General features: G+C 40.0%; 2 long non-coding RNA genes across 2 annotated transcripts; one reads left to right on the top strand and one right to left on the bottom strand.

Moving 5' to 3' along the window:
• Nucleotides 1–40,368: 40,368 nt before the first annotated feature.
• LOC142602284 (uncharacterized) lies at nucleotides 40,369–42,374 on the bottom strand. Its single transcript, XR_012835949.1, has 2 exons — nucleotides 42,019–42,374; nucleotides 40,369–41,896 (listed from the first exon to the last, which is right to left on the bottom strand). It is a non-coding gene; the product is annotated as an uncharacterized LOC142602284 (long non-coding RNA).
• A 21,173-nt stretch (nucleotides 42,375–63,547) lies between these two features.
• Nucleotides 63,548–70,662, top strand: LOC142602283 (uncharacterized). The gene is made up of 3 exons (XR_012835948.1): nucleotides 63,548–63,685; nucleotides 64,797–64,898; nucleotides 70,452–70,662. It is a non-coding gene; the product is annotated as an uncharacterized LOC142602283 (long non-coding RNA).
• Nucleotides 70,663–72,089: the final 1,427 nt, after the last annotated feature.

Genomic DNA, 72,089 nt, shown 5'->3' with positions numbered 1-72,089 from the left:
GTGACAATGCAATAGCTGTAATACATTTGTATTTTAGTAATGCTTTTTGTGCCTCATCGCTCAATATTTGCTTCAAAAATCACTTTGGTTGAAAGCTAGCAGACTGTGCACACAAAAGTAAGAGTACAGGGGAGCGTGTGAACAGGAATGGTGATAGCAAACATGGGCATCTCAGGTAGGTCTGATGGTATTTAAGGTTTTAATTATGCGGACATAATTGCTGCAGTGACAGGTTCCAAAAAACCAAATCTGAGTACATAAAGGAACTAGCAAAATAAGGAAGACAATCTAAAGAAAGATCTTTTGCTTCTGACGTCCTTTAAAACCCTCATTGCCTTCAGCTCTTTCTCTTCGGCTTCCCTAACCAGTCTTCTGCACTTCTGAAAAACAATGATGTCATTGGAAGCACTAACAGCAATAGTCATAGTGCTGCAGTTCACGCAAGCTGTTATGTTTTTTGTACGAGTAGAGGCTCTAACCAGGAATTTCCACTTTTTTTCCTTTTTTTAATTTTTTTTTTTTTTTAATTACTTTTCCATATTGTAGAGGGATGGCTCCACAGAGGCTGTCAGAAACGACGGCTTGCCAAGGTCCCCTTCTCGCCACCGTCACACCGGGGACCTGGGATAACAAGTGATGGGTGGGAAGGAGCTGGGAAATGGGCCTCCAGGGGCGAAATCTGGGAGCATTGCTGCTTCTCACTGGGGAAACAGGAAGACCACTGCCCCGAGGAGAGGTGACCGTGCTCATGGCATGAGCAGCTGGGAGGGATGTTTCTGGCCTTCCGACATGGGAATCAGAAAGCTGCCTTGACCCGAGCCCCTGGTATCTTCCAGTGTGAGAGGGAAGAAGTTATTGACAGGAAAATACTGAGCTCTCTGCAAATACTTTGCTCCTCTGAGGTGCCAGTGACAGATACTATGTGGGATTTGGTGCGTGAGATGGTGGTTTTGTGATGGGAAAAAAACTGGAGAGTTATTTAAATATAGGTCACGCTGTGAAAAAAGTTTGAGCAGCCTGAGCTGAATCAGTTTTCCAAAGCCTTCCTAATGCACTAGCTTGTTTTCTCTGTGATAAATGCTCCCAGCCCAGGTTGGAAGGGGCACCCAAACGAGTGGCTCCTTTGGAACGGCTGGTATCTTCCACCTTGCAGAAGGGACTCCTCTGCGGCAGTGCCAATCAGATGCTAACAGCTGGGCTCTGCTGGTGCCAAGGGTTAAACCGGCAGAGAATCTCACCCCATCATTTCCAAACAGGCAATAATGATTGAAAATATACTTGCCCTTAATACCCCAAGAGCCCGACAGTGTTTGTTCTTAGGTCACTGAGAATTTAACTCAAATAAAGAGCCCAATGCTTACACTGAGAGATTTTGGGGTGGGGCAAGCTATTTAGATTTTTTTTAGTACTCTTCGGTACTAACATTCTCTTCGCATCAGCTGAATCACGGATGCTTTTTCAGCAGCAACCTCCTTTACCTCGATTCCTTATTCCTTCCTTATTTCTTTCAAATGTCAACAAAATTATAACCATTATAATCATAATAGACTGTGATCCTATGCACCAAATCAAAGAATAAAGTCTGGCTCTGTACACAAAGTAAAGGTCTAAGACCACATCGTGCTTTAGTTGCACAATCTAGGTTCTCATAAAATGCTTTAATATCCTTTTTGTTTTTTTTCTCACGTCGCTTTTTTCCACTTTTTTCTTTCTTTTTTTTTTTTTTTTTGCTTTCATATAATTAACATGGAAGTGACTGTTTTGTTTGAATAGTATTTGGCTTTTAGAAGAAAAAAATGGATACACTAGCCTGCTGTGACAGAAAAGAGTTGAATTGGTATTTAAACGAGGACAATTTCGGCAGATCTTTTTGACTATTAGATGAGATGCAGTTTAATTTTCATTGCTCTAAATTAGTCCTGTAGGAGGAGGCCCTCCTTTAAAGGCAGGGCTGATAATGAAACGCAGGGACCGATTCTGGGCTGGTATTAAGGTACACTAATTCTGTCACATAGAGCTACCTCATCTGAGGAGCTGCCCCCCATATTTTTGGAAGTCTCTCGTTTAGTTCTCTAAACTGTAATAGGAAAAGCAGAAAACCTCATAAGCCAGGAGTGAGTCCAAAGAAATTATATAAATCATTAAGAGCGGAATGAATTGTTTCCTGCGATCTGCAGACAGCCAAGAGGCTGTTCCTGCCGGCGCGGTGCTGGGGCTCTGCCATCTCGGTGACGTCCCCACGCTTGACAGGTACCTGCTGTCCACGCAGAAGAAGCGCAGGGGAGCCGAGGGGAAAACCCAGAAAGGAGGACACAGATATCTGGTATTTATCCTGCTTTGAAGCAAAATTAGACTCCTTGATTAAAGTGTCGTGCGAGCTTTTGTTCCATCTGTGCTCGGATGCAAGGTGGTCTGCGCTGCTTGTGATGGCTGGTCTCTTCTGTCTGAGGCAGGGAGTGGGTTTCCAAACCCGTTTCGTGGCGACAGTATATTTTCTGAAAGGCACCGGGAAGGATTAGGATCTGGAAGTGGCCCACATTTGCAACCGTACTATTGTGATGTGCATTTATAGGTTCCTGCCGCCTTATGAATTCATACATTTTATCACAGTGAACCAGCTTTTCCATTCCAGGTAGTAGATAATAAATAATGCCTACATCAAATAGTACAGGGAAATATTGAGTAGAAACGGCAAAAGAGTATCAGTTAAATCACAGAATCAAAGTTTTTAGATGTCAACAAACAACCAGAAAGTCTACATTATGTAGTGGTCAGAAAAAAATTGCTGTAAGGAATGTATCAGTTCCTCTTGAGCTGTCCATCTACATCAGATCAATAGCCCTTCCAAGCATGGGACATTCAGGCTTTCAGCTTGAGAAATTGAAGTTCTCAAAATAAGTCAGGGTTGTAACACAAGTCCATCATTGTGTGTCACAGAAATGAAATGAGTTGTCTCCTGTTCGATTGATGACTGACATAAAGCTGGGAGGAAGAAAGGGGAAAATAAACGAGGCATGTTTTTTTTGAAAAGTTGTTACGAACACTTCTGTCAAAAAGTTTACACTAAGGGATCTGCTTTCATTTTCATGTACATGCCTAGTTGCCATTACTGATAATAGGAGTTAGATGGTGAGGGGTGGGAGGAGGGATGTGCTGGGCACTGTGGTACTGCTGCTACTCGGAGAGAGAACACATGGTACAAGGAAAAAATGTAGATCTAGCATTTCTTACAAGAAAACGAAAAAGATGGCCAGGGAATATATAACTGGTAGCTTATGATACCTTCAATTTAGCACTTGGTAATGACAAGTGAGTAAATAGGCAGGTTTTTGGCCCGTCGCAATATATAGAATTGAGTATAGCAGGAAGAAGCCCACATCTGAATCCAGTTGCGTGTTCAAGCCGTTAGTATGGGATCCAAGCTGCCAGTCTGGGAAGTGAATGCACATTTACAGTCCCAATAGGAACCAGGTATAAAATTTGGCTTGAGATCTAAGTTCAGGCTTCGATCTATCTTAAAGCTGGGAGGTTGCAGTTGACAGATCCTGGGCTAGTCCTACAGATGTTCTACTGACATTCAAAACAGCAATGCTGAAATTAATACAGCTCCTCCTGTCAGCTCTGCTCTGTGAAATAATGCACATGAAGAATGATCGGCAAATTTTTTAGTTTTATCGGTTAAAAAGGCCCCTACAGTGCCTACAAACAGGCTAACAAAATCAATGCCTGATGCAGTTACTAGCTGAGCAGCTTGTTGATGTTAAAGGAAATAACTTTGTTATCCAAAGTACAAGTGCTCCTCTATTATCCAGGCTTTCAAAGTGATTGAGCCTGAAATGTATTCTACTAGTGTATATAGATACCCCTGCTACCTTGGAGACCAGGCAGTTTCAATACATTAAATATAGAAACTACAGTTTCCATTGCCTAGAGTGATAAACGTGGAGACAGAAGCAATGTTTGTGCTTAGGTACATGCTGGGAAATACTGAAACTGTGTTTCTAAATTTCTCAAAAAAGTGGTGATTCCTTCTTTTCGTAGTTTTCTATGGAAATATTGGGTTTGGCTTCTTGTAGGGTGGTAAGAAGAACCTGCCTGCCGGAGCAGGATGCTGAAAGGGAAGGGCCGCGTTGCTCAGATTCTGCGTTCTGGAGCCTTCAGGGATGTTGTCTAACTTCTTTGAGCTTCAGTAGATTGGTCAGTAGCGTGGGCCTCAGAAGCACACCTGATAAGGTGAGCTGCAGCAGACCTGTCTGTAAAGCTTTCTAACGCATCTGAATCAAAACTGTTAGTTTTTAACCAGGTGGTATATAAAGTTCCTATCAGTAGATGTGTAGGCAATACCTGTCATCATTAGGGATGCATAAAAAGAGATTTGGTGGATCACATACACCAAAACGTGATTACATAGAAGTGAAATAATAACCTCACACATCTCTAAGTATATTGTCAATGGTACTCCTGTCAGAGAGGGTGAAGGAGACATAGTTTACTACATTCACTTAACTAAATAAAATTAAAATAAAACTGATTGAAATGGATTCTGCTGGATTTTTTAATCTGTCATGCAAAAAAAAAAAAAAGAATTAGAACTTTGAATCAAGTAAATATGAATTTTTCTGAAAACAGTTTCATGAAATAAACCCATTTCACATTGAATAAGTTGTTCACCACATACTTCAGTTATGAATATTTTTTTCACATAACTTTTTTTTTTTTTAATTATTTGAATGGCATTTTAAGTTTAAAATATTTCAAGTGAAGAAATAAAAAAAGATTGATTATGGAAGTAGTCATACATTATGCTTTCATTTTTTAAAATGATGTTCCTCTTGCTTACCCTCCTCCTCTTTCAAGATAAAAATGATGAACCGTAGGTTGGCAAAGAATTTTACTGATATCAAATCTGCAGGTTTACTGATATCATTTGAAAGAAAACTACCTATAATGGGCTAGCCAAACTTCTCCAGAAGAGCAGGCAGTCCTGCGCCTTGGGAAAAATGGCCTTTCTAGATCCTTTCAGTCCCATTCTTTCTATGATTCTGCTTTGACTTTCAAAACATATTGCACTTTCCTGCAGGATTTCTTTTATCACATGCCTGTATTTTTATTATATATTAAAACAAAAGGCTTTTTAACTGAGCATAAGTGCATTGTAGATTTACTATCATTGGAAAGACATTGTTTGTTCGTTTGCTTGGTTTTTTCGCCATGTGAAGTCATACAAGAAATAATGCCTTCTGGGGCATTACACAGAAAAAGATAAACAGTTGGAAGGGCCTTCAATCTTGTCGTTCCCTTGTGTAACAGAGTGATAGTCGTCCACTGCCAGGGAAAGCTCAATTCTCCCGGGACAATTAACTCCTGCCTGGGTCTAGCCTAAATTATACCTGGGAGACCCTTGCAGCTTTGCATGTAGATATAAGTAACAATAAAATAAAATAAGCTTTCGTGCACCTTTTGCAGTCCTTACGCCAGCTCTGACGTGGGATTGTTGAGGTCTTATTATCCCCCGGTTGGTACCTTGCAGAGTTATTTCTGCCTGTGAAGTACGGGTACAAACACTCCACATTGTGCCCCCAGCACGCAACAGAGAATCAAACCATTATGTCTAAAGAGAAAGATGTATTCATGGTTTTCTCATGCTTGCCATGATCTGCTGCTTATTTCTGAGCTGTTCAGCTACAGATTTTCTGCATTCAACTTCAGACACCGCAGAAGAAGAACAGCTGGGAAATCAGTGAAGCAGCAGAGCAGAGTGGTTACAATAGGAAAAAAAAAAAAACTTATTGAAAGAAAACTGTCCAAGGCAGCCCCATGGTGCCCTTTCACACTGAGACACTGTCCCAGGGAGCCCCCTGGGAAATTGCAAGACATATTTTTCCCTGATAACAATGTAAAAAAGCACAAAAGTACACATGGCGTCTCGCTGTGTTGCGTTGCTTTAGGAAAGCGATATGGTGAGGCTGTGCGCTTTGCCATAACTTTAATAACGCTATGTTCGTTTCTAGATGTAAAAAAATAAATAAAAATAAATAAGGCCCTAGTAAAAAAAAAAAAATGGCTAGTGTCTCATAGAGGACTTGTTTGTTAACTACTGATGAGATCCTGCGTACAGTCATGCTGCCCTGAGGAGTTTATAATACCAGAGCCCGAGCCTACAACATTTCCTAAGTACCGCTGTGAATAGCCTAGTGGGACTGCAGTAATTGAGGTAACTGTGTTACTTCTGGACTAGATCATGCAACTCTTACATCAGGCATTAAGCACTTACAAGAGTAGCCCCATTCACTTTACTGATGGCTTTTAGGCTGGAAAAATGTATCGTAATCACAAAGTTACTTACCCTTGAAAACCCAGGATACTCGGTTACTCAGGACAGAATGGAAAAATGCAAGGAGGTTAGCATAGATAGCAAACAACGAATGAACTATATATCAAGCTAATCTCTCCTCTTCTGGTAATTTTGCTCCCACTTCCAGACAATCAAGCCCAGTTTTGCAAGTGACTGCCAAAAACCACTGCTACTGTATGTGCGAGTAGGATTAACTCCAATAAATAGTTATGGGTCCCAGCTAATTCCAGCCCTCTGTAATGTTATGCTCCATCGTGGACATGCCTCCAAAACACCTCCTGCTTTGACAAAAAAAGCTGCACTGATGCCTGGACCCCTGAGCTTGACCAGGACTGCTACATCCCAAACAGGGGTCTATTTCCCATATTAAAAGTCAGCTTCTTGGCAGGGGAGTGCTGAGCTTGGAAATCCATGAGACTTGCCTATGTGCTGATGAAATCCTAGCCCTATGTAATATGCTATCCTGTACACTCTCTTTTGGGGGAAAAAAAAAAAATCATGGCAATGGTGCCACAACTCTTGTAGTAAACCATCTCATTTATAAGATTTCTTTTTAAGTACTGAGAAGATATTCTGGGTAGAATTCACCTATAAATGTGGCTGGTTTTCCATTTAATCAAACTCCACAATGCTATTCCAGGTGTGCATCTAGGTGGTGCCTCAAGAAAGGTGTGCCATTGTACCGAGAAAAGGGCAATGCCTCTGTGCTTGCAGAGACACCCCGCAGAAATGCATCGAGCTCTTTAGCTTTGCGAAGAGCCCTGAGTTCAAGTCTTCTCCTTAGTGCCTTCAGTGTTTCCTCAGTCTAGAATAACCTTTAGAAAGAGAGGGCAAATATTTACAAATAGTTTCAAGACGTTTTTACAAATATGTTCATCACTTTCTTAATCTGGAAATCATAATTTATAATTTTGAACTATATTTCTTCTTATTTGCCCTACAAGGTAATCACTTACTGAGGTCACAGCTCTGCAGAGTTCTCTGTGTGTTTGGATGCCTGTATCTCTGTGGTGCGATGTTGAAGAGAGATCTTTAGGGAATTTGTGGAGCCATGTGTATTTATTCACATTGATCTCCTGATATAATCTGGTTTTAAATGATTTGTTGCAACTGTTAGACAATGGTGCCTTTACTGGTAATTGCAGTGCTGTGTTCCTCCCCGAATATTTTACTGATTAAAAATAATTATGTACACAATGATCACATTTTTTCAGGAGCCAAAAGATTATCATCTAGATCACTTATAAGGTCAATGGAGAGAGAGGAGAGCTTTCACAGAGTCATTTATTCTATCACCTTTTTCAAGAATTTAGTAGTTTCCTTAGGACACTTGAGAGCTGTTCTGGACAAACTGCTATGGTTTCATATCCAAGGTTCTGCTTGTTTCTGGACTTACCACGATTGAGGACAGACTTGTCAATCTGGATGTCCTTTCACCTTTGCTAGTTGTACAATCTCCATCCTTGGAGGTTTGCAGGACCTGAATGGACCAAGCCCTGAGGGGTCAGAGGTTGACCCTGCTAGGGCAGGAGATCCAGCCAGGGACCTCCTGGGGCTCCTTCCCACCTGAATTACTCCTCAATCTTATGATTTGTCCACTTGCCTAAGTGAGAGTTATTGCTCAGCTGAGCAGCTAAATTATAATGCTTTGCTTACTGGGCAGAATACTAGTCAGCATCCACAGGAATGTGCAACTTGTGGACCCTTAAATCTTGCAGTGCACTGCAAATTATTCATGTGAGGACCAAGTATGGACTATCCTGGTGATACATCTCTGGCTACTGTGTTTAAGGGTTCTTTGTATGTATGTCAGTGTAAAATACTTAATTCTTTTGTAGCAACCTCTTTTTCTGGAAGACCTATCGTCCTCCAATGGATCAATTTGTCTAAAGGAATGTAATCTATATTTACTTTGCAGTAGGTACTGTAGCTCTCAACTCTGCTTTTAGCTGATTCAGCTCTTATTCAGCTTGCTTTGACCTCAGAAATATTCCCTGCTAACTGTCCTCCTGTTCACTCCAATTTGTACTGCCTAAATGCTTACTGCTGAGTGTCCCTCTGGCCATTTTGAAAGGTGTTTCATCACACTACAATAAACGTGAAATACTGATGCACTCAAAACAGCAAAAAAGGAGAAAAAAAAAGAGCAGCTGTATATCGACATGGGACCGGACAGGGGCATTTATTACACTTTACTTTCATACCATTGTCTACCTTTGGCAAAGGAAGACTCTAAGGGTCCCTGGTGGGCCAAGCCGATCAATACTACACAGGAGTTAAATTAGACCTCAAGTCAAGCACATATCTACCTTGGCTGGGATACCTCCAACCTAAAGTCCCTGGAAAATTTACATTTTTCCACTAAGTTAACCAATAACAGAGTGAAATGAGTGAGAAAAAAGCAGCTGTCTAGCCTGCATCTTGCTTCATTATCAAATGGATGTTGTCCAAACAGCAGCTAAGGTGCCTTACGAGAAAGACAAACAGGCTGATGTAGCAGGCGAGTACTTATTATGCACATTAAGTAAAAACAATTAAAAAAAAAAGTTGGTAGGCATGTAATAACATTTTTGAAAGATATCTCTTATGCCTCTTGTTATTCCGAAAGTGCTTTTTTCCCCCCCTTTTCCTATTCTCACACTATCTAAACTGGCTTTATTGTTTTCACGTGCATGGGGTTTTTACTGACATTAATGCGAGTTATATTCGTTTGTCAAGGTAGAACATCCTCATTCAATTTGGACCCCTAATTCAGGGGCCCAAAACAAACACCATAAGCGCTCAAGACTTGAAGCATTTGAGAAACTGTAGGTGTAGCTCTATGGGATCAGAACAAGCATTTTCAAAACGACAGCCTCTTTTGCTTGGAAGACAGATTAAGGTGATTCGGGGACTTGATGGCTGGAGAGAGGTCATATGAACCTCCAGGGTGGACAAAATGCCCCAAAAATACTCAGAAAAAAATTATGTTCTACACAACAACCTTCAGTAAGTGATCTGCATTTATTAGATCACAAGTTGGGAATGCTGGCCTATATAAAACAAGATAAAAATTGTAACCATGTACTAATAAACTAGTAACTTAACTGGCTATAATAGCCTTGACTTGGAAAAAAAACCCCAAACAAACAAACACCTCCCTCAGCACCAAAAAAAAAAAAAAGCAAGTCTTTCATGCAAACGAGGACTATACCTTTTGCTAGCTTTATTATATTATTTCATTCAGCAGGAGTGAAGGCATGGGGCAGGTGCTTTATCTGTGCAAACTTTGCTGCTTTATTATTTTAATAATTTGAAATGTATTGCTCAGATGTCACCTCGTCAAGTTCAGGCATTGTGAACAAGCTTGTCTATGTCTTTTAAAAAGCTTTGCTTGGTTTATTTCCAAAAGAGCTCTTGCCTACCTATTTGCTGTTGGAGAAGATGATTTTGAAATATGAAACAGGTAAACCTTAACCTGCCAGATGTCTTCTTCATGTAAGCAATTTAAATTCAATTTGTGGCAGAAAATACAGGCAACTTCTGGATCAATAGGCTGCATTCAGAAGAGCTGACATACAACACCTGATACATCGCCAACCTGGCTGGGCTCTTATTACTCATACCTGAGGGACTTTCCCTGGCTTTTATCATTAGATAAAATCTCCTAGGATTACAGGTACTTAAAGCTAATTAGGTCTGCTCTGTTACCCTCCATTTGAATGCCCTCTGTTTCTGCAACAGCCAGTTCACTTTTGTGTTTCGGGGAGATAATTGTGGTGGCACACGCCACCGAAGTAAAATGATAGCCTTGCACAAACACACACCCTGCACGCCACCGCCTGTATCTCGGAGGAGAAGAGGGGTGATGAGATAATAGCCGGAACAATAGCTGCTGCAGGTTTACCTTGCTCGCTTTCTGTGCTTTTGTCTGATGCCTGCCTTCAAAGATGTAATTATGTGATTAGAAAGAAGAGGCTGTAAACAAACAGGACTTTGCTCCTACCCAGACATGTGAAGTGAGGCATGTCAACCCGCAAATCTCCTCCAAGAATACCTGCACCTCGCTGGCATGGGGAAGGCGGTCGGAGATGTGTGACGTGCATGCACATCAGTCCTCCTCTGAATGCTAACAGCACGCAAGTTATTAACACAAAAATCATTTTTCATACACATACGTTTGACTAGGGTTCAGAATGAAATTTAATCATTGCTCAGATTTGTAATAATTATTATTATATGTAGGGTTAAGTGCTGGAAAAATGGAGGTTTTATTTGCCATTTAACAATTCCCCCTTCTATCTGTGAGCTCTGATTCTCCCATTATTGTTTCCTACAAATATCCCAGATACTTATAAATATTCTATTGCAATGAATTTTATATGACCCTTCAGTTCTAACAGCGGAAGCTGCATTTTGAACTTAACCTAAAATCCAGTACAGTAAAGCCAATTTTTAAATGTAACCTTTCTACCAAGTGGTAAAGACAGTCATAAAGTCACTTATTATTGCTCAAGTCCCTCTTGACATATAATTAATCCATCTCAAACCCCCATCCAAAAATCCAGAGGCAGCAAATTTGCCCTTTCTGCATGTGCAATGCACAGAGACGGAGCCTTATCCAGCACTCCCCAACTGGGTGCAAACATGGCAATATGTATTGCAGGAAAGGGAGCGCAGATGAAAATTTGGGAGGCACTCATCTCTCACTGTTCATCAGCACGAGAGGAAAAATAACAAATGAATGACTGGGAGACAATCTCAGATACAGGTGGACAATCCTCTTTCTTTGGACTGTTATGAGAACTCCTGCTTGTCCAGACTTCACACACATCACAGAGAAGTTGGTTGGATGGACCCTTGGAGATTGTCTAGTTCAGTCTCACGCTCCAAGCAAGAGAGCTTTACCTGGCTGAGTCTGGAAGACTCCCACACGTAAGACTCCTGGAGCTTTAGGAAATAAACAAGTAAGTCTTTTTTTAAGACTATGGTATTTTACGGTAAGTGATGCCGTCATCCTGAGGAAACGTAAAGTAGTAGCTCTGAGGACAAAGGAGATGACAAAATGAGCTAAAATAAAGTTATAAGCAAGATATGGTATCTAACCTTTGACCTTTGTGCGCACTCAAAAGGAAACAGAAAATCTCTCCAAAACCCAGAACTCATCCTGCTGTAGGTAGGTTCACTGCAGTCCTGAATGCAGCCCTACGTGTTAATGCTGAGACCCACACTTCACCGATGGTATTTTAAGATGTTTGTAATAGGAGACGCACAGACGGCGTGTTTGTGTGCGTTGCTGTAAAAGGTGGTCTCTGGCATGCCATTCGTGAGCACGCGGTGCCTCCTCTCTACTTCCACAGCCGCTTTCTGGTGGAGCGCTGGCAGATTGCCTACAGATAGCAAATAAGAAATGAACGGTGGTGTCTGCCCAGGCTGACCTGGCACAAATTCGACCTCGGAATAAGGCTGCAGTGGCTTTACAGACGTAATCTCATGATGTTCGCTTTTGGGCTGACATTGGGAGGGAATTATTCCCTACTAGCTAGAAACTCTATCACCCTTTGCTCCCGTCTGTCTCGTCTTTGCTCCTGCCTGCCTGTGGCTACCCTGACTTTCTGGTTTTGTTCCCATTCCCTCAAGTCCTTCACTATATCACTACTATCTCCTCTTTTTTTCCTACCTGCCCATCCCTCCCCGAGCAGGGCTGTATGTCCATAAGCAGAGCTCACCCTCCGCAGCCAGAGCACGAGGTTGCTCCAGAGGCCCCCGGCGATGGCACTGACTGCGGCAGTGCGGACAGCCCAGAGGTGAATGAACCATGCTCCCTACTCGTGAAACCTCTTGTGAATCTCATTGCAAATTCTGAGCGTGTTCAGAGACCTATGACTTGGCCATGTTTGGCTGAATCTTCAGGGGAAGAGTAAAACAGCGCAAATCTTTGGCATTGCAAATGTTGTCCCTGACATCTCAAGTCAAAGTAGAGGGGCATCACGGCTTTTCAAAAAATAACTTAAACCGCTCTTTAGCGTAAGCAAAGATTTTAGGAAAAGGAATTATTATTACACCAATTAAAATTAATAATAAAGAAACAGGCTTTGTGCACATAGTCCATCACTTTTCAGCTTCTGTCTAACTCTGTTGTATACCGGACACAGTAACAGCCCTATCACCGCTTTAATGTTCAAACATGAAAAAAAACCCACCTTATTTTCCCTACCATCAATCTGAAAAATAGCTAAATTGTTTATGCTGAATTCTTCCAAAAATTAGCCCTGATATAAGCACTCAGAATTCCGCCAGAGCAATTACAAGGCTGCCGAATGGCAAGTGACAGAAAACAGGGTTTTATACTGGAAGGCATTAGGCATCCCTACGTACACACGCAGGGAGAGAGAGAAAAAAAAGAAAACGCGAGGCAGAGGGAACATATGTTGTAGACAATCCTGCCTCCCGTAAAACTGCTGTTGAGTCAAGTAACCTGTTTAAAAACAATGTATTCCTCTAACTACAGCCACCTGTCTTGTAATTATAGTCCTCATTAGAAACTGCTACAGGTCTTGAGTGATTAGTTATTGTTTATAAACTGTTCAACTGTAGACCACCTGTTTTCATATACGACTGCACCTTCTTCTTGCCTTACTGCATCATCTCTATTAATAGAAAAGCACCTGTTTCCTGACAGTGCACAACCAGAGATAAACACGTATATATAAGCAGCTGGGGGAAAGGTCTTTGTGAAGGACAACCAAATATATTTGTTGCTATTAAGCTGTCTCTAGTCGCAGTTAGAGCGTTTGATGAAGTTGCCCTGCCTTGCGTCTCTCATGTACGTGTAGAGTCCCCAGCAACTGACGTGGTGCCCTTGGAGAACATTTATAATTAGCCCTCAAGAGAACGGGAAATCCGGAGAAATAAAACATGAGGTTTGAATCCTGGCACTAATTGCTAAAGAGTTAAATGCTCCTACATGCAAAGCACCCAACACGAAAGGAAAGGTGAGTGGCGTGACGTGCAGATGCGGGAGGTGAGGCATGAACGCCGCTTGCCTTAAATAAACACAAGGATCACTGCGGCCCCGCTGGCAAAGGCAAAGAGGAGGCACTGATTTTCTCAAGGCGATTCAGTCATGTAGACAACAAACTCATGCTACAGCTAAAATATTTAGAGCCAAATTCTTCTCTGAGTCACGCTGACTTCAGCCGATTTATTCTCAAGTCTAAAGAGTGTAACTGAGAGCAGGATTTGGCCCTTAGACCACTAAACTATAAATAGTTACCCCGTCATTAGATGTCATATATATCCATGGGTGGCATATGAGATTTTTATTTTCTTTTAAAGGACTGAGTTGTCTACCTGGCTTTGAACTAAAAGCGAGTTCTGTCTCCAAGACTGTCAGTCTGGGAGAGCGGACACACGAGTGGAGAGGCAGAGCTGGAGGCGCAAAGCTGGAGCGAGCGGCAGCGTGGCAGCTCCGTGCGGAAGAGCCGGCTGTGCGCTCGGAGGCGGGAGGCAGCAGGCTGTGAGATGCGAGGGGCGCACCGAAACCTTCAGCCCCGCTTCGACAAGGGGAAATGGGGCTCTTTCGCAGAGGAATGAAGTCAGTTTTAGGGACTGCATGGGGTGTGGACAGCACTTCAGATCCCAGGAGGGCAGTGGGGACTGCCATCCTTTAAGGCAGTGGTGGGGGATGCAACCTTCCCAGCCTCTCAGAAGCCCTTTCCCTGATCTGCTTTAAGCACTTGTTGCCGCGCCTTAACCCTTATCCAGCGTAATGTTTGCTGTGGTGTTTTCCCAATGTGCACCACCACAGCCCGCTGCAGTGGGCGTCCCCATCATCCGGCGTTGTATTTAGGAGTACCCAGGCTCCCCACGTGCTGGCTTTCTTCTCCTTCTGAAATGGACCAAGAGCTGCCTGCGCCTGTGACCTATAAGTGTTCTCCAGAAACACAATAATTAATTTTCTGATGAGAGTTTTTGGGATTTGCTGATCATCCTTAAGGACAAATTATTGCTCACAGGCAGTTGGTTTTGCTTACTCATTTATTGGGTAACTGATAGTTTCCAATCTGAGATGGCACATCATGAAAAATTAGGGGCTAACACAGTCTCGATAGAAAGCCAGGAAAGTTTTCTGTATTAAAACACAGTGGCATGATGAACAACCTAGTCATCACCCCGTGTTCCCACACAGCAAATGTTAGGCACCTGTGCATAGCAGTGAATCATCTTATCGGTTGTTTATTCATGACTGAATATGTTCCCAGACCTACTTCTCAGTATTTGACCATCTCCAATGCTCCTTTGCTCATTGCTCTTCCTCAGGCACAAAATAAAACTTTCGCTTTATGTGAAAAAGGCACAAGTAAAGCCACCAGAATTATGCAACCAAACTGAGAATGTATTTCTCTGCTCAATATTTAAATGATAATAATGCTCCCCATCATTTTTGCAAGGATCCTGTAAAACCTAACCTCCACCAGAGCCTTAGGATGTGCAGCATCAAACCTGTCCACCCAAAGTCCTCCAAGTACACTGAGTCACTGAAGGATTTGCATACATCTGGCAGAATGAATGGCAAATAATTTGGAATCTTAGAAATTTAACTGTGGGACTGAGATTTTTCTGGCTACGGGATCATCATGGTCTATCCTTTTGTTGGTTGTTCAGCTGTGGTTGTGTTGAAATCTGTAGGTTTTGAAGAGTTGTCAGTGGGGCTACGCAGTCTTTTGCAGGCAGATGTTAATGAGGCACTTTCTGAGGTACTATATACATATATATATTAATTTGGGCTCACCGCTGCTCTCTCTACTCATGGTTTTGTGGCTACTGGATCAACCAGTAAACAGAGTGGGTCGTGATTCATTGTAAAATACTGTGTGGGTACACTGTAAATACTTCATGGTGGCAGCAGTCAAAGGTTTTTCTTTTAAATATGCTAACTTGAAGAAAAATATCAACTGAAAGGAGAATAATTTCATAAAAAGTAAAACAATAGATTGTGCAAAAGGAAGATGTTTCAGCTGGGCTCCAGCGGCTGGGTTCAGCCCTGCATTGCATCACGGCACAGTGCAAGAACTCCAGAGTAGCGGAGGTGCCTGATGGCTCCCATTAGACACCAAACTTTGCTCATCCATCACCTTTGCAGGGTTACCAGGGAGTCCTGCTGATTGCACACGAGAGGCTCGGACATTTCGGTCGGACACGGGCTTCTTGCGCTCAGCGGCTGCTCTGCTGCGCGATCCTTGGGGAGCGGCTCAGGCGTAGCCCAACAAGGGGGTCTCGGCTGGGCAAGGAGATGCCAGGCTCTGCAACTTGGCACTGTGCTAAACGAGGAGCCGTTCGAAGCAGCTGGTAGACCACACCAAGAGCTTTGTAGGGCTGAGCTACCTACCGCCCGTCTGACTCCACCTTGAAGGGGATTTCAGTGGCAAAAGCCTAAGAACTTTTGAGGTTCCTATTTTGGAAGTGAACAGCTAGATTAGTCTATGCTGAAAAATAGAAAGACAGATCATCTGCCATTTTCGGAACAGTACTTATGGCCCTATGTAAAAATAATCACATTCCAACCCTTGCCTAAAAAAACCCCTCCCAAATAACCCTCTGAGCATAGTTCCCAAACACAAATGCATTTTAGATTCTTAGGGGTTTTATCTATTTCCTCTTCCAAATACGGGAAACAACTGTTGCAATGACAACATCATTGTGCTGGAACAGTACTAAAAAATTAAATAAATGACAATAGTTACCTCTTTATGGTCCTACTACAGCTTTTCTGCTAGCATTTGGGTAGATATTTATACAGTTTAGTATCTAGCAATAAGAGTGTGTAAAAAACAAAACCTGACAAAAGACTCGAAGGGTTATAGAGCTGCACAAAGGGGTCTCTTTTTAAAGTGACTAACCCAGTTGATTTCAATACGAGTTTGGAAAATAATCAAAAGTTCTCAGTTGTGAAGAACTGGCAATAGGGTCTGCAGGAAGCACAGATCTTCCTTGCCCAGTGGGTTACCGCATGTTTGGAGAAATCAGAACTTTTCTGAGCTGGTGCAACCTCTCTCTTTGAAATCTTTTGCTTGCTGTTTCTTTTTTAAAGGTGTTAAAGAAATATGACTGTAATTAACAACTGACAAAAATATCTGGGCTTGAACTGAAGTAGGAAATCACAGAGGTTACTTATTTCCTCATGCTTTTACCATTTGTTCTCTTTTCTCGAGGAAGTTGAAAGACCTGAGGTTCAAACTTAATAAGGCCCCATGCCGTTTCTAAGAGTATTTACAACGTGCAAAAAATAAGCCAGCACATTTCTTATATTTAAATTTGTTTTCAGTCATCTAAGCTATTACACAGTATGCCATCCCTAAACCTTTTGTAACAAGCAGTAAATGTTTCTTAGACAAGGGAAAGAATGATGTGTTCAACTACTCTAGCTGCTTGAGCCCAGGAAAGCGACAAAACATTGGTGTGCGTGCAATCCCCACAGCCCAGGTTGTTTCAACACCAGGAAAATGGAGCTGCCTCCAGCTCGTGGCTTGTGCTTCAGACGTGTGCGCTGGGAGGTAGTCCGTGGGGCACCCCACGGGTGGGTGGCAGCAGCTTCCTTTGACAGCTGAAGCTTCGTGGTGCTGGGGAGCAGACAACAACCTGGGGTTTATTAACAACAATTACTTGAAATTTTCTAGGGTCTGCCCTAAGCCCCTTTGGTTGAGTGGGAAGCTTTCCATTTCTAGCAGTGGGGAATGAGCTGAATTTCTCTGAGTACTAGTTGTATAACACCCGCTCTAGAAACCATCAGGAGATCAGTTTTAGTACAATTAAATTCTGATCCGTGTCTAATAGCTTGGTGTGTCGTGGAACAAACCAAGCCAGCTCAGATCCTGGAAACCCTCTGGCTGCAGTAGCACAGAGCTCTGCAGAGCCACAGATGCAAAGCAAATTCGTCAGCACAGGGCTTCATGTGTGTGATAACCAAGCAAGCTGAAATGAGCTCTTGTAAAACGTCCTCACATATCCTAAATAAACAACATTACAGAAGCCTTCCCAGTGAATCTGTCTTTTGGATCTCTTCTAATTCTGGAGAGACTTTATCTTATTAAGCAATTGCACATGGAAGGATCGCCTGAAGGTCTCAGTGACACTCATTAGTGTTCTTTGGATGGGATATTGGGGAAAACTAGTTTTGTTTTGTTTAATTCCTTTTGCAAACAAATGTTAGCACCTACAAACATCAAATACACCCATGTCCATCAGGGAGCCACTGGAACGCAGATGAGACATTTTGTCCAGTGCTCTACTGAGTCACTGTAAAAATAACCACACCAAGAACAGCTGACCAGCACTCACTTTCGTGTCAATCTTTTCTTCTTTTATTTTTTCTTTTTCAAAAAAATAACTAAAAAATACATTTTAATGGAAACATGCAGATTGAGAAGCGTTCTTAGATGGAAGATCCAAGTCATTATTTAAAAAAAAAAAAAAAAAAGGTTACATGGATGCATATTTACCATGGAAACCTTGGAAATAACATAAACATGAATCATGTTTAAACTGAGTGGGCACGGCGTGGTGCGAAGGGTCCTGTTTGCCAGCCTGAGCCGAATGAGAGTCACTCGCCATCCACACAGGACGCTCACCAGGGAACCGGCCACGGGGCTTGCCATGGCCAAGGTCGCATTACCATAGACACAGCATCTGGTTAATGCGCAATAGGGTGTTACGAAGCAAAATATGCTTGTCCTCAGCTCCAGTGCTGCCAACAGTGATTATTTTTTCTCATAATCCCATCTTTTCTAATCGACCAAGTGAACCTCCAGCCACTGGGCAGTTATACAGCTGCAACTGGACTGTGTGTAAGTTAATTACTTTGAGAAGCATAAAGAAAACAATCCCAAAATAACTTCTAACAGGCATTTTTAATGTCTGCCTACATTTACCGCTTCTTTTTCTGGATTTCTCTCTACTCTTCCCAGTATATTGGCCAAGCTGGGTTCCGAACAAGTTTGCTTCTTCGCTTTCATGGGTTGTCCTGATGAACAGAGCTGAAAATTACTTGCAAGAATTTCCTTAGTAACTGTTTGCATTTTCTTTAGACAACAAGGCTACTTAATTTCTCATTTTTGTTATGCTAGGAAAAAAAAGCAAAAAAAAAAAAATCTTCACATTCTTGTTATGTCTTCCTTCAGTCAACTACCTTTATTCTTTTCTTCTTTGTATATTCATTTAATTGTCTTAGTGTCTAAGAGAGAGCCATTCAGCTTGAAACTGCTATCCTGAAAGCCACCTGGCAAGATTTTGAGATCAGAGAGCTGTGGATTCAGATAAGCATCTTAAGTATTGTATCTTCTATCACTCATATGACTACTTGTGGATACAGATTCTCCTGCTATGGTGTGATTCCAGACTGGAAACTGATTTTTAAAGTGGCTCAATATGCTTTGATATTTATCATCTCAGTTATTTCCAGCAATATAGAATATTGGCCAGAACAACATGTGCATAGGGATCTGTGGAGCTGCAGGTATTAGACACTCAGAAGAAACAGTCCCTGCATGGCTTCAGAGTACAAGTACCAGATTGTTTATTCTTTCAGATATCCAGCTCTACAAATTTGCTTGCAGGTTTTCTATCATTTGCTCAGTTCATAATAACAAGGGGTTATAGAGAGACAAAAAGTTGTCCCAATATCCAAGCACAGGTCAAAGATAAGAAGTCTCAGATCCCAACACTTAGGCTAAATTAATGTCCTTGCTCACTCTGTGATTCTAGATAACCTGTGACTCTGTTTAAACACCGGAAATTCAGAAACAGAAGGTTAAATATCCTGTATATTGTTAGTGCTAATTTTTCCACAGAGCTATAGTCTGTTTAATCTACTCACTGAAATCACAAACACTTTTTGGATGTAGTGCATATTTGCCATTTTTCTAATTTAAAGTCTAATCCTCCACATCTGGAGGACACGTTCTTTGGTTTAGAGTTTAGTGAGTGAACAAACTATTTCTTTTGAAAGATGAAAATTAAAGTTTAGAAAAATGAAAACTGTAAGACAATAACTTTTAAAAAAAAGCCATGGCAAACAGTTCATATGGACATTCTGTAAGTGTTGAAAACATCTAGAAAACCAGAAGTACCATCCTTTGTGTGCCGGGACATCTCTCATTGAATGCAATGGGAGGTGCAGTAGTTGATTAGAAGGAAACTTGGACCGTACCAAGACAAGTAATTCTCTGTGCTGTGAAACCAATACTTTTTCTCTGGGTTTGTGATCCGAGTTTGTGCTCCCAGTTGTTTTCCATGACGCTTATCAGGGTTGCGCTCTCCCTGTAGCTTTTCCCTCAGTTGGGACATAATGTCTCCTCTGCTGTTGGCCTATTTTTATGAAATATGACAGTATAGATGTTTTTCTATTCTTATTTGGCTAAAGTTGACCAAGGACTGAAGCTGTTAGAAAGAAAGGAAAGAAATGACTAGTTCCCCTCTGCCTAAGAAAATAGACTAAGCAATTAAAACAAGAGAAGAAAGATGAAGTGGTAAGACTTTTCAGAAGCAATTCATACGGTCAAAACTGGATGGAAATTAATCATAATTTGTTCCTAACAGAAGTAGGGTCATGCTGGGTCAGGTCATTTAGCTTTCTCTCCTTTCTCTACCTGTGGCACGTGAGAGATGCTTGCAGGAAAGGTCTGACTTCGGACAAGGCATCCGGGGACATTTCCCAGAGGACTCCCCAACACACCCTTGAGCTAGAGGGTCTGTTCCTACCATTATGTTTAATAGTGTCTGAGGGACTGTTCTTCACTGAGTTTTCCAAGTGGATTTTTGAAACTGTAGAACTCTTAGCTTCTGCTACATTCTAGTAATTCCACAGTTTAACTACTCACCATTTAAAAAAAATTACTTTACTTTCTTGGTACCTTGTACTGTGAGAATGCAAGTGGAAACAGCATGAAAATGAGGGCATTCTTAGTCTCTAATTACACTGTACCTGTCAGAGTAACTCCCGAAGGCAGGGAGCTGACCTAACAAAGACCTGTATGTCCCATACATTCATTCTTATGATAAGTCTCACAAACAGTTTGAGCGTAAATTTGTCATAATACCTGTTTGGAAAGGATGAGTGACTGAAAGTCTCATGAACAAACAGCGAATATAGTCTTAGAGAATGTCCTTTGGCTTTCCATTTGGTTTTGGTTTGTTTGTTGTTTGGGGTTTTTTTTAATCTTTTCCAGATATCTAGATTTTTAACTACATGTAAGAGGGACAGTCTGTATCTTTCAGCTTCTCGGAGTTTGGGTCTGAACCATGGTATGGTGGTCTTCCCACCACTGAAGGACGTTCAGTTAAATAATGCTTTTAAAAGACTTTTAGAGTGAAAGAATAACCTCCACCATCAAACTAGGAGCTGAAAACCCCTCAGGTTATGAGGATGAGGCATCCTATTGAAGAAAGTAGTAGAAGTTTGAGTGACTCTGTGTGTGAGTGGTTTACCTTGAAGTCCATTTAAGCATATCCTTATGCGCATTAAAACTGGAAACATCTAAATTTCAGCATTTATAGGTAAAGTCACTATTCATTTATAACACATAAACACGGTAAAATAAACATAAATCTTTTTTGGACAAGTGCTTTACCGCATCAGCTGCTTCAGACTCGGGATGGTTAAAGCCAGAATATCTAACTTTGCATTTGTTCCAGCAGGTCCTAATGGGTGATAACTTGCAAAGCCTTGGTTGGTCACTGTGGTGTGAAACACACCTAAGTTCTCTATGCAAGTACACTTTATGTATTTGTGTGAGGTAGCTTACTTTGAACAGCGCTTACTAAACATGGAGCAGTCACTGCGGTAGTATATTTCAAATGCTGTGATATTTTCAGATGGAGAAAAGCTACTTTAGCTAATTTTTTACAATATTACATCCTACTCTCTCTCTATAGATGGATATGAATTGCTCTTTCATATTATCATTTAGAGTATTGTCAGCTGTTGCCAACAAAACATATTATTCGGCATCCCTTTCTGGAAGAGCTTGGAGCCCAAAAGTTGCTGAGTCCATACCCTCTCTGTATGGCAGAATACCATTTCTTACACGTTATATACGCATTTTTACAGGCCATGTTCTTTATGGAGACTTTTCCCAGTTATGCCCCAAATTATCTGGTCCATTAAAAAAAATTCACATTAGACATTCCTTATTTATCTCCATGAGATTATATGATGCATGCTACAATTTTCCTGAAGGTGCTCACATTTCTGATTGGTTTATTAATTTGTGTTTATTGTAGGTACTCTGGTATAATGTTTTATCTTAATTAGTATTTTTATGCCCACTATATTAAGTACGTATGTGGCCAGTTTTTTATGCTGCATGTCTTTCTAGTGCAACTAAGGTTTAGTATTTTACTTCAAGAAGGAAAATTTATAATCAAATAAAAAGTAATTACATACACATTTTGCTTCAAAAACAAACTATATTGCATTAGCATGAGATGATACTTAAGGTTCAATTCCATAAGTTCTTAGTCTGGTAAGCCTCCTGTTGACCTCGTATGATATCAATTAGCCTTAAATTCTTAGGATAAAATGTGAACTTTATTTTTCCTTGCAGAAATAAAGCTTCTTCTCGGGCATTCACTGCACATAGAATTTCATTCACCTCTCTTTAACAAGAAATGCTTTGTTAGTATAAGACTGGTAAATATGCAAAAATAACACCTATTTCCAGAGTTCCTATTTCTTCTGCATTTTAGATGTGTGACAAGATTCTGTTGTCATACTTTAAGAAGTATTTAATTTCCTGAGTGAGCCCCTTAAAATCGGGTCCCATAGGAGCAGCAGAGCATTAAAACTCTGCTTTTTTGTTGGCACAAGAGAATCAGGCTTTGCACTTGTTGGTTCTCCATGGTGGACATGCATATATATGGCTACTGGCTAATAATATTTTTTGCAAATTTATTTGGGGAATACTTTTCAGCACTTTTTTTTTTTTTTTTTTTTTTTTTCCTAGGATATGTATTTCTGTTCTGGGTAGAGGTAAAAATTGTTTTCATGTGATATTTTCACTCTTAAAAAGCTTAGAAAATCGTGATGCTTTTCGCTATGCGTTTTTCATCTTCTACTCTGCAAATGAAGTTGCCGGTTGACCCTGCCTGCTTGGAGCAACGTCTTAATCTTGGATAATTCCAACCAGTTTAATGGATTTACCTTCAGTCAGCCAAAAGAGAACAAGTATTTCAGTGTTTTGCCCTTAGTTTTAAACTTCCAGTTTTGACATCGGCTGCTTGAGCCGGGCACGCTGCGTTTGCATTCAGCAAAGTTTGATGCAGAAGCACTTTAGTTTGTAAGCTAGCAGTTCGGCTCACGATGAGGAGTGGGTTGTAAATTACCCACCACTGAGTTGCTGAGTCACTTGAATACTTCAGACTGCTCTAAATGCAAGATCCAGTGGGGCTGCTGAATTATCCTAAGCTGTTTTTCAGAAGATTCTTGTGTCACGATCTCATTCTAAATATGATTTTTTTTCTTGTAAGTATTTAATTTGAGATTTCAGTAGTGAAGAGAATTGAATAGAGACATTTTAAGTGCTTCTTTGTCTATCATTAGAGACACCAAGTGACACAGGAAAAGATAATGAACATAGAAAGAGCCCCCAAAGCACTTTTAGATTGTTTCTTGAGAGTCAGCAGGCCAATATTGACTTTGATTAAGCACTCACTTTGGTCCCATTAGTTTGGCAAACTGCGAAACAAAAGTGAGCGTCTTCTCCAAGTTGGATATGCATAAACTCTTTTACAACTTCAGTTCTGAACTTCTCTAGAACATCTCAGTTTGGGGGGGGGGTATTTTATGGGTTTTTTTCTCCTCAAGAAATATGTGCTTTTAAGTCCTTTAAAGTATTCATAATCTAAAACTAACAGAAGCTTTTACAGTATCAAGAAATGACAAAAACAATCTCATTTTGTGTCTCGAAACTGCAGAGGAAAGTGAAGATACATATTTCCTTTTCATGAGTTTGTGTGTCTGTGGTTTAAGTGCCAGATTTTAAATCAAAGGATTAAGTTTTGACATGATTTTCTGTGGTTGCTGAATATTGTAGTTGTATACACCTCTGAAACTGTCTGCCAGCTGTCAGGAGAAGGCTCCTTTCCTTGTGCACTGTTGGCGTGAGTTTGAGTCCTGGCCATTGGTGTGTAGCTATCATGAGATACCATGGGGAACTAGGCAGATCCAATGCAGATTTTTTTATTCTAAGACCCACAAATGCATATTTAACTTTTTTTTTTTTTTTCTTAAGACAGACGGTGGCTCTTGTCCTTTCGGAGTTTTGCTCAGCTATGTGTAGGGTTTGAGAGATATCGTGACAAGCCTCGAGCTTCTGGTGGTTTTTGGTGTTGATTTAGGAGGAGCTCACTGCAGTTGGGTACACCATTGAGGACCACTGACGAAACCCAGTCAATGCAGAGCCTGTTCCTAGTCTAAAAGCAGGTGCTTCGAGTTGAGGGCGGTCATTACAGAGATGAGGGATCTTGAAAATGTTTCCTTTGCCCATGAGGGAACTCTTTCCCAGACTCTGTTTTGACTAGACAGTCTTCGCTAATTTTCTATTTATGTACTCTCTTTGGGCCATAAAGTTGTTTAGAAGGTACCCAGATAGTTTTCTGCTCTGCTCTAACTTCCTGTCCTTTATAGTTCCTTCCCGGTTGAGAAAATCATTATCATTACCTTTTGTTATTTTTATTTCTAGTACACAAGAAAAAAATTGTGTAAAACGTAAATGAACTGAAAGGGTAAAAATGGATTAATTCACTATTTCTTAACATCCTTCAAGCCAATTAGCGATAGGTCACAAGAACAGACATCTGACAGATTGGCTATAATTGGCAGCATTTTATGTGGCAGTTTGCTACCACTCTCCTGCTTCACCTGGAAAGTCTCTGAAGGGGTTGCGTCGCTGAACTGATGTTGCAGCAGTCCAAGATCACGTCCATCCTAGTTTCTGTTTAAATTAATTCTATTCAGTATATACCGTATGTATTATTTCACATATGCTTGGCACTACATGCCACCAGAAATATGTATTAATGCATTGCTAAATATTTTATAATCAAATACTATAATATCATAAATAAAAGTGGAAAGTAGGTTGTTATAATCAGAAATGCTCAGATCATTGTAAGGGGGGATTAATTAGCTCAGCCGAGGCACTGAGTCCACGGTATTGTAGATATATTTTTATCTCAGTATCTTATTTTCGAGCCTTAAAGTTAATCCACATTAAGGGTTATATCTCCATGTATCTGCTAATGTAGAGCACATACAGACACAAACACACTTGCGTGCACACGCACATACAGTCACATACGTGCATGCACGCGTGAGTACAGCGACACACACGGAGGGTAGGCACACAGAGCGTATAGATTTCTACATGAATTTGACATTGATTTCTGGGGTAAACAAATGGTTTTAAGTCTTTACTTGCCCAAAGCTAGATCATAATATTCTGCATTTCAAAGTGTCCAAGTACCTTTAAAGTGATGGCTGCAGAGTCCCTCAAGGCATAAAGCAGATAAAACCTTCTTTTAAAAGTATTTTGCTCACCTTTGTAAAAAAAGGAACTTGGGGTTTATTGAGTGCAGGAAAGCCTCATTCCCATAGTAACCAATGCACGGCTGATATTGATCAGCGGAGTCAAAGGCAAAACCTACTGACAGGAATAAAGAGCGACTATTTCTTATTCTCATATGTATTCTTCCTGGAGTTCCTGTAGGTAACCGATACCACAGGCGGGGAGCGCTCTCTGGGAGCGGCTGTGCTTTCGGTTGTGTCATTAACACACAACAGGGCTCCTTATCCAGAAGAAATGCTCCTAGTATGCTAGATTTTTTACTAGATCCTGCAGTCTTTTCTCGGGCAAAACTCCCCATGATTTTAGAAGGACTTTCCTTGAACAAGGTGTATGCAGAATTCATCTCTTTGTCTTGAAGGAGCATGGCCAGCCTTTGAAATCCCTTCGCTGCTATATTTTCTACCTCAATTAATGAGAACTTAGAGGTTTTTAAAGTTCCGCTTCTTTGTTCACCATATTTGTGGCATGTGTGAGATCTGATAAATTAACGTTTGCAATCATGCCTGATCTCTCTTTAATGATTTCATTAGGTGTTAAATATAAGGCTTAGCATCCTTTTTATGTTAAGGCATTCCTTTTTGAACTGCAGAGCTTCACAGAGAAGATCTTTGAAACCAAGAGCTCATGAATTATTAGTATTCAGTACAATGCATATACATACCTTAAATCCTCATCATGATTAGATCATTCCCAGAATTGACAAGTCTATAAAAATGAAGAAAGGGGACCTGTGAGAGCTGTGCAAGGAAAGATATTTTGTAGAACATGATATCACATAATAAAGAATAAATTCTCTCAAGTCTGATAGTTTTACAAGGTTTTACATACTCCTAGGCAGGTAATAATCTTCCTTAGTTTTTCTGGACTTGCAAGGAGCTTTAACATTTTTTCCCTGACAAAACTGTTAGATAACAACTGAGCCAAAATTAAATAACCCCAAAAGTCTTCCTCTCTAATCCCTTCTGTGCATGCTTAATGTTTCATTCTCCCACTTCAATTATGCCATCTGCATTATGTCTTTCGCTCCCCACTCGAAAAGTTGTTAAAACGAAAAGCCTTTTTCAGAGTGTCACAGCTCCATTATGCAGGCCTATACCTGCGCTGGCAGCATGCTCTTCTTCTCACCTCATATTGCCTTTTGCCTGGGAAAGAGATCCCCACGGTGCATATCAAACTGGAAACTGAAATGAAATTAAGCTGGTATGCAGGAGATGGAGCAGGTTATGATAAACGAGCAGAGAAGATTCTGGGAAGACTTTTTAATTTGGTTCTTTAGGCCAAAAAACATCAAGCTTGAACAGCTACCCCTAGTCATATAGACTAAGATCCTAGTCCTGCAAAAATCAATAGCAGGGTTTGACTCTAAATCCTTAATAACTAAGGTAGCCTGGTTTCCACAGGTGCTAGGAACACACAGCTGTCACGGACTCCAAACGCGCATTCAGATGTCAAATTAAAGGCACCAATTTTAAACCGTTGGGTTTAGACCTCTTCATTTCCTGCTGTAATCCGTCTCCGTACAAGGTGTCATGGAGACTTTTTCTAAGATCTCAGCTGAGAAGCAGATATGCTAGACATTTTGGAGAGAACATATTGGATTTCCACTGGAATCAATTCTTCAAGCTGATAATGAGTAACACTCACCAGGCTTTTACAAATTCTGGGAAAATTCTTGACTTTCAGAGGAGCAGCTCAGAAAGATCCACTCTGATGAATTGATGATTATTTGAAGAAGGACGCAGTATATTAATTCAGAAATAATTTAATAACAAGTTTTGGAAAGATGTTTTATATTTGCACCTTTTAAAACCACCAGTGTAGGCAGTAGTTTGGTCCTCTGCTTCATATCCTTTGATTAAAACCTGTTTTCAGTTTATTTCTAGCTTACAACTGTAACACACAATATCTCAGCCTGACACCCCATATGATTTGAAAATTTTAGGAAAAAAAAAACCCCATGCATAATATATATTTATAAACATAAATATACTTCAGGTTAAGTTGTACACCGAAATGCAGAACCATCTTTCTCTGACTGACTCCAGAGCTGTACTCTGGAGATGATTTTATGTTTAATTTAAAATGGCTGCAATATTCAACATAGAAAACTGACTGTCGTTTACAGCATTTGCGGTCACCATCTTTCCAACAGAAATTATCATCAGGAGTTTAGTTTTAGGGATTTCTGGATGTTTTTGAAACCTTGGCTGGACATTTCCCTTCCACCATATTGTCACGACAGACCCATTTCCCGCTGAGCAGTGATCCGTGCGTACATGACAGGACCGTGTTGACAATTGGAAAGGTTCTGGAGAAGGATGCGCTGATGCAAAATACTGTCCTGGGGACCTTCAGTGCCATTATCTTTAAATGATCCATAGTCATTAGGAAGGTCTCCTAGCACTACTCGGATGAGTTTCTTAGAGGAAAAGTCGTCTCCTGTGTAATCCCACGCTTTCACCTCTGGAGCCCTGAGAAGTTTTAAGTTAGCATGGCTTCATTTGAAGCATCCAGCAGTAGTAGCTGTCAGGTCCCCCCTCCCTTTTTGAGAATGGTTTGAAAAAACATTAAAATGGTTCTTACAATTCTAAAAAGTGTTAACTGAGTGATAGGAGGTTAAAGTATTACCATAGACAGCTCAGAAGTAAAATTAGAGGAAAATCTCAATATTACTTTTCTTTTATGAACAATTTAAACATTTTTCCATCGTATTTCATAAAAACCTTTCTCAACACAGAAGCAAAAATAAAATTTGAAGCTGAATATCCAGAGGAAGGTCCAGAAGAACACCGAGAGCACAGTTGTTAGAGCATTGGCACTTAGTATAAAATAGCAGTCTAGTGGCCTATAATTTCCCAGCAGACACTAAAGACCTTCCAGCACTCCCAGAGATGCAGCCGGTGAAGCACAAATACCACAGATACATCCATCAGAGCCGCGGATGGCAGAGACCCTTACTGCAGCCGAAGGTGGATTTGCAGAGCCACGCTGGAAATTCTGCAAGGGGAAAAGAAGGGTGACTGGGGACTACTGCTGCCCAGCTCCCAGACTGATCAAATTTGATGGCATAGCATTGGGAGTCGGAGCATGAGGCATCTTACAAGAGACAGCGTGGGGAATCGGGCTGAGTACATTCAGGCTACCAACATTAAGCAGGAGGGAAGTAAGGCCACAGTGAGAAATAATTGCTGGACCATTTATAGTTCAAAATTTTTTCTTGTTGGGAGAAATTAATTTCTCCCAACATTCATGGTGGTTAGACTATGTATGGCCTCCTTTTTCTTTGCATTCTTCAGAGGTCTTTAGTGTCATACAGCAACTTATCAGCTAGTGGGTTCAACTGGGGTTTTGGGAAACCTCATAGGAAATAGTTTATACAAGGTTACAGCAAAGAAAGGCAAATTATTTTCTCTTCTCTCATACACTCTGCTTGAAAACTAATTTCCAAGTCCATCCTTTCATGTGCTTTAAGGGAGATTAAAATGAAATTAGTTCAGGAAGGATACTGCTCAAGATCATTTTAAGATTTTCCAAAGCTCACCAGCTTGTTGACCTGTAAACCACCTTTAGCTGGACAGATGGTAAGTAACAAATTGATCTCAGCCAATAAAAATCTGTCAGAACAATCTGCTGTTGGCAGGTGTCAGATAATTATCTCAATGAATAGATAAGCAAAGTAATAAGCAAATTAGAAGCTTCCACTGTAAATAACAGGAGGAATTTTATTTATTTATTGCAGCCAGGCCCTTGATCATTTGCTGAAAAAAAAAAAAGCCTACCCGATATCATAGAATATTCACTGAGAAGTTGTACAGGTTGTGGGTGTTGTCACCAACAGTAAGTTTTTTGCTTTTCAGCACTGTGGTTCCTCTTTACCGTTTCAAGTTTCTGAAAAAAACCTCAGCTGAGTTGTGACAGAAGTCCATGTCTGAGCAGTTGTATGATATATTGTTGTAGTTGCAGTTATTTTTTATATGAACAAGCTGTCAGAAGCCTATTTGCAAACCTGGACCTCACTGCCCTGGGCACACTAATAAAAAGATGGTCCCTGTCCCAAAACTCTCATCCTGAAATACAAGACAAGAATATATAAATTGAGTGTTGATGGGCCAAAGAGAAAAGTGCTGTGCTTAGAAAGGCAGTCTTGGAGAACATTGCAGCAGGACTGTGCATAGCCACAAGCAAGACCACCATCAAGGCCAGAGTAACCTAGGGTCTTGAGAAGGTTTGGTAGGAATTGGTGATTCCAGTATAGCTGGGACTGATTTTCCACCCGAGATGCACGATCTGCTGTAGGGTAAGTCAACCAGCTGTAGCTAGGTGGGAGCAGCGTGGTGTGGGTGCTGCAGTTCAGGACACCACGGAGACAAAATTAGGGAATGTTTGCATTAGCATTTGGGAATATTTAGCGTCTTTGTAAGATGTTCAGTTGTTTTTCTATTGGCATCAATGTGGATGTGTATGTAGTAGAAGTAATTGGATAGAAAAGAGGATAGTTTCTTTTTTGCCTTTGTAAATGTCCCTGTATCACCTCCCGGGGTTGTGTGAGGGTCTGAGACAGAGAATCTCTCCAAGGAGAGCTGGAAATATTCACTCCAGCTGACAAGAGGTATGTTACAAGTTAAGGACTCTCCAAACTGCACATGCTGGAATTATTTCCTGTTTTGTTAAACTTGCTTAAAAGATATTTTCAAAGCTCAGTGCGCTTCTATAAGTCCTCACGCTGCCAAATGTAGTGAGTGGATGGGGAGCAGAAGCAGTGGCCACAAGTGCTGAGTCTGTGAGCTTAAATGTCTGAGTGTTCACTGCACTCTACTGTATAAATCCTGCTGGACTGAATGTGTGTCTTGGTTCTTGAAGAAAAATTAGGGCTTGGTTTCAAAAACCCATCCATTAAAAAAAATACCCCCAAATCATCTCAGAGTCAAGCTCCTGGATGGTCTCTCTGAGACCTGGAGGCCAGTGCAGGAGGAATATGGTTCCTCCGCAGCTCCTGCCACGTGGATCGTGGGCAGGTCTAGCGTGTGCTGGAGGCAAATAATGACCTGGGATGCCTGCTTCCCGCATCCAGAGCCTCGTGCATGCCTCGCACAGCCTGTGCACACCTGAGCGCTATGCTGTAAGAGCTCTTAATTGATCTGTGATATCCAAATGCAAATTTCTGTTGCCCTATATATATTGAGAGGAGACTAGAATTTTAAATATTTGTCTTAGTTACACTCATTAATAAGGTTGCCTTCTCATACACACTCCTGTAAGAGAAGTTTGATGGTAGCATAACTTGTATTACTAAGTTCTGCCAAGAGAAAAGGCCAAATTCATTCCTCTCTGGTTTTCACTGGAGTTATACAATGCATAAACAGAGAGCATTAAATCTTTGCTTTTACAGCAACGACCCCCACGATCTGCTGGGTTTCAGGGTGGGAGAGGCCCTTCAGCAAAGCGAGCTGAGGTTGTCCACCCCATGACAACACACTGCACATCGTGAACAGCAGCCAGCAGGGAACGGCTTCCAGAGACATCAGCAGTTGCTGTTACCACAATTTACCCTGGCAGGTAACTTTCTAAAACAATACAGGACACCAGACTTTCATGTAGAACTTATTGCCAAGCAAGAGATTAAAGTCTCAGAAATCAAAGCTGCAAAGAGTATTTCAGATCACACCCCAACTTAAACGGTGCTGTGAGTTTACCTTTCAGTCATGTGTTTTATCTGACTTTGCAAGCCTGTACTCGCCCAGTACGGCAGTGTGCCTGTGGCTCAGGTTTTGTCTGCTCCTTGGCGTTCCCTGGGGGTTTGGTTAGTTTATCAGGACCAGAAATGCACCTTTTTGTGAGCAACCAGGGGCTAAGTCAGGATAAGCCCCTTCCGCAGGCTGCCCAGCCTCAGCAGGGACAGGGTGATGGACAGCATGGATGTTATGCTGTCCGTACCCAAAGGACATTTTAACCAGAAGGATGTAGGGGCAGATTATGGATCTTCCCAGCATTTTGCAAAAAAGTAGGGAAAGAGGAAGCTTTCCCGTCAGCCTTTACACCCCCAGGGAGAAGATTTGCTGTTGCCTGTTAACATGAGCCCAGGAAGAAGTGGCCAAGTGTATGATACCTATACATGAAGGAAAATATGTTTGCTGCATGCAATGCAGAGATTTGCTACCCATCCCAGTCTCCCCCTGCTCACCATGGAGAAACTCCTTCCACACCGTTCAGACTTCAGCCAGAGGTTTTAACTGCATGAGAATTATCCTACGTAAATGAGAATTAATTACTCTATTAGCTCGGGCATTTAGTTCTTATTACTGATGATCCTACTAGGCAAGATCGTAAGGACTGACACTTCAGCCTGAGCCCGAGTGGTCAGGGTTCAGGTGGCCGTGGGAAATTTAGGTTTGAATGTCCGGGTTTCCCAAGGGTTAACCTCTCAAAATGAATGCTAAATTCAACGCGCTTTGGTTTTTTCCCCTCTAATGACTACAAGCCTATATCCACTTAGACACCTAATTTCCCCTGGTTTCAAGGGCAGGGTTAGAAGTCTACCCTACCTCAATATTTTTGAATATCCTAGCAGTGTCTGGGACTTTCAAGGGGATGGGGTGTCTTGATGTCTTCTGTACAGTGAGATCCCAGGGCAAGATTTACAAAAGTATCGGTAATGACAGCCATCACGTCTTGGCATTTTTCATGCTGGCAAGCGATTTTTCAAGGCACTGTTTTCTGGATAAATGCTGGAAAGAATATTTTGTGATTCCTGTTTTTAACAAAAAAAAAAAAAAAAAAAAAAAGGACCTCAGAACAGTTGCTTAAAAATAATAAATGGAGAGCCACAGCTGGGGATAGGCACATTTTTGTTTCAATTTTGAGCCCGTTTCCTCTTTCTCAAAAGACAAGGAGAAGAGTAATTCAGAAATAAGTACTTTATACAGCCCAGTTTTAAGATGTGGATCTGGCCCATGCCATGTAATAGAAATGCTTTATTTGGAAGAGCTGGACCATTCTGTCCCCATAATTTTTAGTCTCAAAGAACAAGCAGTTTCACAGCTCCTAATTGGCAACCTTTTGTAAACAAAATCAAATTGTAACTTATTTTATTGACTGTCCCTTTAGTGTTTGGAATAATCTGTCTCTGACCCTCATCTTTATTTCTGAACTGAGTTCTTAGATGAGGTCACTTCAGTAAAAACGATAACAAAAGTTGACACAGAAAATCAAAATATTCCAGTATGTGTTTCTATTTAGTCAGGGCAATGCCATCTCAGAGGCAATTCCAAAATAATGTTTAAACAAAAATTCAAAGCTCCTTTCAACTTGCTGCAGATTTTACTACATATTCTTAATAAACCCTCTTCATCTGCTGCTGTTGAAATGTAAGCTTTCAAGCAATGTAAACCTAGCAAAAGCCTTTATGTTTTTTACTTCCTTCGTTCCTTACCAGCACTGCTATTATCACATGGTGTGTTCCACATGATAAGCCATTCATTAAAGCATCACCTACTGTTTTTTTCCTCCTCAGTACCAGCTAGAACATGATCTGTCTCTGCAGGAAGACATTGGACCTCTGACCTCTTTTGTAGCTATTCCAGGCAAATATAATAAACAGGGTTCACTGAGTTTGTGTAAATCTCTGATTATGTTTACTCTGAAATCCAAGTGTTCATCTCAGGCAGAAAAATTAAGGCTGATTTTCAAATATTATGTACAAATTCTAGCTACTAAGCATTCCATAATGAGCACTTTGGCAATTTAAAGCAAATTAGGGTTCCCACTAGGCAGAGAAGATATACAGTATAGTCAAGTAAAGATTGTATGTTGTTTGATGAAAAATAGGCACGCAGAAAAACATGACACAGACTTCTGGCTCCAGATGAATTAGGAGATTGTGTGTTAGTGTACTTCATTACTGAAACTTTGCATCGTTCCTCACTTCCAAAAGCTCAGTTTCACTTTGCTAATGATTTCTGCTGTAGTTTCAGTAATCACCCCGGAGAACCACCTTGTTGCGGTAATATGTGCCCTTCTGCTATGATAATGGATGGAATACTTCCGATATTGCAATGCAAAGAGGCAACTGAGATATCGGTGAATCCTCCTTACGTAGTGAAATTCAACTCTGCTTGGGTGATGCGGCAACTCTCATTTGAAGAGACCTGGTGGAAAACACTGAAAATGCCAAATTTCACTCAGTAGGAACTCCTGTATGATGGATCTCTCCTCAGACCACAACGTATCAGTACAAAGCAGTGTATTACATCCTTCCAGGTGACAATATTTCATAGAGATGTCATACGGGGGAATGGGGGAAGATATCGGTGCCATTAATCTCAGCAGCAACTAGGTGTTCAGCTCAGCCCGGCCAAACATGTGGGGTCTGAATTCATCTTTTGAAGAGGAAAAAGGACTTCTATTTGTGCCTGAGAATCCAGAAATGGGGTGGAAATGGGTAGTGCTGCTGACAAGGTTGGGACCTGGTTTGTGCAATCAAAACCTACACAGGTGGAGAATTTCTGGATTTACTGGCTTAAACTTACCTCGTTTTGGACTTAATTCTTTGCCGGGTGGGCAGTAAGCTTATGTCTACTGACTACAAGGGGATTATATTGCCTTGCAGAAAGAAAAGGTCTGTTCTGCCAGCACTGTTCTCTGTGTAAGGTGGACGAAAAAAAAAAAAACCAACAAAAAAAAAGAGCCCAAATGAGTTAGGTGTCTGGAATAAAACAATAGACCTCATTATGCATTTTTTAAGAGCACTGAAGTTAGATATCATCTGGCTTCTCTTGGTTATTATTTTTACCTAAGAAAAGGTGCTTTCTCTTGAAATTCAGTGATGATGAATGTGTAAAAAAATGCTATCATTTTTGGTAAAGAAAAAGAAATTTGGAACATTCTGAAAATGCTATTGGAATAGTAATTTTTACATGCAGGTTTTAAGTTTGACATTGCTATTTCATCTGAATAGGAGTCACAGAACACTTAGGTTCTGCCATTATCTTAAATGGTAACAGAATAAGATTTTTTAAATGTTACCTCTTCATTCACCCTGGAGAAAAGGTGACCCTCACTGGTGAGGAAAACTGCAATTTAGCAGATTGTTCTCTCAGTTCTGAAATTCTCATTTTGCTCAGTTTAATTTCTCCAGTCCTCTTCCTTCAAGGGTGACTAAACAAGCAGAAAACTCAAATTCGTGCAATTCATTGTTTTCTCTTTCCCGATGGGATTACTATATGGTATTACTGATTTAAAGTTTTAAAGGGTTTTATAAAATTTACTTTAGAAAAGCTGAACATAAAAGTGTGAACTTAGAACCTGAGCCCAAGAACCTGATGAAGCTAGCTGATTTAATTTCCTTGAGTTTCGAGAAGAAATATTGGTCAGAATGTTGTCAGGGTTGAAGGTCTTTGTGCTGCAGAAGGCCAGAGGAAAACAGGAAAAATGGGATTTGGACAGTTTTGCATTGCATATAGGGTAACTATCTGATTTCCTAAAGTACTGTGTTAAGAGAAATCAGTTATCATTATCTCATGAAGCCATTTCAACAGGTTTGGGCTTCTTTTTGGTTTGTTTTTGCATAGCTCAGCTAAAGCTTTTTGAAATTTCCACAGAGCATTGCTTAGAAAAGAAGGTGAATCAATTATTCATTGAAGAGATAGGACCAGAGTCTGCTCCCGTCCCCTTTAAGGAGTTTATTCAATAGAGGGGTAAGCCCCGTAATAGTGTTATTTTGTGTGAGTATGGGTGGGAGAAGCTGAATCATTATTAATTGCAAATTGATCGGTTGCTTTTTTTTAATGAATTATTCATGAACAGATCCAAACTTCTGTGAATATATTCAGTATTCACCTAACAGTTGGGATGAACAACTTTCAGAAACTAGTGATTGACAGTGAACCTTCTGGTACACTATTTAAACAATATTGATTCATTGGGCATGCTAATATATTTGTCTTTATCATAAGATTCTACCAGACCCTATCAGTTGGCAAATGTACATAAATAGTTGGTTGTGTGACCTTCCCGCCCTGGATAAAACACATTGTACTTCATCTTACTGTAACATCTGCCCCTAAAAATTGTACCAAAGTTCATAAAGATAAGATCATAATGCTTGACCAAGTTAGCACCTGAGATACAATTTATACCGATGCTTTGCCGTACGATGGATGGCAAAATTGGCCTCTTTTTGTCTTACTGTAGAGCAGAAGCATTAAACACTAAATCACTTGGTTTCTGCTTTTTTAGACTTTTCAAAGTTTTATGTACTTTACAAGCACTTCTCCCTTCGTCAGGAGATACTAATTCAGTCAGCACAGAAAACTTACTCACTCCAGGAATTAAACTGGGTGAACAGGATGACTCAAGGTGTCATCTACTACAGTGGCTAGCTGTAAGGCAATTTTGTCTCTAAATTTAGTTTTGCAGAACTTTATGCAGGTCTTCAATGTTGGGTCTTTTTTTTCAACCCATCACCTTTCAGATCCTAATACTGATTCAAAAACAAAAAGTGAAAAAGGTGAAAAAGTGAATAAAAGTCCCCACACTCAGGCAACACCTTCACCTCTTGGTGTTGTTTCAAGCCATGCTGGAATTGACGTTAGAGCTGTTGACAATAAATGTCCACAGAAAACATGAATGTCAACAGAAAATGACGGTTATAACAGGCAAGCTGCCACTTTTCCCTAAAAAAAAAGGAAAATAAAAACCCCAGCAACTGGACTCCATCTCTACACAGAGCTCATAATCAGCTGAGGGCCCGATAGCTGGTTATTTTATGGAAAGATCATACGTGTGCAAGAATACAGAGTACGGCTCTGAGCACGTGGTCAGGCACTCCAGTGTGTGCCCGGGTGCCCTGTGCAACACGGTGGGAAATCTGCTCCCGCCCTGCTCGCTGGAATGACTTACTGCATATACACCTTTAAACCCGCCTTTAGTTTCCCAGGTAATTACAAAATTAACAAATAGTGTTTAATAGTGTGGATTGAATAGGGTGTTCTACCTACGTCTTACAAATTAGGAAGGTATTAAAGGGAAAATAGCCTGATGGTTTGAGGCGATTTCCTTATGAATATATGACTTCTCCTTCAACTTATGAATACCACAGTGCTCCTCAGCCTTCTCATTGTGTGAGACCATTAATTCACTCTCTGTCACAAATTTGGCACTGGGTGGAGGGAGATTTGCGGGAAGCTTTGGCAGAGCAGTTGATGCCTACAAAAAGAAAATGCCCCTAATGCGGAAGGTGGACTTGCCACCCGTGTTGTCACTGTCCTGCAGGAGCCCTCTGCCCAAAGGTTTCAGGTGGACGTGCAGCAAGAGAGCAGCGGCAGAGACCATTTGCAGAGAAATGGCCTCTAATAAAAGCATTACCGTTACACTTCCAGAGACAAGACAACCGAGGAGGTCACAAGATAAAAGCACTGCTTGGATACCATGCAGAGCAAGGCCAGCCTTAGGAGGACAGTGAGGACACCAAAGAGCACTGTGTTCAGAAACGCGTTTTCTGTAAATTAACTAAATGCTCTTTTGCATTTTTGAAAGGAAAATATGTATAAAAAGTTCCCTCACTGAGCCTGTATTTCCTCACTTTACTCTTAAAATTTATTTGAAATGTTTACCCTTTCTCCTCTCAAGAAAATCAATGCTTTCCCAGTGAGGTGGATCCTGGGGACGACCACACCTAACAACCGGGAGCCAGAGGGAGATGCTGCAAGTTTTCCTGCTCAGTTACTGGGTTGTGCAGTCCCAAGGTGGCTGTTAGTCACAAATCTAAGCTTTTTTTTTGTAATGTTATTATTATATTCCATTTTTATCTGCAAATATCACCTCATAGCAATAGGGAAGGTAACATGCTTTCTATGAGCAACGCATTTTGATGCACTGGGTGTCTCAAGCAGTCTCCATTAAGTGCAGATGGGATGGGTTCCCTGGGTGAAGAGGGCAAACCAGGAACTTGCGTTGCAGAGCCCTGGAAAGCACTGTACTCTACAAAAACATGTAAAGCATAAGTAATATATTTTAACATGGAGAGACGGAAAAGGTGAAATCATGTAAAACCTTGCAACTGCCTTGGGATTCCCAACTTTGCAATTTTGGAGAGGCAACGCGCTCCAGCCAGGGGCTGGTGGGGACTCAGAAACGGGGTCATGGAAAACCTGATTAGCGCATGGCCATGCCGTTGGCACTGACCAAGCAAGCAGCAGGAATAGCTCAAGCTTATGTTAGGTGAATTCTCTGATGCTGGAGACATAAAGGAGAATCCAAAATAATATGGGAAAAGACATCAGACAAGTAGAAGGAGGTAGACCTCAAGGGCAGCATTAGGAAAACATCTGCGTCTGTGAAAAATGGCAAAACCCAGGAGAAAGCCAAGATGATGCATAGAAAAAGAGTAAAACAGTAATAGTTTTTATCATATTACAAATGCTGCTGAATATGGACACTATATCCTGCAGGACACTGCAATTTCTGGTCCCCCCACCTTGCCTTTGGCCATGCTTGACTCAAAGTCTGAGATGTTGGTCTCTACAAGACAAGTCTTAAAAACATGCAACTTTCTGCAGCAGATCCCATCTCAGCAAAGATCAGGACAAGTTGTGATGGGAAGTTCCGTCTGACTGAGACACTAGATTTGATGTATCTTCTAGTTTAAATTTACTGGGGTTTGGGGTGTCCTTTTTTTTTTTTTTTTTTTTGAAGCAGGCAGGACATAATCTACAGCAAACTAGAGAAAGACCACAGCATTCCCTTTTTCCAGATGCCATAGAGCATTTGGTGCAGAGGAGAAGATTGGAAACACATATGTGGATAGTTTTTTTAAAAAACACTTAAATGATTTAGGATCATAAAGCCCAACACGAGCAGAAAATAACATAGCAATAAAGCTTAATGGGTACATGCTAGTAAAAATCAACCTAATTTTGAACAATAAAAAAACCCAAATTCTGCTGATATTGTGTTTTCAAGCTGGGCCATAGGTAAGTAGGAGGGGTGAATTTTTCTTAACAACCAAGCTGAGTCTCTGGCCAAAAGACCAATCTTCCAAGAGCTTGTCTTTCTGGAAGCAGTGTTGTCCTCTCCCTCTCCATGCACAAATCTACAACACTCTTCCATCGAGGCACAAACACAGAGACTTGATTATAATCACATGTAGAAAAATTATCAGCCAGTGGAATACAGCAAAGGACAAACCACAGAGCTGCAATACAAGTTATTTGGCAACAAAAGAGTGTTTCAGTTGTGTGAGTGAAATTAGGGGCAGTTGTCTGCTCTCTATGTCCAAAAAGTGGAAAGGTAGGATAATTTTCTAGGGAAGAAAGCAGGAACCCCATAAACCCTTGTGCCTCTACGCAGTGCTTGCTATTTACCTGCTGTCTACTGATTCTTTTGGAATTATTTTATTAGAATTAAAATAACCAATATTTTCTCATTTCATCAAATCCCATTTTCAGTGTTCCGCTAATGTCATACGCGAAAGCCATAGCACCTTTGATCTCATTCTAAGCCTTGAAATAACTAGGAGACATCAGTCAGCACGGCTTTGGTTTAAAAAGGGTGGCATACAGTACCTGTGCTCGGTGTCATAACGCTAACAAAATATGAATGAAGAATCTTTTACCTCTTCCGCATTATTATTTGTCAAAAGATTGCATGCATAGTAAAGCTTTAGGAAAATATCTTTAATTGTATTTTGCACTGAGCACTTTTTATTTTGAACCTCTGGCTTTTTTAAGTTCTCATTCACCATATATTATAATAATAATAATCATAATCATCATAATAATAAATACAAATGGAAAATATCTTTGCATAGTAAATTTTAGCCTACTGGGACTGTCAATTGTGGATGGGCTCTTGATTGATCAGAATATTACACAATGGCATGGTGTAATTCTTTAGTGTGATGTTGTAAAATGGAGTATTGCTTCTGTTATTTTATCCAGTTTGCTTTTATATGACAGGGTTTATTGTGCGTTATGTTGTAGCTCATTCCTCTGTTCACAATGCCTACTGATGTGTAATTATGACTTGTCTGAACTGTAAGAAGGAGCAGTAAGTGAAAGAAAATCTGCAAGCACACTTGATTTATGAGCCCTGATACTATATTACAGTCCTAATCTGCCTGCTTAACTTAGCTTCAGGCAAACTTACTGTATAACATGCTTACGATTAGCACTGCAGCAAGTTGTAGAAGATTTACTCTGTTGGAGCTATGAGACTTTTTTTAAAATGATTTAGTCATTATTTCAGTTACAGGTATGGCAATAAATTATTTCATATATAAAGACTCTGTGTCAAGGAACAGCCACTGCAAAAAGGCTTTTTATACAGTAACAAAGAACAGTGCTTGGAGTGTTTTCCTCATACAAAACATCTTAATGTTATTGGTCATTTTTTTATGATGAAACTTCTTACACATTCTTCTCACATTCATACAATTTGTTTTATTATACTGCAGCTTTTGTAGCTCAGTACAATCTGCTTATTATAAGAATGTCTATTTGGACCCAGTGAATCTCATATTTTCAATAGTGTCCCAAAATAGAAATTACTATGGATGTGCAAATGAAAAGAAGGCCATGAAGCAATGACCTAATGTCAGGAAGAAAAGATGTAAGAAGATTTGCATTTTTTTTTTAATCACCATTCATGAAGACAGATGCACTCGTTCAGTCTTCTTGAAACTATAGCATATTCAGAGCAGCTACTTTGGGTAAACTAGAGTGGTACATTATTACCCTCGAATAATAAAGATCAGTGTTGGTCATTCAGGGCCTAGTTTTGCTCTCATTGAAATCACTGCATGGCTTGCCGTTTGACTTCACTGGAATCCCTATTATACAGTATTCACTATGGCAAATAAGCAAGGGATCTAAAGCTTGATCCAGGGAAAGACTCCCGTCAGTTAAATGGGCGGTAATAACTCATTTTTTGCTGAACAGGATTGCTTGCCTGAGTAAAGATAGGCGTTCATATCAAGATTTTATAATTGGTCCTTGGAATGATATTTTTTCCTAGGTTTATTAGCGGTGCATTATAGTTAAAAAAATTGGAAAATCATCTGTAATTCACGTCGTAGTAAGTGAGAACCATATCAGATGAATAAATACAAAATACGTATCTACAATGGATGAAATACTAATAAAATAGCTCTATGGAAACGATTTCTAAGCAGACTTTCCTTCATTTTATTTTTTTTTTTCATTTTTTCTTCATTAACACTGAGATTGTGAATTCTAAATGTTATTTTTTTCTCCTTTAAAAATAGCTACTTAAACCTATCTAAAAGACAGTTATGATTACCAGTGAAACAAGGACTTTTCAAGAGACTGCACATAAGTTATTTGTTGGTTTGTGCATTGCAATAGCAAAACAAAAAGGTTTCTGAAGGGTGCGATGGAACTGAAATCATACACGAACAGTGGACAATAGCATACTTTAATTACGAACAACAGTATTTTCAAGCTTATACTGCTTCAGTGAAGTTGCCATAAACAATGAGCTTTTTAATAGTGTAACAATAAAGCCTCTTAATTTCTTGTTTTCTATCTTATTCTTCTAAAACAAAAAAATGCTTCTGCTACACAGTATAGAGTCACCCTCTTCCAAGGAGCTGGCTTTCCTACAGCTGGGCTCACAAATGCAATCCTGAAGACAAACACAGAGCTGGATGTGGAGATCTGTGGTGTCCACCCACCCACTTCCATCATTTACCATAATACCATTTGGTAACTTACGCCATTTGCAAGGGCAAAAAGCACAGTCCGGGTTTTCAAGTAGTGGTCATCATATTACAGGCATCATCCGCAAGTATTTGTTGATGCTATTGACTGAAGAAAAGGTTTATGAGGCAGAAGATATATTTTTCTAAATGCTGCTGTGCTACCTATAACCTAATTAACTTTACTTTAGCCAGCTGAGTATACCTGGAAACCAAATATATCATGTGGCAATTAGCTTTCCTCCTTCTGGCTTAGTACACTTAAGTTGTTTATTGAAAAGGTTAAATATTGATTGAAAATGGATAATAGAACCATATTACAGTTGTATGCTAAATGGCAGAACTTGTCTGTAAAACATTTCCAGTTACCCCACAGTAATGCAGTTACAGAACGGCAATCTGCTGCTAAGCACCCAGGCAAAAAATCAGAAACAAATATAAATCACCCACTATGCAGCCATTCTTATCAGTACACTGAATTCACACAAACATGTTTGGAAGTTCAGTCATTAATTATCATGATGTTGAAATAATATAATAAAAATAATAATTGCTTGTGAAGTGATCTGTTGACTCCCTCCTCTTTCGACAGAGGCTCCTCTCTGTCTCTCTCCCTTTCTCTCTTACCATGGGAAGCCACATAGACAAAGTATCGAGTGATCACATAGCATGAACTACAGCCTGAGGCAAAGCTTGTTATTTTACTTGAAACGGTGATGCATTTAGGACCCAGAAACTGTCAATAATTTTTTCTGACTTCCAGGGGATAAAAATCCCAATTACAGTAACTTTCCTGTGAAGCTGTATAGTCTAGTGCCACATATTAATATTGTGGTACATCCTTAACACCTGTCATCAGCTCGGTTTTATCTGTAGTTTAGGCTAAAATTGTGTGGATCTGCGAGATTACACTGATTTAGTCTAATTGTCGCTTGTTTTGAAAAGTAGAAAGTAGATCTTCAAGAAAGGCTTGTTGTAGTAGGGTCTGTAGACAATAACAAAATTTGACTTGGCATCCTTCAGCCACTTGGCTTCAGTAAGACTGTTCACGTAGATTCAAGGGGCCTTTGGCTGTTTTTCTCCCTATATTTTTTCTACAAAACATGGGCTTAGTTTCCCAAACCATCACTGCAAAGACTTTTTCCAAAGGAATGGGGTGATAAAGTATTTTTTAGGCTTGGTCCCTTCATTTCAGCCACTTTTGGGGTGTAGGAGATGAATCCAACCCTGTAGAGAGCCATGCAAAAAAAAAAAAAAAAAAAAAAAAAAAAATCAGTTCTTATGCTCTACCCTTGGGGGGAATCACACTGGAAATTAAAAATTATACAGAGGAAGAATGAAAAAATAACCTTGCATAGTACATCCTCAGTGAGGGGCCATGGAGAGGCTCAGTGGCTGGGCGGTGTCGGAGGGGAAACTGCACGGCCACCGTGGCAATCCTTGGGAAAAGGCGGTTGAAGGCACTGCTCTCCATCCCTTCGGTGATTTTCTCTGTTCTGCTCACCTGCAAGGAGCTCGGTCGTCTTTCCTCACCTCGCGCCAGCAATGCACGCCAACATTATTCCTGGTGCACTCCCACCACGCTTTCCCATCTGTCCCGCTGCTGGGTAGTGAGAAAGTGATGATATAACTAGATTTAATACCACAATAATGTAAACACACCAGAAAGGGTGCCACCCACTCTGCACTTCTTCACTTTCTCCTCCTTCAACTGGTGAATACATCTCTGACTCTCATCTCTATATATGAGGTCTTTCTTTCTTTCTTTTTCTTTCTTTTTCTTTCTTTTTCTTTCTTTTTCTTTCTTTTTCTTTCTTTTTCTTTCTTTCTCTTTCTTTCTTTCTCTCTTTCTTTCTCTCTCTCTTTCTCTCTTTCTCTCTTTCTTCTCTCTTTCTCTCTTTCTTCTCTTTCTTTAATAACAACACTGGGCTCACATAGAATTATTGGTCGTTAATAGCCCAGTGCCAACATATCTTTTAGGAATGGATAGATGCATATATAAGATTGCACAAGGCATAGCTAACAAATGTGTTTATTATTGACAGAGTAAGAACTGCCACGCTAGAAGATTAAAAGTTGAATGCCTGAGGTTTCCCCCTCCGGTGTACAGTTCATAGCTCTGTTATTTCAGGTCAGAGACAAACTAAGTATAAAGATGTAAAGCAGAGTCCGAGCGGCCACAGAGGTGAGTCTGAAGCAAAAGCAGTACAGGATTAGTTCTGCTCATTGTGTTGCTGGTTTTGTAAGGACACGCTGGGATGAAATTACTCTAAAGATGTTTTTCACAATGTAGTATTTTCTGCAAATCTCGTATTTATTACTCAGTGGTTTCCAAGTGTAAATACTAAATAGAAAATTGCACAGTGTTTCCTTCCTTTTAGTATCTGTCTTGTTATAGCTGTGTAAGTCTAAGAGTGTGCGAGACGCAGTTTACAGGGGTAAACAGTACCTCAAGCACCTTGCTGCTTTATTTTAGCATGAGGTGGTTTGCTTGCTTTTTTGTGGTTCCCCAATTTCTCTTTGGATCTGATTTATCTGATTCCTTAGGATTATGTACAAATAACTCCATACGATTTGTGTAATATCATCTGTTCAGTTGGCTCGCTGAAAGCGGGTATTGTGTATTTACCAAAGGTTACCAAATTGGACACTTTAATTACCTTCGGAGGCAAGATTAAAGTGGCTTGTCTTATTTAATTTTTCTTTTTCCTGAACTTCCAAATCAAAGTTTAATAGAAATAATAATCAGACATTTCTGCTAGTGTTACAGAAAATAATAAAAGTATTTCTAATGTGGGAGATACACAAAAAATGCAGTGGTTGTACAGTCAGGTGCTGAAGTCCTAATATAAATAAGAAGAGACAAGAGAACATGTAAGATGTATGAGCTTTGATATACGAGTTGAGCTTTTTGTTTGTTCAGGAAATTATTTTAGCAATTTCTTGTACCTATTTTGAAAGCCTGGCATTTGGGGAGGTACTTAGTTCTATGCATTTTAATTTTTCACAAGAAATACAACAGCTTCAGAAATATTAGAATTGCTGTGTATTTTATATTTCATATGACTGTAAAAAAGGTGTCTTCACTGTGGTTAATTATTAATCTTTCTTTGTGCATAATGGCATTATCTTAAAAAAAAAAAAAAAAAGGAAAGAAAAGGGAATGGCATGTTTTTCTATGTTATCTCCTTGGTTGATTGGTTTTGGTAATGAGGATCCAAAAGGAACCTTTGCAATTTATATATTATCGTGCCTAAACCTCTCCATTGTGCAAAATATTTCGAAAGCTTTCCTTGATCAAACTATAATGCCGTTTAAATATGTTGGGCAACATGTACCCTACCTACTTGCATTATGTCAAATGAACTGCATCATTCCAATATGGTGCCACATGTGCATGGAAGCCCGTAGCGCTTCTAACAGGTGCTGCCGAAACGCGCTTGACAGAGATATCGACAGTAAGGTCATCTGTGAAAACGAATACTCAAAATATCAGCGGAAGGTTACCTTACTATGGCCAGGGTTCTACGGCACCGAAAATACAGCTGTATTATTTTTTTCCTGGGATAAATCAGAGGAAAAAAATGCTTTGGGGATAAGGTTTAGGGTGGAGTAAGTGAAGATGTGCAAAGGAGAGCTCGAAAAGCTAAAAAGTGATAAAAGGGATTAGGACACCTTCAGAAAGGCATCTCTTTAAACAAAATGTATATAGAATTAGCTGCTGCTGCTCTGCATCTTCTTGCATGAAAATTTCTTTCTTCCAGGATAACAGAATTAGAAACGTAAAATACAGATCATAGCCTAACAATAAAGAGTGGTGGAGCTGAGGGTCTTTTATGAGTGCAAAAGTATTTCGTATGATTATTATTTCATTTTGCACTTACTACAATGTTTTCAGGGGGGGGAAAAAAACCAAACCACAAACAAAAAACAACACAGATTCCTTATTTTAGGCTGGGTCTCCGGCAATCTGTCCTCTGCAACGTTCTTGGCCTTTGTTTGACATTTATGGTCCTATGTTTATCACTGTGAGCAGAGACCCAGTTTGCTCCCTCTCCTCTCCCCCCACCCCGCTCCTAAAATGGCATCTGAAGCTGTTAAAATCGTAATTAACGGGACTGCATTTATCTGGGATTGATTCCCATGAAGGGGCTTTAGCAGATTTTCCTACAAACTGCTAACGTGCAGCACAACAATGCATCGCAACACTTTATATCTTGTTTGTGTTTAAAAGTCAGATATTTTGTTCTGGATAAACTTCAGAAATGCTCTTCAATTCTCAGTGAGGCAAGCATTTCAATTTTCTGCAATATTAGCAGGGGTAACTAATGATGGCTAATTTTTGCCTGTAGTATTTCCCTCAATCTGCTTGTGCACTTTCAGTTACTCTGGCAGCAGCAGCATTTGTACATTTTCTGGTCACTAAACACTCAAGTACAATTGTAAGTGATCAGTTTACAGTTGGCCAACAAAAGAGCTGCAGGAATGTCTAAAAGAAAAAGAAATTTGAATAAATGTGCGTGTGTATAGCCCATGCTCTGTGGGCAAACACACAGCTCCTGCAAGAGAGAAGGACAGAGGGCAACGTAAATATATTTTAGCTATCAGAATATATTTTGAAAAATAGGATCATATATTTATCCTACCATAAGAGGGTCCGGTATAAATCCAATCCACACAGATTTTGAAAATACATTATTATGTTTCTTCATTTGGAAGGTAAATCCTCCTCTTCACCCTTTTTTGTCTTTGATTATTATTTTCTTAATATTTTTTTTAAATATGTTCAATCTATAGGCTTAAGTTATACTTGAAAATAGCACTATCTTATTAACAAATTTGAAAGCTATGTAGTTCAAAGAGAATGTTTTAGATAGGAAGATAACATTTTCATAATGCATTTTTAAAATACACAATTGCAAAACTGTGAGAGTCCTTTCACAGATAATACCTCTAAAGTAGGAGACTTCAATATAATTTGTTAATCTTCACAACTCATGGGCTATTCAGATGAACCAAACATAAATGGCAAAGAAATATTTTTTAAATGAAGAGGCAGCTTACTTGTGCCCTTATTAATTATTATTTCCCAGTGAAATTTAATTATTGCCTAGCATTTTGGATGGTGTTGTTTATGATGGAGTGGCAAGGATAGTTCAAATTAAATCAGAACTCTATGGAGACAGTTCAACAGCTCGTGTCACAGGGAAGCTTTCGTTAGAAATCTCACATCCTGCAAAAGATATTTCTCTGTTTTTCTGTGAAGAGGTGTCATCGTTCGTGACACCGTTCTGCAGACATAATGCCAAAGAAACAGGGGGATGCACTGTGGGATTTGCATGTTTTATACTAAAATCATCTGAAATGCAGGAAACCTGCACAGCTTCATGCCTCGATCAGAGCAAATCAATGTGCACTAAAAGGGAAATCCGTCACGTTAAGTACCAAAATATTAAAGGCTAAATTATGGCTTTTGCAGCGACAGCCTCCCAGGGCATGGAGGGAGACGGCGAGGAGAGGTGCAATGCTCGAGCGGCCGTAGCTGAAGGCACTGCAAAGTGCCGAGGTAGTCAGATATCCTCCGGGGGCAGTGGGAAATGCACTTAGGAGCCACATCTCTCTAACACAGAGATGCAGAAAAAAGATACTCCTGCTGAGCACCGCCTTACTGGTACTGGATACCACTGGCAGAATTTGACCCACAAGTATTTCATCATTTGCTTATTGCCAGGGGGAGTGATTTAAATGTCAGTTGTTATTACTCCTTTTTATAAGGGTACAGAATATTCTCCTGCCGTCCTCTCCTATTGCTGTCTCTGGACATTAGGAGACACAAAACCAGGCTCCTGCCCCTGCTCTTGCCAGCCATGATCCAGCAAGTCGTGAAACGGCTCTGCTCTCCCTCTCTGCCACCTCCTGTAGCTCCGGAGCACAGGAAAGACATCCTGACTGCGTGGATTCATACAGGCAGGAGGCAGAATATTTTGCTTTCATCATCTATTGTTTCGAATAAAAGTCACCATATCTGATCCTTCGTATCAAGACCATAAGCTCAACTGGTTAATTCGTGTAGGTTCACTGAATTAGGACTGCAGCTGTGTCTCCTAGGTGGTCCTGCTCTCCTTTCCCACCTCTTGACGCTGATGACTTGACTTTACTGCTGAGGATGCAGACAAAGGTGAATATTTAGTTGCTTTGACCACTACACACGGGCACGTGTGCGTACAACGGATGCCAGAAATGAAGCATCGATAGTTTCAACCTACTTGTAAAGCAATGCAATATTATAGATGACATTAAAAGTGCCGGTAAGATTTAGAGGCAAATTTTCACCCAAGCTTAGAAGGCAAGTTGCTCTGGGAACTTGGAGAGCTCTTGCCTACCGTGACACAAAAACTGGCAAAGCTGGGAGATCAACCCAGGCCTCCTGACTCCCGGCCCACTGCCTTCACCCGCGGCATCAGGATTCTTGGTAAAGCTCAGCTTCACAAATGAACTGTTCATTTTGGATATAATGTAGCATCTATCTTTGGGTATATTTACATGCTTTGTTCAAAGAGTTTCAGTCCAGTCAGCATGTTTCGAGTGAAACAGAAAGTTGTTCCTAATCCGATGACAGAACTTCTCTGTTGAAGTCTGGGCCAGAGACTTCAGTGAGTCACCAGAAAGATAGTGCTTCTCTCAGCAGCAATAATTCACCCTTAACCATTGTGTTGGAACACATGGCACTACAAGAAAATGAGAACCATCATTCTAACACAAGTGGATATATTTTTACTGAGTCAAATTCTGTTACATGTTTTCAGTCACGCCTCTTGGAAGTGTGCGCAAGTGATGTGTTGGTGCCAACTCTGTGTAATCTGCAAATCATAACCTATGTCTCAATCAATGTAGAACTATGATGCTACGATTTAGCTCTTCTGGGGAAGAAAAAAAAAAACCCCAAACAAAAAACCCCCCCCCACACCTACATCTGTGAAACCCTAAGTAGGATCAGAGTTCAGGTTTCTTTTCGAGAAAGAAGAATCTGTGTGCTTATCTAGAACTCTTGAAGCTGAAAGCCGAATGAGTAGGATTTCTTCTGACTTTGTCAGCATTTTCCTACAGTTTTGAGGAGAATAGACAAATGCGTTTTACCATGTTGAATTCTTGGATTTGGTTGGCAACAAAAAATCAGCAGGAAAAAAAAAAAAAAAAAGCACAAAAATATCAGAACCTCAATCTAGCCGGACTTTAAAAATAGCTGAAGTTCAAGAGGTTGCCTGTGTTTTACAGGTCAGTTGACAATTCTAGCTCATTTGGGAAGGATGAGAATATTTGCAGATGAATTTGTGGTTGTGATGAACTCAGGAATTCCTTGGCCGAAAGGCTGGAGCAACTTCCCGTGAGAAAACCTAAGGGAAGGAAAGCCCTGTGCAGATCCAAGCTCAGATTTCCTTCTCTGCCTCTAAGCCAAGAAGGAAAAAGATCTTCTTTCCTATGTCATAGCAGATCACAGAATATCTACCCCCCCTATTTCCAGTTTACCCAACGGATAGAAACAGGTCAGATCCACGAAAAGCCTGTGCCACCAGCAAAGGCCTCCTCTGTACTGCGCACGGCACGTCGTGCTGGGACCTGGAGCAATTAACAGATGAAATCTGGGATGAAGAAAAGATCCGCAGCTGACAAGTTACAAATTTGACTTGTCTCACTGACGCACCTTCTAGTGCCATTGGTAGGAAATAAATGATAGGTAATGAAATAGTCACGATATCATGATATCATGGTATTATTGAAGTCGGCTCAAATTTGAAATTTCCACAGTATGCTGTCACTTTCTCTGTATTCACCACAATACATATAATATATAAATTCACTTCCTAAGGAAATAAAATTAATTACAAACAGACTTTTAAAATTAGAACAAATATTTTAAAAGAAATTAAAATCTCCTTTTATCTGTTCCCTGATTATAGGTCAGCACTTCCAAAACAGTTAAACATCACTGTTCATCGAATATAGCATAATATATGTAAATAGAATGACAATTAGAATAAAGGGAAATGCTAATATTTCGTGATCTTACAAATGAGGTCATGGCTATTTTTCATGGTTTCTCCTAATAGAAGTGTAGTACATTTGCCTTTTAAAAAATTCAATAAAAGGACCATAGGAAAAGATACATAGGTAGGTCTTTATTGTAGTCTTTCTTATAGTATGTTTGGAATTTTGAGATCTAATAATTCAAAATTTGTCCCCTTTATTTATTTGGTTGGTTTTTTTTTTTTTCTCTTATCTCTATTGTTGTTTTATGCTTGATGGTTGATTTGCACATAAATTCCTTCTGCTATGTTGAAAGTCACACAGGATCTGGCCCTTAGGGGAAATATTCACAAGATATTTGGTAAAATATTGGTTTATATTTAACTGATTTTTCCACAGCCGAAAGAATATTATGTTGTTATGGTCATTTTTGTTCCCTCTATGACATAATTAATAAATGGGGGAAAAAAGATTTTCAAATGTTTCTAATCTTAACTGATAAATGTTTTTTTAAAATACTGGAAGACATTAAATGCATTTCATTTTTTTTATATATAAATTAATCAAAACAGCATTCTGAATTTTTTTTTAAAATACATGAGTTAATGTCCAACCAGACATACCTCGTGCTGGGTATTTTTTCTCTTATCAGCAGAACACAACTTAATTTCAGTGGAAGGCAAACCAAGGTAAATAAGACCAATGTTAAAATTTCCTTTTATAGAATTTCCGGTGTGTTTGAGTGTGGGAGGCCCTATGCTCTGTGTTGGGATCATATGTAAGAATAGTATCTAACACAAAAGTATAGTTTAAAGGTGAATGTACAGAAAAGATAGTATTTTTGTTGTGATTACTGCTCTGAAATTAGGGATTCAGATGACTGTCACAAATTATGAGGTATCTAATAAGTGCTTTGGTTCACTAAAGATCTCACCCAAACAGACTTTGAGCTTCAGATTTTTCTGAAGCTGAAGGCTTATTCAGAAGGATAGACATGGACTTTCTAAATGTTTCATATCCAAATGAACTTCTTTAAGTAGCAACAAATGATACAGATTTAATGGAAATTAAATCCTTCTTTCACAATAGGTTGGGTTGGGTTTTTTTTGGGGGGGGGAGGGAGGGAGTAAAGAAGCTTTAGGCAAAAAAAATCCCCAACAACCAACCCACAAAATCAAGACTACCTATTAAATTCAGGCTGCAAACATATTTGCATTGACTTTTAGTCTGAAAGTAATCTGGCATATAGAAACCAATAGATGTTAGGTTTCCAGTGGCTTCCACCTGTTAAAGAGTTGCGAGACAGCAGTACCCTTTTCAAAGCCATTAATAATGCAGAAGGTCAATATCTAAACAGATATATTGAATTACACACTGTATCATTATAATAGCCAGAGTTTTTGTATCACAGGTGATTTTTTTTTTCTGCCATTTGACCCTTTTAAGCTAATTAAAATACATAGTTTATTTTTTTATAATGTTAGGAATAATATTATGCTATATATCCAGGTGGTTAGGCTCCTCAGAACAGGTAAAAAAGATACTATCCACGGCAGCAAAGTGTATATTGATTTTTGCTAACTTTGCAGCTCCAGTTTCTCAACTAAAACTCCCCAAACACCAGAAAACCAAAAAGGTAAACCCAAAGTCTTTCTCAAACAGAACAGTATTGGGGTATTTTTTTTCAGATAATTATAAATTTATGTGTTTTTAGGGGTATATAATGTATAGCAACATTAGGAATTCAGTGCTTGTACTCTGTAGTGACCTGCAATATTTCAATCATACAATCATAACAAGATGCAGTTACCAAAAAGGTAAAGAAAAAGGTAGTGCATTCATTTGATGTTATGCATTTTTTTCTTGTGTTTTAAAAAACAGTGACATCAAATTCCGAAGCTATGAAATCCATTGTCGGTGTCTCCCATTGATATTTTACATTTGTGTAAAGTAAAATCAGGTCAAACCAAGCCAATAACAGCATCTCAGCCCTGTTTCTGCAAAATATTTTGTCACTACAGAATGTGGTGATTTCATTGCATGTGTGCTAGTTTTCTGAAATTAATGGTTGATCGTGTTTTAGAGCTGAATCTTTGTTGTCTGAGACCTTCAAAAACACGTACCGTAAAATTTTAATCCAAACTCTATTGCCTTCAGTGGTAATTCAATCGGATCCTAAATGCAGATCACATGAAGCTGACATGTGATACCAACAGGGACTGATTCCCTAACAGTCTTCAAAATAATAGAGATGCATAAAACCTGAAATTTAAGAAAAAAACAAATTAGATTAAATCCTCCTCTCTTCTTATACTCAAAACTGTAATTTTAGTATGAAAGTCCTTCAAAATTAACTTACTTTCCTTTTCAGCTAACTTATTTGGTTTAATTAGCAGCAAACACACCATTGATTCTTGTCTGACAAAGGAAAATTCCATAGTTCAAATATCTCTGAAGGAAAATCCCATTTATTTAAATATAGGAATTATGGTTACAAAACGAAGCAATTTTCCTTAGTATTCTCCGAGCCAAAAAGTCCTTATTTGAAGTTAAACTACCTTTGAGTGGAAGATTATTTTTCCCAAACTAGTACGCCTGCTAGCCAGGAACAGACATAGAAATTTCCTTTGGAAACTACCCTCTAAAGGGGTAGCGAAAAATCCATGATGATGATGATTATTATTCATAATATTAATAGAAGTAATAATAAGAAGCAGTTATTCTGAACTTGCTAAACAGGAAAAATATTGGATCTAAAAATATACAAGGCAGAGAGAACTGGCAATAGAAAGGTGAAGTGAGATATTGCAACTTCAGGCGATTTCTGTAATTCAGCTCGTGGATCAAAGCAGATACTAAAGGCAAATTCCTTGCGCAAAAATCCGAATGCGAGAAAATTTCCTGTTTCTCTTGATCTGCTCTGCTCAGCCCATCACATATGTGACATGTAGACTCAAACCCATGGCTTTCACCAAACGGCCACCTCGAGTACAGTATGTGACACTTTCTCAGATTCCTACTGACATTCGGATATTGCCAAAAATATCATGTCCAACTTTGCGCAAAGCTCCACAGGCACAAAAATATTTATTATAAAACATTTGTCTTCAGAGAAGAATACTGGGCTCCAGGAGAGAGGGGGTTTTTATGTTCCAGATTTCGCTGTCAAAGATTATGCAGTCTCACAAAACGTGTGCTGAGCCTCTTTGGCAAAATCTTTTTCCTTAATATTTGATGTTTGCTTAGTTTTGTTTGTTTGCTCGGTTTTATTGCTGTCAGTGTTATTTCTGGTGACTACATGACTCAGAGGGACTAGAAATAAAATGAGAGACTTTCACCTCTAGGTCAACAGTTTCATTCTGGCCCAGAATAGAGGGACCTACGTAAAATAACTCATTGATCTCACTCCAGTTCCCAGTTGGCAAGTATGCATATCGCAAACTGTATCATTAAAACGGGCAATAAATTGTCATCCTTTGCAGCAGTCCCAGAAGTGAGCTCAGTGTTTGCATTGGCCTTGCTGCCGAATCACTCTTTCGCCAGGAGATGCGTTTCTCCTGGGCTGGAGCGCGTGAGGAGGTGGGGGGTCCTGGAGCTGGTTTTTCCTTACCACGTCCTGATCTCTCTGCGTGAAGGCTAAACGGAGGACTACACGTTGCAGTCCAGTCTGTCTAACACCTCCCTGGATCAATAAGAAATCCTTCAGTCGGGTAATCAGACGTAATTTCATAAGCACGCATTGCTCTGCTAGCCAAGGCTTTGTTTTCCAAAGGACACGGTCTTGGTCCGCGGCAAGTTCTTTCTCTCCCCAGTAAACATCATTTGCATTTCTCCGTAGTCGCAAGGGTTCCAAATAAATTGCCTAATTCATAGAGACAAAGGTGCCGAAACACAAAGAATTGAGTAGCTCAATCTTTAAAATTACCTGTTTGACCTGCTGCTTCCAGACCACAGCTCTGAGATAACAGCTCGCTCCCCACTGAGATCAGAGCCTGGATCTCTTTTCTCAAATGAAACACAGACAAAAAATTACATTGCTGTGATCTATAGCAGTAACAAACACTCCTGTTTCTATAGAAAGAGGAGGGGGGAAAGCTATTATATTTCATTCTGGCATCATTATCGATCATAACAGGTGTTTGGAACTGAAGACCCCCATGGCTTACAGGCGTCTGTACAAACCATCAGTTTAAACTACAACAGAGACGTCATCGGGGTTCACTAAAAAGCTATCTAACCTTTTTGTAGATCCCCAGATACTTGTAATCCTCCATTCTTCAGCCCATTGCGAAAGCAGGAGCGTTTAGCCTCGGATCTTAGCAGCACAACTCATTGCTGGATTAATTTATTTCTCTCCCCTCTCAATTCTGTAGGTTTATAACCACTTTCCCGTCGTATTCGGAGCCGGCGTGTGCTGCTCTGCCATTGTACAGGTATGACTAAGTACTGTCTGCTCCCGTTGAATATGGCATCATTTGTTTTACGTGATACAGGCTGGCTGCACTACACGACAGCACACGGTGACAGTAATTTGCACTGATCTGCCCCCACTGCTAGTCCTGCTGCTACAAATAGCAATTGATTATAATGCTGTAGTGTTATCGACTGTCGCTACGAACACAAGCTTTAGTTCCTTTTTAAAGTAACATGCCACAGATTTACTTAGAAGACACGGGGCAATAACAACAACAAAAAAGAACAAACGCAAAACAATTTGAGGCAAGGAGGAGGCAGAGGCAACATTGCATAAAACAGAGAAAAAATTAATTAACATCGCTAGATTATTATGATACTGCAGACGAGCAGAAAAGCTGTAGCGGGTGGGAAGGGATGAATTTGTCCGTATTTCGAGAAGCAATCCTCATTTACATCGCCTAAGGATCTTGCCTGAAGCATTCAGGTCACGGAAATCTCTCAAACCCATCAGAACGCAGGAAAAAAATAATTCAGCCTTTAAAAATCATCATTATTATTGTCAAAATCTGATTCTGCTGAGGCAGCAAAATGCTTTAATGCCGCACTGGATTTTCCCCTTCCTCTGATTCTCCCTCCCCTCGGTTCATGATACAGTTTTTGATCCAGGTTGTTAAAAGAGATCCTATTTCATACATCCCTACGTTCCCTTTCTAAATCTTATGTTCTTAGAGCATTAATCTGCAGGATTGTCCCTAGAGTCCATTTGAGATGGGCGCAGAAATTTAGTTCAGGTAATTATCCTTTCTTTCCAAGTGAATTAAGAAACCAAGAATTCCTGCTTATCTGACAGAAGTGAAGATTTTCCTCCTTAATGCTCGTCACCTGCAAGACAAGTCACACAGGTAAAGCTCAAACTGTGCCTTTGTGCCCCGTCTAAAGTGGATTTTGGATGTCTCTATGGAGTAATACTCCAAGGACGATATAGTTCAGAGAAAATGGTAATGTCTGTGTATAAAACGTGAATTACTTTAATAGGCTTTGGCAGCACAACTCTCAACAAGACGATCCACCCCTGCTAATCTAGTGCGTGCGGTTTCTCTCTCTCTCTCTCTCTTTTTTTTTTTTTTAAAGTCTGAATATAATTTCTCTAAGCTGCAATTTATAATGCTAACGTTTTACCTTCATTAAGGAGGGGAAGAAAGCTTCTCACCGACTGTATTGAGCTGTTGAAGAACGTCTTACATTGAAATTCTGATTTAGAGATAGTTACAATACATCTGCTTTGCATATCTTTGCCCTTTAAAACGATATTTGTGATATAATGAAGCACACAGCTTGCAGAGTAGCTGGTAAGTCTCCTATCCATGGTTTTTTTTTTTTGCATGTATGTACAAAGTCAGATTTATTTCCTTCCCTCATTTAGGCAACACAGCTTCTGTATCCTCAAAAAACTATCTTTATGGGAAACCACTAGTGTGGCAGGAGTGGTATCACCTGTAACAGAACCGAATATGGAAGATTTATCCTATTTTGTGTTTTAGGTTCCACTTATAGCTTTTATGGGTCCTTATTTAGACAAACTGCCTAAAGGTTGTCTGTCTTATTGAAAAATGAGGGAGAAGGGCTGGTCAGGAACCTCAAACTGTTCACAAATCCTGTTTTCACTGACTTTGGGATTTGTTTTGTGGGTTTTGTTTTTGTGGTGGTTTTGTTGTCTTTTTTTCTGTTGTTTTGTTTTGCTTTTTACTTTGCAATGTTTTGAATCTGATTAAAATCACACAGGGATTTTGTGCTATGTTGTAGCGAACAGAAAAGCCGGTGTTCATTCCTTGAATGTCTCTCGCTTCCCATGGCCCATGGGGTTCATATATGAGCAGATCACAGGATCCCGCAGAAGATGTACTGGCTCCCATCCTAAACTGGGGTGCAAATCTTTCTGCAGCTGTAAGCCAGCCAAGACCATAAAAAAAAAAATATGGTCCTTACTTTTAAAGAATTACTTATTGTGACAGTAATGTCCAATGGCAAGTGGTGAAACTGGGAGGAGTGGTGCAGAAAAGATGCATTTGAGGTTTTTTTCCTTACATATGCATTTCAAACAGAGTGATCTTTTTTTAAAAAGGAAATTACAGGTATCACTCGTTTTACAACTATTCCACAGCTCAAATTAAAGCTTAAGCAGCTATGTATTTATCAATTAGCATTATTTCTCTATCCCTGTCTGACTCTCTGTATTGTTGTAACTCCATCAAATAGTCATTTGCTTTTTTATGGTAATAATCCCTTCAAATTCACTCCTTTCATCTGGATCCCTGTATGTTATTTGTTGTTCTGCTAAATTCGTATTACAGAGGCCTAGGAGTTCCAACGGCCTGATGAATAATTAGAAATGTTTTATCCCTAAGCTTCAAAAGAGTGCTAGAAATAATTATAAGCAAACATTTTATGTAGCATTTCATATCAATCCAATCCCAGCTTTATGTTGTTTGTACTTTAGATAGCGAGGGAGAGAGGGAGATCTTCGTTACCAGCTCCGCCAGCGTAAAGAGGACGGATGTGGAAGCTGCTGTAGCCTTCGTCTTCTTCCCTCCGCTCTTGGTGGTGGGATGCTCCGTACGTCCCAGGGCTCGTGACACCTCTCATCTCTTAAGGGTATGGTTAATTAGTGGTCAATCAAAATGAACTTCATTATGTTATTGGCAATCTGTACTATACTCACTTGCCTGCAAAGTGACCTACAAACCTGCACTGTGCATAAATAACACCACATCAAACCAGAAAAGAAAGCTCAGGTTTTGCAAAGTGAAAGTTGCTTATTTAGTCAAGACTAGATATGTCAGCTCAGTCTTACTCCCCAGAAAATTTTGGGATCTGTAGCAGTTCTAGCTGTCCTTCAACAGAATAGACTCACAACGCAAAGTTTTTACACATAAGGCAAGGAGAGAGAGCTGTATCTCGAAAGCCTACAAAACTAATTGGAACACACCCAATGTCATTACATTTGACAGCATTTTGAGAAATACCCAATCACTTTGTCATCAATTTTCAATTTTGTCAAGAGAAAGTAGCTTTTCATTGGCAAACAACCTGCTGTCCCCACACTATTTGTGAAAGTGTCCTGGCAGAGAGTAGTGTCATCTCCAAGAACATTTTTCAGGCTCACTTTCTCTATAAAACTTTTATTGAGGAGTTTTTAAGAAAATCCTAGAAAATTGTGTTAAGATGAAGATTTTTCATCCTGAAGATACCAAACATTTATGGCCCAGTACAACAAAGGACATAAATATAAGATTAACTTTAAACTTGTGAACAGTCCTACTAGATTTCCATTCAAACCAGTGCAAGTTTTGGTGATAAGGAATTTTATCTATATTAGCTTCAAAAGGACTGTGAAAGTTTAATGTTGAAAAAGAATGAATGAATGCTAAAAAAGGGAGAAAAGAAGATGTATTTACCAATCAATATGATGAAGATTCATGTGTGGAAACAATGAACAGTGTGGAGCTAAGGGGTAGCATAGCAGCACCTTTCTACCAGTCTTCCGCTGCTTTTGTCTGCCTTCCCTCTGAAGGGAATTCATTCATCCTTTCTCTTCCTTTTCAAGAACAAAAGGCAGTGTGGTATCAGTGTCCGTTTTGCCAGAGATCCATATTTTTAACTATTTGTATATTTTTAGCAACTGGTTGCTTTTGCTAGCAGATCTCTAATTTTCTCATTTTCCCACCTGCGTGTTGTGAAATCACAATATGAAGAAAAATGTCAAAAGGAAACCAGACTTATGAGATACGGTTTCCAGATGTTGCAACACGTGGACTCTGTAAGAACTGGTGAAAGCATTTTGAGTGGCACAGCAGAGAGGTAGAAGGAGTTTACCAAAAGGTATCACTCTCAGCTGGTGGACTCTCCCTAGTCCAGAGAGAGCACCACAGCGCATCTCTGAAGGCAAGGTGACAAGGCAAATCAGCAAAGGAAAACCTTCCTTTGCTGGGACCTCTGGCAGCCCTAGCAGCCACTGGGAGGTCTGAAAACCTCAAACGTCACATGTGTTGGGCATGTGCTTGGTATGGCCACTGCCCTTGATGGGAGGGACTTGTTGGGAGTCAGGGTTTTTTTTCTCTAAGACCTTTGTTTCATAACTACAATCATCTTTACATTCTTATCTTCTTCAGATCAGTTTCATAACAGAAAGGATAACATCAGGAACAACATAGGAGGTGAACATCTTCTTCACTCTACTTAGCATAAAAATAAAGGTGGTTGCCAGTGACCATGAAGCTGGTGCACTCAAGTTGAGCAGAGTTTGCTCTGCCACTGCGACCCTCAGCTTTGGAAGTGCCTGCTCAGGTCCAGCTGAGGCTATGCCAGCCTGGAGCTGGGAGTTGACAGGTCCTGCCAAGGGCAGTGCCAAGCCAACGTGACTGTCCCACATTCGGACCCATGCTGCCAACCCTGCATCGCACAGCAGTGCACCGTGCCAGGTGGACTTGCTGCTTGGTCTTGGCTAGCTTGTCCTGCCTTTCGGCATGGATGTGCCTAAGTGTTTGTGTTACTGAACAAACCCATCCAAATATTGCATGTTTGCTTCTGGTGGAAAATTGCAACACTTCCTGGAGAGTTCTTCCTCACCTCTGGAGTCAGAACACAGACTAAAGTTGCAATGAATTATTGCAAACCCTGTCTTCCACTGCACAGGCAAAAGGAAATCATTTGGACTTCAGAAAAAGCTCTGTAGGAATCAAGTGACCTGGCAAAATCACAGAATTGTAGAATCTATGATTTTTCATTTTGGAGTAAATTCCTCTCTGACTTTGCTCCTCAAAAACTAACTTTTGAAAGTTACTGTTTCAAAATATTGCAAACCCACCAAACTATATATTACGTGCATTGAAAAGTTTATTTGCTTTTTTGTAATATGCAAATGATGCGTGCTTCCAACTTTCATCACTGCTTAAATACTGTACAAGCATCGTAAATAACCTGCCTATTCAAGTTTTATCTCATCCACTTTACATTGCACCGTTCTTGTACAGGAAATGGACTGTATTTAATATTGATGGCTCTGTATGTGTCATTTAATCGTCCCTATTGATTGGATTTCATCAGAGTGTGGGGCTTGGACAGAAGCTTTGATTATACTGTAAGGAGTCTTTGCAGTTTTCTGTTACTCAACACCATATCAATGCACCTTCTGGTGTGATATCACTTTCAGAATCAATACCTGGAAAGAAAATAAAAAAGAGACCTCCAGGAAAGGAAAGGGAAAAAAAAAACCAAACCCTGAATCGGCCTCTAATTCCCTTTCTTCATATAGATTAAACCTCTCGAATTCAAAAACCATTTATTGTGTGGTTTAACGTAAGAAACCGGGGGAAAGAAAAAAACCTGAAAGAGTCTCCATGTGTTGTTTGTTTAATTTTTACATCATTTTTTATTTATAAACGTCAACTCTTCCCTTCAATGTCCCTAGCTGATGTTTGATAGTGGATTATTTTTAACAGTTGCATGTCATGTTTCAGTTAACTGTTTCTCTTGATCTAATAGTAGTGCCATAAACATATTATTTGACCAAACTGATACCGTAAGGGGACTCTCTGCTTATCAAAATTCTTTCTGCTGGGAATGGGCCATCTCAGAGCTTTCAAACAACTGCCCTGATTTGTCACTGTCCCACAGTGGCTCGACCTAACCCTCACTCCAGAGCCACACTGGTAAGCACTCCTACATCCCAGCCTCCAAACACCAACCGTAAAAGCCAGGCAGCATGAAACAATAATCCCTTGAAGAGTATTAATATGGAGCAGATGGGTATTTCATACTGTTGGTGAGAGGGTTTCTCCATCTGGGCATCCTCATTTTAAATGTATGCGCTGATGTGCTCATAAATTCGGATCCTCGGAGGATGACAGAAAACATCACTCGGAGTTGTATCAAAGTATAGAGAACATACATAGTTCCTCCAAATGGTTGTTTGTACTCTGGTTCTCTGCATTCATTGTCCTGCGATGAAAGGAAATTCATGGGCAATTTATATGCTCTGCCAATATTTCTCATCTTTTTCCAGGCTGGTGATCCTTTTTCAGAGAAACTACCAATATTTAAGAATAATGATAATGTTAACTTATTTTTCTAGGAAAGTGGCGTTTGAACCAGTTTGGGGTGTAACAAGGGTGTCACGAATAAAGTCTCTATGGGTGTGGGTGGCTGTGCTCTGGGAGAATTGGAAAACACAGACTGGACCTTGGCATAGAGAATGGTGCATGGGAGAAATGAGTTAACATTGGTCTAGATTGCAGTGACAATTTAAAACCCCTGGCAAAGACCTTGACTACCTTTCTTTGGTCCTTCCAGATTAGTAACCAATGGTTGCTTAAGAATAGCTGCTTTGTAAAATTTATTTCCCTGGAGGGATCAGTGCATTTCTGTTGACACAGGGCTGAGCTGAAGCTCTAGCTTCGTATAAAAGTTCTTGCTGTTTGATTCCTGAAAATATAGTGAAGAGATTTCTGTTCAGTAGAAAGAATTGTAAGCAACTCAAATGCTGTATAACACTGAAGATGTATGCCTTGTGTGCATAACATTATTCATCAGAGAAGGTTACAAACCCAGGTCTTTAAAAAGGTGTTGCTTTTTCTGCTCACAGTACACATCTAAACATGCCCGGCAAAGAGGTAGACACAGAAATTAGTTGGAGAGACTGACTAGGTAGTCCATGTTCCTTTGCTCCATCAAATGATCTCAGAGATCCTTTGAGTTTTATAAGCAAGGGAAGGCAGAAACTGTTGGAGGCAAACTGATATTTCCTTAGCTGGAGTGAAGCCTAAGGTCTTGGGTTGGTGGCATTTGACCATGTGCCAGAAGAGAGAAAGCAGTGTGTTAGTGGGGCAATCTGAACCTCACTGTGGAGGAGATAATCAGAGAAGACTGCCTAAAGTGACAGGTATTTACCCAAAAGGGTACAGACGGATACAAGCATCTGAGCTGCTAGACTTGAAGGATCTTCAGTCTAAAAAAACAAAAGTATGGTGTTAGCAAAGTACAGTGCCTGAACAGATGTAACTTACTCATAAAAAGAAGTGCCTGTAGGCTTTCTTCTCACCAAAGCCAGAAATGACTTCTAGCCCTGAACAGATCTCCGCTGTGACTATTGGAATTTTTAAATGAATTTTCTCTGCCTCTCTTTTGTTGCATTTCTTTAATTGAACAGTTATATGAACTTATTTCTGACAAGATCTGAAGAGAAACAATAGTTTTAATGTAGATATTGCCAAACATTAATGGAACGTTAATTTCCTTAATTTCGTATAGGTGAGTATTTGCATGAAAAGACAGATTTGAAGAGATACACCAGTTAGGGAATGGGACCATGTCATGTTTGCCTCGTCCAGTAATATCTGGGTGAGGTAGCTTGAGTTGTCAGTGTTGAATTTTGACAATGAACTTCCTGGGAACAAACTCCAATAATTGATTAAAAATAAACTAATGAATAAATATATCTGATCCAATGAAAAGGAAAATAAATATTTTATTCAGGAGTTATTCACCTGGATTTACCCAGACTCTTCCTACCCAGACTTCTAGAATAAAAGTAAGAATGTCTGAGTCCTTTCTCTACTATTTGTTCCTAATGAGCTCAGAGGAGACCCACAACCCCCTGAACAAACCATAATCAAACAGAACATGCTGTGATGGAAGTTGTACCCAAATCTGAATGGATTTAGAGCTCACTAAAGGAAGTTCAGAGGATCTACTACCACGCTTTCTGACATATAAATATGATGCAAAAATACGTGAGGGGAAAAAATTCCCTTGTTTCTTTAGAGGCTTGTGAAAAGTATCCACCTGTATGGAAAAATTCAGCTTTCGTGGTCTTCTCATAGGGATACCACAATGTTGATGAGCCAGAGCTTCCTCGTCACTTGACATGGAGTGCAATAAATTGCATCAGTTGCCTTCCTAATACATTGTTTGTTAACTTCATTCTTAAGAAAACAGGTAAAAAAATCAATAAAATGATTCATAATGAAACTAAAACTCAGTGTTTCAATATGAAAGCGAAGCAATCAGAAATACACTATTGAACTAAAGCTGTATTTATTTAAATGCGGTCTTAATATTGGAAGATTCTTGATAAAACTAGAATAACAATCGCATCATGAAGACCCAAAGGTCTTTGGGAGAGTAAGTAGTAATAATATGCTTTATGATGTTCAGTATATAGGATTCTTCTTTAATGTATTTTTAAAGTTAATTTAATGATTATGACAATTATAGAGATTGGATGAATCCATTCAAAGAATAGCTATTAACCAACTAGAGTAACAAAAGTTTTATTGCATCTTTTTGTCAATGTGCATGGTTCTTGCCAGGACAAGGCCACCACCATCAAGGACAATGCATTACTAATGCTCTGTCCACCATAACAAAAGTGAAAACTGGTATATCAGAAACAATTAATTTGGCAATTTTAGACAATAACTTCACATGTGTAATTAATACTACTTGGAAGTAGCAGAAAGCACTGAAAGTCTTACTGAAGTAAGAGCTGTGAGTTGCACGTACTTTTGTTTTCTGTTGGATCAGACCTCCGTCTATGGCACCATTTTGTCCAGCACTGCCCACTGCAGTTGAGGCGCGTACTCACACCGGATTGTGCAAATACCTGTCCTTTGGGGCTGCTGAGACCACAAGCCCATGTCAGATAGCCTCACCAGTAATTACCAGATGGTAATGACGTTCAGTCAGAACCAAACTGTGCCACATTCAAATTGGTGACCTAAAGGTGAAAAGCTTTGATTCCCATTAATAACACTTTGAGCCTCTCTGACCTCCAGGATGTGATTAAAAGCCTGTTAAATTCACTCAGTAGCTTTGGATCATATTGTTTGCATTTCACGTTATTATTGTATATTTTTTGATAATCTAATTATATTATTTGATTAAAGCGTAAGTATTTTTCTGTTTTGTGTTCAAGAATGCATTGTATTAAGAACTCTTTTCACCTAGGAAATATCTTTTTGTTTTGCTCTCTTTTTCTCAGCGGGTGAACTAACTGCTTTCCTTTGTCTAGTTACTCAAAATAACAAACGTCAAAGCTTGGAAACTGGTAATTTAGCAATTTTAGACAATCGCCTCATAACCACGTTTTAGTACACCTTTGAAGCGGTAGAAGTTCAAAGGCTTTCAAAAGACGACTATTGCTTTGCCTGTTGCTATGACTCATTTGAAGTAATTGGTCCTGTCTGATGTATGTTTTGAACTGAGGAAGTAGTGCTTTATTACCACAATCAGATACAGGTTTTTAGCTGAGGAAGTGGAGTTTTCCTCACAGATGTAGATGTCTGCTTGATAAGGCAGAAAACAGACAGATGTGCCTTTCTGCACTGAGGAAGAGGTGTGGAGAAGGAGCAAACACAAGAGCTGAGAAAATTCCATGAAGCTACATGAGAGCGGTTTTGGAAACCTTCCCAGTAAGAAAATTTCTCACAAGCAAGGAAACTCGCTTTTTTAGAGAGATAAATACTTAAATTCTTATATATCATACAAATATGCCTATCAAAGGTTTTTCAAGTGCTTAGACTGTAGCTAAAAATCAAATGTAGGACTCTGAAGGTATTTTAAAACAATATTTCACCTACTTTTAAGCAAATCAACACAATGAGTCTCATTATCATTAGTTTCTCATAAATGTATGCTCACTCCCAATTCTAAAAGTTGGGGGTTTTAAGTTCGATATGATAAAGTGTCGTTCACGTTGCATATTAAGTTGGTTTCAGAATAACATGGTGGAAGATTAAAAACCAGAATTTATGTCTACTTCTTATCAGTGGATAATGCATGAGGTACTGTAAGGAAGTACCTCTCTATTCTAAATATTCTACTAAAATTAGAAAAAGAAACGTCCCACAAGAACCACATTTATGCTCTCAGATATGCATAAGAGCATCCCGCAAAGCTGGAGGGTGTCTCCGCTCCCCAACGGCGAGGTGCTGAGTTGTTACCCCAGCCTGAGGCTCACCAGCTCCTGAAGTCAGAAGCTTTGTGCTCAAATGTGCTGGAACGCAGTCCATCCATGTGTGCCACAGATATGAGAGCAAGAGTAGTTTTTGGCACTGGGAGGGCTTTTCTCTTTCAATCCCCTTTAGAATTACTCCCACTGGCTGTGGTGGATCTGCATCGTTCTCACCGGGGTCCCCTCATAACTTAAAACGTGTCTCCATATCCAGGGGACAATTCAGTACTGGTCTCCTTCTCTCGGTCTTCCCAGAACCAATGATGGTCCTGGTGGTGTACACATCCATGCTTATTTGTGACTGAGAAAGATATATTTCCCCGCATACACACGTAGAGAAATCCTGAGGAGGAGTCTCTGCTTCCTCTGCTGCATTGCAGAGGTCAGAGAAAAACAGTCAAACTCTGAAATTTAATGGTGATGGAGAACATCCATTTCAGGTTTTGAGTGGTGTCCAGAGCAGATTAAGGGAAGACAGACTCATATTTCAAAGGCAGAGGAGACCATGGATATGCTGGTGTGTGCTGTGGAGGGGAAAGTTGGTACATTAAGACCAGTAGATTCAGGTAGTTTTTAGCACCTTTATTTTCTCTTGGGTGGTGACAGAGTACAGAAGCGGCTGAGTCCAGTCAGCTTCAATACAACAATTCCTTTTATCAGTTTTATGATACCGAGTTTATTTAATATCACATGATACAAAGTCAATGTCTGTTAGAAAAGTCTGGGTGACTGCTAAGCTAATGAATGCGCTGCCTGACGTGCTGTACCGCCTCTGCGCCCGTGGGTGTGTACCCACGCCTCCGCATCAACCGGCATTTTTCCCTTCCCTTCTTGGCTCCAGCTGCTTTGACCAAAGGACACCTTCACAAATCAAACAGATGTGCAAGGTTTTCTGGCGATAAAAGCAACAAGTTTTGCAACAGGAAAAAATACAAGAAGAAAATGTGTGTGAGCGCAGATCTAGAAGGAAGACACAAAATCTGGGCTGAATCTGATGTCCACCGCAGTCAGTGCAAGGTTGCCTTTTTAATCTTTATGAGATTTGGCCCAGTCCCTAGGTTTAGTGTTCATCTCGGCTATTGTAATAAGCTGTTTGTGCTCAGTCTGTATTTTGCCTGCTCATATACTCAGATATAAATATTTGAAGATCTTTCCTCCTTTAAATTAATTTTCAGTTTTGTAGTAGATCAATGGTAAAGGAACAAAACGATCATAGTAGAGATTGTGGAGAGATGGGCACTGATAGCTTTGATGATGTCTCCAGCATTTTTTGACTGTTGAAAACATCACATTTCCATTTAATCTAACGCAACTGGGTCTGATCTCATCCCCCGTTTGTGCCCATCAGAAGGCTGTCACACATTTTGATACAATAAGAATATTCTTAGGATCACTGAAATTGCCGAATCAGGTTATGCCGATAGTGGGTTAACCCAGTATCCTGCCCTCTGTTATAGTTACCGCCATGTACAAGCAGGGAAACCTCCTGGCTACGGAGAAATGGTGGCTGTTTCTTCTTTTTATACTTTGTGTGTTGTAAAGATATTTAATAGACATACAAGAGTTTAATTTTTTTAAAGGGTTTTTTTTCTTTTTTCTTTTTTTTTTTTTAATTTAAACACTTTGGCTCAGTGATGGTTTTGGTACAGAAATGGATTAAGTTCATTTTTTATCTAGGAGAGGACCATGAAGATGGTTAAACAGGCAGAAGTGAAGCAGTTTGGCAGAGTTATTTCAGAAGCTCCAGTTACAGTTTACCCTCATTTCACCTGGCAAGACGTGAGTATCCTTTGAAAAGAAAAACCTCACCAATAACTTATGAAGTAAGTCAGTGAAAAAACCCCTTGGCCTCTGCCAACCCCAACAAACTGGAATATTAATAAAAAATGGAATTTTACCCTTTCTACAGAATAAGCTCAACATCCGGATCTGGACATAGTACCTACCAGCACTCCCCTAAGCCAGCAGGGATCCTTGTATTATAAAAATAGAATCACATTTCAGGCTTGAGTATGTTACACAGCAACAGTTCCTGTTGAGAGCATCTCCCAGCTCAATGATTTAAAAAGAAAAAAGCCTATGTGCTGATTAATGGAAAGGCCTGGATATACTGGTGGATCTGGAAAGCATCTCGTAATGTTTGACAGACAAGATGTTTCTTATTCTGATGGGATTTGATCATTGTTTATGAAATTATGTGAGTGACATAGCATCACTTCAAATGCACTGTTATTTTTATACTAGCATTACAGCTGGTCTAATAATTTGGACAATAAAGTTAGTTATTTTGGCAATAACTCATCAAATTTATCCAGAGTTCTTATCAACATTTTCATTTATTAATATTCCTTGTCAGAATTCTTATCAATATTTTTCCACATTTGTTTTTCTTTAAAAAATTCTCTGAATTAAACCTGTATTAAACTTGTATTAATGCAAAACAAAGTAGTTGATTTATTTGAAATGGTGACATCATTTTACTCCAGTCTGTAGAGGTTTACACTTTGCTTCAATTTAAGTGTCCCCACTGACTTCAACAATAATATTTCTAGCTTAGCATGTGCCTGTTTAAAATATATATAGCCCATCAATTTTTTATTTCCATCTCCACACGTACATTTACCTGTCCTTGGGCACGTGAGAGCAGACATGTGTAATCCTCATTTTCCCATGCTTGTTTCTCCTCTTTGTCTTTTCCATCTCCACATTAGTTACTAGTTAGCTAATGTAATTAAAACTTTCTGAAGACATTTGAGAGAAATATTTGCAATAGCTATCTTATTAATGAAAAATGTGATTCAAGGAAAACATAAAAAGAGTAATACAAGGAAATGAAAATTGTTAAGAATTGTAATAACCTATCTCAAAATTTTTTTTTTTTGGGGGGGGGGAACCCAGCCAAATTAGAACAAGCTCTCTAATACCCGGATGGGTGAGTAACATACTTTTGCTGTGAAGGGAGAATGCAAACCTGTCCTGAAACAGAACAAGAGGTGGGTTTCAAAACCCAGAGATCAAGAGCAGGCTACTAGCAGCAGCAATTTAAACTGCAAGGAAAGTTGAGGACCCACCTGGAGAAAGCAGGCGAAGACCTGCCCTTCCTGAAATAATTATCAGCACAGGCAAATGAAGATACTGTGGGGATGAATGGACCATTGCAGGCTGAACATGATCGATTCTATGTGGAGAGTTAATAATTTATCATTAAGGAATAAACTGAAAAGGAATTTATTCTGTCGGTTCATGCAGTGGGAATAAAAGGAGGAGATATTTGTTTAGTCCTGTTTTTACACCAATAAAATTTGGATTAATTTACAACAGCAGTGAAATGGAGATGTCTGATCCATAAAGGACGGCCAGGCAAAGAGGGAACCATGGAGCAAATATAATTGTCTCGAAAGCTGTGGTATAATAGGAACGAGCCTGGCAGAGCTTCCCCATCTGCCTTCCTTGAGCCACTGTGTTAAGCCCAGCCCTTGCTTCTATCACTGTGTAAAATCCTCACCAGAGCTCACTCAGAAAGAACTAGATGTAAATATATATCTTCAGCTGAAATATAGCAGAAGTTGTACAAACCCCAGCATGCTAACATCTGTCACAGCTACTTTACATTAAGATTTTCAGAAACTTGTGTTACAGCTCAGCCATCAGATTTGATTTTCCTATCACCTTGAACACCTAAAAAGATTTTGGAGGCATATATATATATATATATATTATTTTTTTTTAAAGCATGTATTTAAATTTAAAGTGATGTAAGTCTTGTTGGTTGAGTCCTGATCTAGCTCATACTTAAGCATGTGCTAAACTTCACTCACATAAACCACCCCAGAACTGACAGTAAGGCTTCAGAATGCCATTTTGTGCCTCTGAATATCGAAAAATGTGGCTGGTTTAAAAATATCCATCAGGCTAACCAGCACAGCACAATGCAAAGTATGTCAGTCCACTGACAAAGAGCCAAATGCAGGAAAAATGTATGTAGAGCATCACTTTCAGTGAGCAAGGATGACAGTCAGAAGGACTAATATCATTCATGACGTTGCTCATATATAAAAAAATCTGTATCGCTCTCGCTTGTGCCACTGGTCTCGGGATGATGTCTGTGCCACACAGCTCTTCCTTGGTGATGCGATAGATGTAACAGCAGGGGACGGAGCTGAAATATAGGAAGCAACTATGAGCAATACCCATAGGTAAAAATCATGAAAAAATATTCAGCAGTTACAGTTTCTTCAGTCTATCAGCTACATAAAAGGCATTTAAAAAAGAAGTCTAAATACATATTTAACCAATTGACCAGAATGGCACTGAAGGAGTTTTAACATATTTTGAAAAATTGCCTAAATACATATTTACCCAATAGACTGGAACAGCTCCTTCAGAGTCTCTCTGGTCTCTTGGGTACGTAATACGTGTTTTTAAAAGCTGCCTGACTATATATTTACCCAACAGACCAGAACAGCTATTAAGTAAATAATACACATTATATAACTGTCAATGGATTTTTTTTTCATTCCTTTTAAAAAATAATATTAAAAAATGTAAAGAAGATACAAAATTAAATATAAGGTATTTATTAAGCTTGTGAAAGGTCTGGAATCTGAAGTTGGTGTACATATGTCACATCGTAGAAATATCTCAGATCACTAGTGTGCTTTTGTGTGTGTGTGTATGTGTTTAAAGTACAGGGCATTGTCAAGTACATCAGAGCCCGAGGTGCTTAATATAGAAGATAGAACAGCAGTTGGGAGTTGGAAAGGTCTGGCAGAAGAGAGGGGGGGGGAAAGGGAAGCTATGAATCATAAATTCCCAGGAAGGATGGGTAAATCAAGCAGTTAATTTTGAGAAAGCCTAAAGATAGTGCATGAAATGCTGGAAAAAAGAAAAAAAAAAAAAAAAAAAGAGGAAAGAGTGTTGGCATCATGGCATCTGAGACCTGTGTATCAATACTTCAGTATACTATATGGAGGGACTGTGTAGCCGAGTACAAATTGTGCTCTCCCCTCCATACTTGCCTTAAGTGAAAATCATCGGTCCCATCGGTCCCTTTCTACTATGCAGTCTTAGAATGATATAGCAATCAGGATGATTTTTCATTGGATCTTCGTATATGTTTTAAACCATGACATTAATTACAATTGATAATGAATTCTGATTTTCCCCCGTAAAATAATTCACTTCTGAAATCAAATTCATTAACATTTATTGATTTCTTTCTGATTCAAACGTGTTTTGGACTGTTTTGAAATCACAGGGGAGTGAATCTGTCTTGCTCTTACTCTTTCTCTGTCCTACAACACAGTGAAGGAAACGCAACAGAAAGTCTGAGAGAGAAATAACATTCGTCTTTGAAAGCAACGCTGTCACTTCTGTATTTACTTTTTTTTCTAAGTTTGAAAGCTCTCAGTGGGTGAGAAAGCAAGGAAGCCTTCTCACACTTTGCACAGATCTCCAAGTTGGCAAAGGATGAAAAATGGCCAGGAAGTGATGGAAAGCGGTGAATGGAAATTTTACTACAGGCAGATTTTTCTCCATAGACAAAGTTTCTAGTTCCTGGCCAGGCCTCATTTTTCAGTGAAATTCCTCTGCCATCCATACAAAGTGAAAATACCGCATTAGCTGGTTGGTCAGCAGGCACAGACGTGTTGGCACAAGGCACGACACAGTCCATACCAGATAGCAGAGGTCCCACAAACGTGTTGGATTAGTGGGCTAATCCCTCCAGGTGAGAAGCTGAGCAAACTTGCCCGGGTGAATCACCCTCCTGCGCGGCTTTTACAGCTTCCAGTACACGTCTACAAGAGCTGTTGTGCGCAGGGGAGGTAGCACTGGTGAGGAAAATATGACAGTGAAAGAGGAGCTTCAGGACACTTCACCTCTATTTTTACTTCAGCTTTGATAGCCGAGCCCATAAAAGAAGTGCTTAACAACTGCTGCTCATCAGTTCAGTATCACTGATGATGCAGCCAGCAAGAGACTTTTGGCTATTTTGCTATTTTACCTCATTAAACCCTTAACTATACCAGCCAAAGCTCACCTCTTCATTTATTTAATGAGCTACTGAATGTCATTAATAAGATAACCCTGGATAGCATGTGGCTGCTCTCAACCAAGACCCCACTGTCAATGCTGATACCATGGCTGGACCCTAAGCCAAGGCCTGGTTTTCCCAGAGGACCAAGGGTCTTCACACACCATGTACCACCACTGCAAGCTGCCTGGCCATGGTCCACCCCGACGCATCCTCCCGTGCCCTGGATCAGGCTGGGGCTATGTTTCCCCACCACCTATGACTTTTGTTTGGAAGGGTCACATCAAGGAGATTGCAGTATGAGACCTCTGGAAAATGATCCAAATACCACCTTCTGTTGTCCAGAGCCCATTATCTTATTTTGTATATGTCACTAAACAACCAGCAGCTATTTTTTCCATCACTACCACCTTCATCTAGTTTTTGACTTGAAAGCTGATGGATGAAAGCATCTATAGCCCATTACTATGCCTGTGCTCTTCCCATTTCCCTAGCTTTTTAAGTAAGAGTCCGCTATGCTAGAAACAGTACATTGAAGGTAGCGTTAATCAGTGAGTCTATCTGATCCAGAAAGTTTAGAATAAATATATATCTATATCTCGCTATGTATTTGTTAAAGTAGGGCATTACTTTTGTTGTATCATTTCCAAACTCGCTCTTCACTATTTAGCAGCCTTCCTGCAAGACACAAAATCCATTGTGTAATAATTTCTAGCAGACTGCAGGAGTGTAAAAGTAGACAGTGTTTCCTTCAAAAATGGAATCATCTTTCACAGATGTAGATGTGTACTTGTTATGCCAAGATGAGACAGATGTGGCTCTATTCACTCAGGGACAGGTGCGGAGGAAGAAGAGATAAAACATTTGTAGAAAGTGTAAGCAACTGCATCGCTGTTGTTAAATAAATAAACATTCTGCCAAAAAAAAAAAAAAATTATTTGCTTATTTTTTCCAGAATGTTTATTTTAAGCTGCAGCTTAGCTGTGATTTATTCAGATTTATGTTCCTGTATCAATTTAAATTTGTAATATGCATTTTATATATAAACATCTGTTTGTCTGTAATCAGGGGAAGGTACGCTGGCACACATGAAGAGCACATATGCACGTACATACGTATGTACACATAGAGATTACATACAAAATAGACTCAAAGGCACATGCACACAGACTAATCAGGTGAAGAATTTATTAATATAGTGAGTCTTTGTGCGTGTATGCGAAGGGGGTGGGAGGGAGAAGAGAAGCAGATGCTGTGTTGCCTATCAAGGATTAAGCTAATTCAACTCTACATAGCAGGACCAAAGTTGATGACCGTACAAAAACCTAATTGCCCTTTGACCGCTTGGACACTAACAGGAAACCTCCATACAAAGACTTCCACGGATATCCTTGGGGAAAAGGGTAAAATGGTTTGGACCAGATGAAAGATTTTTAAACTGGACAAAAGTTGGCTCCTGAAATCAGAGCCCAGGAGCAGCTGGGGAAGAGGGTCTGCAGCAGAGCAGACTGATGGTGGGGGTCACCACGGACAAGGAGCACAACGTGGAACGGGATAAGGAGGTGCTTCAGGTGTTGATGGGTTTGTTATATTTACTACTGCTTTCTATTTGTTGGTTTTGTTTTGTTTTCTTTTCTTCTGTTAGTCTTTCTTCAGTCCAAGCTCCCTGTGAATTTGCCACAGAAAGGGTCAAACCCAGAATACACCTGGCAGCGCTGTGACTTGCTTAGCCGGTCAAGGTGGGAACGCACTGCAGGGACATCCCCAGAGAAAAGCAAAAGCCACCTCAATGACAGGATGATGGGCAGATCACAACAGCAGCTTGTCCTCTAACCACAATAAATCACCATGCATGGGCTGTAGACAGCAGAGACTACCATGTTTCCCTTGGAGACAACTTCATTTTCCTCATCCTTAGACTTGGGATCCATTAGTGAGAATTTCGTGATGAAAGGAGGAATATTTTGTCATCTGGTGAATGTATAATTCTCCTGGTAGCTACTGTAGACTTGGGAGGCTGGGACCAAGTTTTCTGGTCCATGAAGAGAATTCGTAGTAGTCATAAACTGAAAAAATGGCCAAGGGAGGCTTTATCCTGCAAGGAAAAGTGGCTAACCCTGTCCTGACCTCCTCTCCCCTGGAGCATGGACTTGCCATCGCTTGCTGGCCAGCTCCTCCTTGCCAGGAAGGTCCCTCTGGACCACTGACTTTTTGAATGAACCAGCTTTCAGGCGCTCCGCATGAGGTCATCAAGCAGGCGGAGACCAGGCGGAGGGAGCCTGGAGATGTTTATCCTGGGCTTTCGCTGCCTCATTTTGGAGAGCCCATGTGTTCCCTGCAAAATTGCTCTTCAACGGAGAGTCCTTGAATCCCTCTGCTAGGGCTCGCTGAGGTCCATATTGCCGATTTGGTGCCTAACTTGATGCTCATTTGCAAGCAGGTTCATTAAAGAGACGGGTTCCAGTGTGCCGAGGGCCTCGTTCCTCCCAGAGGCAGCAAGCGAGGATAAGTGCAGACAAGAGGAGAGGCAGTGCCATAAAGCCTGGATGAAGCTGGATTGCTTTTCTCTGAAATATTTAAGCGAGCAGGGGGAGGAAGGAGAGCGGGGATGACGACGATGGCGACTAGAAGGAGGAGTGAAGATCCACAGCTGTGAGGAGGACCGGGACCAGGAGGGGGAGGAGAGACAGGGATGGAGAGAGAATGATGATGTGATTTAAAAAAAAAAAAAAAAAAAAAAAAAGTATTAATCACAGCCCCAGAACAGGAATCAGGGTGGGAATCAGCAGCTGGGAGAGGGAAAGAAAATGGAAAAGATTATTTTTCATTTGAAATACATTTCTTCAATCATAACTCTACATGAAAGTGGGAGTTTGCAGCTGGGCACAGAAGAGTGGTCCGTGATTAGAGAAAGAATGTTTTAACCAGAATGAGCT

This window comes from Balearica regulorum, chromosome 6, assembly GCF_011004875.1.
Source record: "Balearica regulorum gibbericeps isolate bBalReg1 chromosome 6, bBalReg1.pri, whole genome shotgun sequence".
In the NCBI taxonomy this organism is placed as follows: Eukaryota; Metazoa; Chordata; class Aves; order Gruiformes; family Gruidae; genus Balearica; species Balearica regulorum.
The sequence above is the reverse complement of the archived record's forward strand: the minus strand, read 5'-3'. Positions and strand labels throughout refer to the sequence as shown.